The 72,089-nt window shown below is 47.8% G+C and overlaps 3 protein-coding genes across 3 annotated transcripts in view; all 3 read left to right on the top strand.

Moving 5' to 3' along the window:
- CTU1 (cytosolic thiouridylase subunit 1) overlaps positions 1-1,951 on the top strand; it is a 6,488-nt gene extending 4,537 nt beyond the window's left edge. Inside the window, exon 3 of the mRNA XM_080909165.1 lies at positions 241-1,951. Coding sequence (XP_080765291.1) covers positions 241-884 — 644 coding nt within the window. The 3' untranslated portion in view covers positions 885-1,951. The remainder of the gene's footprint in view (positions 1-240) is intronic.
- A 9,988-nt stretch (positions 1,952-11,939) lies between these two features.
- Positions 11,940-16,520, top strand: KLK14 (kallikrein related peptidase 14; the record flags this gene model as incomplete). Its single annotated transcript, XM_080909023.1, has 5 exons — positions 11,940-11,979; positions 13,476-13,644; positions 15,462-15,715; positions 15,839-15,975; positions 16,368-16,520. The coding sequence occupies 5 exons, from the start codon at positions 11,940-11,942 to the stop codon at positions 16,518-16,520; spliced, it is 753 nt and encodes a 250-aa protein (XP_080765149.1).
- An 18,458-nt stretch (positions 16,521-34,978) lies between these two features.
- KLK13 (kallikrein related peptidase 13) lies at positions 34,979-48,346 on the top strand (the record flags this gene model as incomplete). The annotated part of the gene is made up of 5 exons (XM_080908733.1): positions 34,979-35,030; positions 42,521-42,710; positions 42,817-43,085; positions 45,081-45,217; positions 48,164-48,346. The coding sequence occupies 5 exons, from the start codon at positions 34,979-34,981 to the stop codon at positions 48,344-48,346; spliced, it is 831 nt and encodes a 276-aa protein (XP_080764859.1).
- Between the last annotated feature and the right edge of the window lie 23,743 nt (positions 48,347-72,089).

Genomic DNA, 72,089 nt, shown 5'->3' with positions numbered 1-72,089 from the left:
AGAAGGTGGCTGCCTCTGCTCCAGTGAGAAGCCATGGAGTGCCGAGGGCTTATATGGCGTTTTCAGGGCGAAGATTTCTAAGGTGGAGATTGGTGAAGTTTCAAGCCAATCCCGATTGGTAGGCTTTCAGGCGCAGGGATTGGTGGATTTCGGTAAATTTTCCAACCAGGAAATGAGCTGGGACCGTTTGCCTTCTCTTCTTGGTCCTGGTCCTTCACCTGAGCTCTCTCTCCCCCTCAGGCCACAATGCTGACGACATGGCTGAGACGGTGCTCATGAACTTCCTGCGCGGTGATGCCGGGAGGCTGGCGAGGGGCGGAGTGTTGGGCTCCGCGGGCGAGGGATGCGCACTCCCCCGGTGCCGGCCTCTGCAGTTTGCCTCGCAGAAGGAGGTGGTGCTGTACGCGCACTTCCGCCACCTCCGCTACTTCTCCGAGGAGTGTGTGTATGCGCCCGAGGCCTTCCGTGGCCATGCTCGGGACCTGCTTAAGCTCCTGGAGGCGGCCAGACCGTCGGCCGTGCTGGACCTCGTGCACTCGGCCGAGCGCCTAGCTCTGGCGCCGGCAGCAAGGCCCCCTCCCCCAGGGACCTGCTCCCGCTGCGGAGCGCTGGCCAGCCACAAGCTCTGCCAGGCCTGTGCGCTCCTGGATGGCCTCAACCGAGGCCTGCCACGCCTGGCCATCGGCAAGGGCCGCCGTGTGCTGCAAGTTGAGCCGCCGCCGCCGCTTGGGAACCCAAGCCCGGTCACCAGTGACCCTGTGGCCCCACCAGGACCCTGTGCCTGCAAGCAACCCAAAGATGAAGCCGACCCATGCGGGAATGGAGGGTATGGGGCAGGAGCCACCTGTGTATCGCAGAGTGACCTGAGCCCCGTGACGGAGTGACTGGAGCGCTGCACTCTACAATGCTCTGCGCCCAGGACTGTACCCCAGTGCCCTGCAGCTGTAATCTATACACTGTGAAGTGATTTCCCTTCAGTGCATTGCACCCTGGGACTGACCGGTTTCCCTGTGGAGTGGCTGTACCCTTCAGAGTCACTTGAACCCTGCAGATTATTGTACCATACAGTGGCCTACACTTTTGAAGTGACCCGTGCCCTGCAACCTGAGCCCTATGGAGTAAACCGTGCCTCGTGGAGGGATGTTCCCTGCACGGCAACTTGAACCCTGAAGAAGGTGTAGGGAGCCCCAGGCAGGTCTAAGGAACCAATAACCATGCATTCCTGCACACCTCTGTGGGGTTTCTGTTTCTCAGACAGCCCTGGCTCTCTTCTGACTTCCCAAGTCATGAGTAATAGGAATATTCACAATTATCACTATACCTCTTTCATCCAGACACAGCTCTTAGACCTATGGGACTCTGAGAAAGTTTATACTGAACCAGTTGGGACATTCCATGGCCGGGTTCATGAACTGAGGTTGCCCCAGAAATACTGCCGAGGAAGCTGTTACACAAACATTTGCAGCCCAAGAACAATAGAAAGTTGTTTATCAAGACATTGGCCAAATACATCGGTGTGGACTACAAGTAGACAGGTGACAGCAAAGCTGAAATCCCTCCTGTAGGTCTCAGGCGCTATCTGATGACTTTCTTAGCTTGTGGGGTCTTTGGAAGCCAGCGGTCTGCTCAGCTGATACATTCCGAACCAAATTTGTGGTTTTCACGTGGTTGTTGGGTCAGTGTCCTGGCCGGCCGTTTTTGCTTTGTCAATTTTTACACAGTCTGGGATCATCTGAGAAAATGCTTCCACAAGATTGACCTACCAGCAAGCCTGTGGGGCTTTTCTTAATTGATGATTGATGTGGAAGGGCTCAGCCCACTGTGGGCGGTACAGTTCCTAGGCAGGTGATCCTTGATACTATAAGAAAGCAGGCTGAGTAAGCCAGTCAGTAGCAGTGTTCCTCCCTGGCCTCTGCCTCTGTTCCTGCTCTGACTTCCCTCCGTGATGGAGTGTGACCTAAAATGTAAGTTGAAATAAAATCTTTTCTCCCCAAGATGTTCTTGCAGCAATAAGAAAGACTGTCCACATGTGGGTCTTCAACGCACACATTGTTTCCTGGGGGGGGGGGTTGCTTATATGTACCGTCTCATTTCTTCCCCATGGCAACCTCAGGGGACCACAGGGGCTGTTACCAGTCCTATCTATAATGGGGTGACGTCCTTGCCCACTTCTGGCATCTGTTGTGGGTGAGGAAGATACCCCAAGTTTGGACTCTGGAGACGGAACTTGTACAGCGTCTCCACCTAACCTCTCTAAGGTACCATTTCCTACTGTGAAAACGGAACTCTATTGCTTTCACCCCCATCTTGGGAGACGAGAGTCTAGTGGTCAAAGATGTTGGCCAACCGTATCCCAGCTCGGCTCTGCATACTGGGGATTGACCACCAGGGGGCTCTAGTCTGAATGCTGCCTTGCCCAATTAGGAAGTTGAGAGGCTGAGAAAACTTCCCCACGAAGAGACTTGGTGGTGTCAGGTCCCACCTCCAGGTGCTCCTTAGCCTCTGTGGCCCTGTCCTTATGGAAGTGACCTGTTTACTCCTTGAACTCCGTAGGTCCCTATATTCCAAATTAAGATAAGGCAGAAGTGGATGCCCTGCCTCCATCAGGTTCCCTTGGGCTTATAAAGCACCAGGTCAATTATTCATTCAGCAAATATTGGACATCCCTTTGTCTGGTCCCCTTGCAGGTTCCAGGAAGTTGCAATGGGCAGAGACGGGAGCCCTTCGACAAATTTACAGCCCGTGGGAAGAGGACAATCGCAAACAACATGGGGGTGATTGTGACTGTCACTTTTTTTTTCTTTTTCAATGCTCGAAATCGAATTACCAACCTAACGCGCCCTCGCCCCTCATAGGGATTCTCGACAATCTATCTCTGAGCTACATCCCCAGCATAAAGGTCTGAGTGTTAAAAATAGAATAGAGGGAAGGAGGAAGAAGCCACCATGAAAAGACCTCCAGGCAAGTGGCCTTTGAGCAGCGATCCTCATAAAGTTAGGGAGACAAATCTTAAAAGTATCTTGGAGGAAGAGCTCCCTCTGGCGGAGGGAGCCGGCAGTTCGGCAGCTAGGGGAGGAATAACCGGGATCTCTCCGGGCGTCTGCGGCTGGACCAGGTGTATGGAGTCAAGACTTGTGTTTTATTCGAACAGTGAAGGCCAGTCTCCCGAGTGCTTCTATTCCGGGTCCATCCAAAAACCGCTTTTTAAAAATCCCTTGGCTGTGCACGGGGCTGGGGGGGGGGGGGCAGAGGAGGAGCCTGGGACGGTTAGGGGGCGACTGAAGACTCTCTAGGCAGATTGTACAGCTCCGAGCTTTCCGCTCGTGGGGCTGCCCCCCACCCCCGTGCCAAGAGGGCGTTCCTCCCTCGTTAGAGAGGTGATGCTTGTTTGATACTCATTTATGGTAGACGAGCATGCACCCCACTGAAGCAACTTGCCAAGACTCACATAACTGTGACTCAGGGAGGGAGAAGGGGCTCTAGGTCCTTAAGCTGGAAACCAGAGGACCTGCTTCCAAATGTGTGCCTCTCATTTCCGGAGCATCCGTGCTCCTGGGCCTCTGGTGTGAGAAAGGTGCTGTGTTCACATTTGACCACAAGAGGGCGCTGTGAACACATCTATGCGCCCACACTGGGTCTCCAGCCAGGCCTCCAGCATCAGCCTCCAAATCTAGAGAGCCCTGAACTGGAGGGGTTTCCACAAAGATGCTGTGTCCTTGCTTTGGACAGACTCTGAGCATGAGACCTGTAACTCAGCTAACTGCAGAAACCGCTCAGGACAGAACCTAACAGCTTGGAGAGGTAGACGAATGGAGCCGGGAAGATGGAGGAAGGCCAGAGAAGGAGAAAGAGAGAGAAGAAATACAAAAAAGGAACACAGCATAATGTAATCTGACAGGTGTCGGCGGGGATTGCGTCCTGTCCATTTAGGGAGAAAAGGAGTGGTCTGCGGGAGGCTGCCCTATCCCAGAAGAGAATCACGCGAAGTGAGCCAGTGATTGGCTAGCTGCGGGAAAGCGGTCCTGGAAGAGGGAATGGCTAGCCTAGATCTGAGGATCTGAGACTGGTCACAGCCCAGAAGTGGCAGGCAAGAGTGTGAGGGGTAGGGATTGAGATGCAGAAGTGAGCCCTGGAGCTCTCCCAGCAGGGGAAAGATAAGAATCTTGGTTGCAGACATTTCCTAACATCTCCCAGAGTCTGGCCCAGCCCGAGATACTGAGGAAACCAACTGAGTCAGCTCTGGTCCCTGCCCTCAGTGGGCTCTCCCTCTGGTGAAGGAAGAGGGAACAGGCACTGACAAGTCAGAACCAGAGGGTTTACATGTCACTGTTGCCATGGTGAAGGTTCAGCAGGGAGCCTAGAGGTGGGGCACCCAGCTCAGTGTGGTGCGTCATAGACCATGGAGGTGCTGTTTGAACCAAGACCCAGGAGCTGAGTAAGACAGAGGCCTGGAAAAGCATGAGAGAGGGACCTGAGTCCCCAACAAGAGGGACCTGTCTGTCCCTGTGGGGAAGCCTTGCTCCCGGGGCAGAAGGCAGAATGTTGCCCTCTCTGAGAACAAGGCTTGCCAGGAAAGACTCAAGGCAGACAAGGATAGGCTGGGCGTGTGGCTCAGTGGGTAGACTGCGTGCTTAGCATGTACAAAGCCCTGGTCTCCAGCGCCGTATAGATGGAGTGTGCCAGTACACACAGCCCCAGCCCCAACCCCAGCACCAGGGAGGTAGAGGCAGAAGAATGAATTTAAGGTACGTGGCAAGGGGGAGACCCTGTCTCAAAACACCAAGAACACTGTGGGAGAGGCCACGGAGACACATCAGGCCCACACAGGTTGAAGATCCGAAGTAGAGAGAGTAGAGGGTCTGGCAATGCCAAGAACGGGCGCTAAACCTCTCACGGAGAGTTGTGAATTCTACCGACATTGGGTGTGTTTTAAAAGCTTTAAAGAACTCCCATGTGAGTTCAAAGACTATATAAATAGGGGCCGGAGAGGTCATTCGTCCACTAAGAGCAAGCGCTGCCTGTTGTGTTTTATAGACAAAATGCTAACACAGCCCTTGCAGAGGACCTGAGTTTGGTGTGTCAGCTGGTTGACAGCATCCTGTAACTCCAGCTACACACACACACACACACACACTTTCAAATAAATCTGTTAAAAGATAATATAAATACAAGAGACGCTCCTCCTGATAAACAGAGCAAACAGATTTCCCACTCAGGAGTACTTAGGGCGTTTGAGAGGCCCCGGGACTTGCTGAGGCAGGAGAAAGAGCTGGGCATCCCTAAGGAAGCCTGTGGCTCCCCCACCCCACTCCCTGCCTGTTGAAACACTGAGAACCCAGTATTTCTGAATGCAGTGGTAGGTCTTCCTAATTCCAGTGTCCCATGCCCCGAGCCCAGAAGCCTGTCTCCTGGGCCTCCGTCATGAGAGGCTTGTCCAGGTCTTGTTCCAATTTATTCATTTCGGCTGTGCACTCTCAGAGCTCAAATGAGACACATTTCAAGTCTGAGGAGAAAGGAGTGATGGGTGCCACAGTTAGGCTTGAAGATCATCTCAGCCATTCAGTCTACTCCTGGACAATCCCATCGCACACGCCGGACACCAGATTAGTACTGGAGACTCAGTGGTTGACCAGGCAGGAAAGGTCCCAGCCCTCGTGAGCCCTCCAGGAAACACATTCCTTCTTTCTGTGAGGGTCCCAACGGAGGGGGCAGAGGGTTACGTGGCTGAACATTTCACCTCATTAGAGCTGACACTCAAGTTGTTGGAGGCAGACATGAATTCTGAATAATAATAAAAAAAAAAAAGTAAATAAGAAAAGGAAGGGCGTTCAACAATGACAAATGTCCACACAACAGTGTGAGAAAGGCAGAGGCAAGAGGAGAATTGGGGGAGGGGGCTTTGGAACTTATCACAATTCCAGCAAGGACTTGGGTTTTAGGCAGCTTTTGACAAGGTGCTGTTTTGAGCTTCAAGACCATAGCTGCTACATGGAGAATGGGCTTGGCTGGGGCAGGGGGAGAGGGGAGGGGCCAAGTGGGGAGGGGCTGAGTGTGGTGGGGGAGGGGGAGGGGCCGAGTGGGTATACAAAGCAGAGAGACCAGGCTGTGTGCTACTCAGCCTGTGTGGTGAGAGGGATTGGAGGCTGGGTGGATGTGGCAGAAAGGAGCTACATGGGGGAATTTTCTGCCAAAGTGGGTGGTGGGACCGTGGGTGGGATGTGGGAATGTAGGCAGCAGCTGGAGACCACTCCCAGCTTTTGACCTAGGTTGGGTTCTAACGGACCTCGGAGCTTCAACAGCAATAAAGAGGAGACAGTGGAAGACACGGTGCAGACAGAGGAACCCCTCACCATGAAGGGCGCCTGGCGTTAGCAGCTATGGATGCTGACTTAGAAACATCAGAGAGGGGCCTGGAGAGATGGCTCAGTGGTTAGAGCACATGTTTTTTCCCAGAGGACTGGAGTTCAGTTCCCAGCACCCTACCCAAGCAGCACACAACCACCTGTAACTACAGTTCCAGGACATCCATCACCCTCTTTTGGGTTCCATGGTTACTTCTTCTGCCAGAGGGAGTCTGAGTCGTCGAAGAGCCACGTGAGTTCTAGAGCCAGAGAGGGACACTGAGTCAGGAGGGCTGGGACTCAAATTTGTCTCCTCTCCTGGAAAATATGTGTCATCATGGAGGGAGAGCTGAGACCTAGCACAGGGAAGAATCCCACCCCACCCCCACCTCCAAAAGAAACCACACCTGTGGAGGCAGGAAGAGCCGATGTTCAATCTTCCTATTGAATTCAAGACTGGCCTGGGTACTGGAGATACTGTCATAAACACACACCAGGAGTCTATTGGACCCCCAGAGAAGGTGGAGGGGTTGGGGTGCCAAGATATGTCCTGTACACACTGCCTAACCCAGCACCTGACAACGTAAGGTCAAGAGCCTGGAACACCGATGTCAGAGGTCTGTAATCTCCCCATGTCCAGACTGCCTCCCCCACCCCACTCCTTTCTCCTCAGCCCAGCTGTGCCTCTTGTTTCCTCCAGGAAGGATCCCCCCCCCCACCTCTGAGGCATAGCTGTTGTTCCATCCCTCAAACACCCCAACCCTCCCAAGGCAGGTCTAACCACTAAGCCTTCCCGCCTTTCCTTCTTCCTCACCCCTACTCGATCCCTGACCACCCTCAGCTCCTCTGACTCAGCATCAATGCCTTCCCTTTGCTGGCCTCTTGCAGGAACATGGGTCACCAATTCCCAGTCATTTCCAGCACCTCACCCAGAATGTGTGTGGTCCTAAGATGATCTGGGGAGTTCTCTCAGTAAACAAAACAAAACAAAACAAAAACACAAAAAACCAACCGAGCCACTAGACAGGCTCATCCTCGGTTTCCTGCCACCTGACCCACACCCCACGGAGAACCCCGCCCTTTCCTCTTCCCTGGACAATGGGATAGGCGTCCTTCCTCTCATCTGGGGTTAATCTCGCCACTTAGCCGGCTGCACCGTCCACTTGAATATTTCCCAACTACTACGTTCCTGTAGGTTCAGATCCCCATGTGGTTACAAGCTTTGTGCAACCCTGGGCACAGGAGCTGACTTCATCTTGACTTCCTTGTCGAGTACAATGGAGGGTCAGAATGACACAGAGGTGCTTCAGTTTTCACGCAGGTCGGGGAAGGATCCAGCGAGTTAACTTGCTCAACATGCGTGAAATCCTATTGGTCACATAAGCGGATGTGCTGACGAAGTTGGCAGTTGCCCCGGGTAACAGAAGGCAGAATCAGGACAGTTGTGGGTTCCGTACACTGCTTCCTTTTCTTCTCAGCCAGCCTCGGTCTTCACAATCTGTAATCCTGACAGGAGGTGGTGTCTACAGACTTCCCGTGACACCCCTCGGGTTTCCGTCCTCCTCCTGACAGTGGTCTTGCATTTGTCATACCCTAAAGCATCCTGCTTCTTAAAAAAAAAAAAGAATTTATTTTTATTAGTTTTATTAATTTTATTTTATTAGTTTTGATTATGTGCATATGAGGAAAGTGTCCCAAGAGCCCCAAGGGGGGGCATCGGATCCCTCTGGAGCTGGAGTTCTGAGCACCTGGGAGTTCTGAGCACCTGGGAGTTCTGAGCACCTGGGAGTTCTGAGCACCTGGGAGTTCTGAGCACCTGGGAGTTCTGAGCACCTGGGAGCCAAACTCTAGCCATCTGCAAGCGCCACGCTCACTCTTAACTCTGAGCCGTCCCTCTGGCTCCCACCTCTTTTCTCTCAAGATTATATGACATACAGTCGGAATTACACATTACATTTATTTCCTCTTTTTTTTTTTTTTTCCTTCTCCTTATCTGGTCAGTTTTGTTCATTACTGTGCCCCTGGCACCTGGGTGCTTAGTTAATATTAGCGGTAAGGACTGAGGCTGGAGGAAGAAAGGCAGGTTGAACAGAAAGGGAGGGAGGAAAGCTTGTATAAAGCTCACAGCTAGGGAATTGAGGATGTGGCTCAGTAGACAGAGAGCCTAGCTGGCACATGTTTATCTAGCATGCTAAGTCCCCGGACTCCATCCCCAGAACCAGATACACCAGGCATGGGGTATACACCTGTCATCCCAGCACTCGGGAGGCGGGGACGGGAGCATCAGAATGTTCAGCAAATTTGAGGCAAACCTGGGCTACGTGAGACCCTGTCCAGGTAAAAATCAAAAGAACGGAGCTGGGAAAGCTGGACGAGGTGGAAGATGCTTGTAATTCTAGCGCCTTCGAGACAGACCTGATCTGCATAGAAACCCATCTTTAAAAGCCCGGGGTGGGGCCGGCAAGGTGGCTCAGTGGATGAAGGAACTCGTTACCAAACCTGAGGACCAGAGTTTCATCTCTAGGTCCCACGTGGTAGAAAGATGTAACTTAAAGGTGTCCTATGAGTTGCACACATGTACACACTCACGCACACACACACACACACACACACACACACAGAGAGAGAGAGAGAGAGAGAGAGAAAGAGAGAGAGAGAGAGAGAGAGAGAGAGAGGGGAAGATGCACATATGAAGACTGACAGACGCATCACATACAGGAACGGAGTTCCGCCGACCTGCCCTGAAAAGCAGTTAAGAGGAAAACGGCACGGGGCGACACTGCTGTGTGTGTCTTCCAGCTTGTCCCTTCCTCTGCCCCATCACAGCTTCCTCAGCTCTCCCCACCCAACACCCTCACAAAGCCCTTTATCTCCAAAGATGTCGCTCTGCCATCCTCTGAGGCCATACCTCCATTTAGGGGCATCCAGAGCCGGGGCTGGAGAGACAGCTCAGCAGTCAAGAGCACTTACGGCTCTTGCCGAGGACTCAGGTTCAGTTCCCAGCACCCACAGCTGACTGTCATTCCAGTCCCTGGGATCCAGAGCCCTCTTCTGGCCTCTGTGGTGAGCAGGAATACATGGTTCTTGCAGGTAAGATGCTTAGGGGTCGGGGGAGATGGTTCTGTGCAGATGGCTGGCTACTCAAGCGTGAGAATCTGAGTTCAGATCCCACGATTCACATGCAAAAGCCACGTTTGATCATCTGTAAGCATGGAACCTCAGCAACTTGGTGGCAGAGGCAGGAAGACCTTGATGGCTGCCAACCTAGAGCCAGGCTCAGCAAAAGACCCTGCCTCAAAGGACTAGGGGAGAGGAACAGACCAGAACAGCAGGAGTCCCCCTTTGGAGACTCTCCCTGCACACAGGTGTATGTTACATCCAGATGTGTGTGTCCTTCACACCTGCACCACACATACACTGGGCAGATCACTGAAGTAAATAACATGTGTCAGCTCCCGGGACGTGTCTACCTTACTCATCTTCCTCCTGGTGTCCTCATGTTCCTTCCCAGCACCGCGGACATGTCTCATCCTCCATGATGCATCTTCTCCTTGATCGACAGACGGCACATGTTCTGGGACACCTGACATGTCACTGGCTCTAGCCAGACACCTTCCCGGAGTATCTAGAAAACATGCTGTGGTGCCCACGCTCTAAGAACCCCGCTGCCATCCTACCACCTGAGCCCCCGCAGTGTGGAGCCCTTGTCTGTCTCGTTCTCTCCTCTGCTGGCCTCTGTGCCCACCGTCTTCCTGTTGGCAACCTCTGCTGTGCTCCCTCACGTCACTCGAACCCTGGGACCGTGTCCCCATGCCTGGGGGCTCTGACAGGATCGTGTTTTGTATTGACCTGTCCCCCACCAGACAGTGAGCTTGGAGCTGAGGCCATACACTTGTTCATGAATGCATTCATTTGTTCATTCATTCATTCATTCATCACAAATTGTTAAATAATCGTGTCATAGAACTCAAAATCATGCCGAGAAGGTTGAGTGCCGTCCTAGGGAGTCGAGAATGAAGGAGGAAGAAGATGCTGTCTATGACATGGCTATGACGGGTTGGCAGGTCATAGCAGCTTCTCTCCTTCATGGCTTCATCCCCAACCTTTTGGCCAAGAGCACTGTGGGCACCATGTCCCCTTGATTCTCCTCTCTTCTTCCTCCTTTTCTTCCTGGTCTCCTTCCTCCTCCTCTTCTGGCCTGAAACTATATTACCCCAAATGCCATCAACTCATGGCAATCCTCCTGCCTCAGCCTTTTTAAGTGCTGAGATTACAGGTATGATCTCAATAACTGTACCATAACTAACTTTCAGGTATTCTTCCGAGGAAAAGGAATTTCATTGTGTTTTAAGGTTTTAATGGAGATGATTACATACTCAGTCTTAGTTTCATGGGCGCGAGGGTGAAACCCACATTCCTTTTCCTGAAGCACCCTGAGAGTGACATCTGGTCTACCTGGGTCCCAGTACAAAGGCCCAGAGATGAATACGTTGTGTGAAACCCAACATGAATTGTCACGGAGGGGCTGCTCCCCTGCGCCTCTGATCCTGAACCACCAGAGAGGTTCTTTCTCAGAGCACAGTAAGACTCTACACCCATCTAAACTCTCAGGCCTTCCGACAAGGAAAGCCAGGCATGCGGATTTCCTCAGGTGTGGAGATGGGACCTGGAGCAGCACCATTCCTGAGAGACCGCCACAAAGCAGCTTCTCTGGGAGGAAAGTCACAGAAGTGAGGTGGGGCGAGGAGAGAGGCTGCAGGCTGAGTCACTGCGTGGTCCAGGAATGGGGCTGCCAAGGCCCAGGGACAAATTATAATCATTAGGTACTTTAAAAGGCTGGGGGCGGAACCAAGAGGGGAACAGAATGCAGTGGGACCCCCCCCCCCAAGTTCCAAAGCCTACTACAGGCTCACCTTCCATCTCTCTCATGTAAATGGGTCTGTGTCCCTCTTTCTGGGTCCCTGCTTCTCTCTCTCCCTCTCTTCTCTTCCCCCCCCCCCAGTATCATCCTTAGGGCCCCCACCCAGATTCTATCCATCCACTGCATGCTCTTTGACCAAGCTGGGCACCTCTCTCACTCTCTCTGCACAGGGCCAACCCCCTCCCCTCCCCCGCCCCTCCCCCATTCTTTCCAGATTATAGCATCTTTCACCAGGTAGGCTCCCATTAATAACTGTGTCTGCTTCTCTGGTCAGAGATGGGAGGGAAGGAAGCAGAAAAAAAAATCTTGGAATGGAAACCAGGCAATAAAAACAAAAGGCAGAAGGAAGGTGAGGGGCGGGGCTAGCTGCCCAGACCAGGGATAAAAGGCTTTGCTGGCCTGTCCTGGAAAAGACTCCACCCCTCCCACTTTCAAGCTTGCAAGGAGTCAGGGTGACTGGATCCTGGTAGGCATCTTTTCTTCACACTCTGGGGATCCCATGACCCTCCCCAACCTCTCCCTCCTGCCCTCTATATCTCTGTTCTGATTCCATGTATTTAGGGGTCACCTCGGTGTGAGTGGTACTCACTGCCTGGAGTCTTACTTCTGCCTTTGTCCTCCCCCCCCCCTTTCTACGTGTTCTCTGCATTTGTTAGACTTGGACCTCCAGCTCCAGAATGTTCCTTCTACTGACCATCCTCCAAGCCTTGGCTGTAGGTAAGAGCACCATGGTCCCCTGGAAACTCTGAGATTAGCTAGGGGTATGTTCTGGAGTACAGCCCGGTAAGAGAAAGCCCAGAGGGGCTGGGAGATGGCCTCAGCCTTGTGAGTACAAGGACCTGAGTTGGAGCTCACTCCTGTAAAGCAAAATGGAAGTGGTGGAGTATTGTAATTACTGCTGGGAAGGCAGAGACAGGAGTATCCTGTGGCCCACTGGTCAGCCAGCCTAGCCTAGTCAGCAAGTTCTAGGCCACTGAGAGACACTGTCTCAAAGTCACAAAGAAGGACAGTGGCTGTTAAATGACACCTGAGGTCAGTCTTGGGGTTCTATTCACAAGGGTGAGTAAACAAAGCAGGGGGCAGTAGGGCACACACACGGAGCGGGAGGGATGGGATACACAGAGGAGGTGTAGTTCGGGGACTGATGCTGAGGACCTCCCTTAACTAGGAGTTCATGTCCACATTCTAAGTCTGGAGATACCAAGAAACAGGATTCAAGAGAGAGACATGGGGCAGCTACAGAAGATGGAGAGAAGAGGGAAATAGAGACGACTCTGATATTTCAAGTGGGCTCACTCCGAAGAGGCTCATGGGTCTGCCTTTGGTCATGTCAGGGAAGATGAAAGTGGAGTGTGAACGGCTGGAGGGAGTAGGAGGGTTTGGAAGGGCACAGGGACTCCTTAGATGTGTTGAGGAAGGACTAGAGTGGCATATGGCATTCTCGGGGGTCACTGGGGAGCCAGGGAGCCAGCTCAGCAATTAAGGCCATTGCTGCCCGATCATATAGACTAGAATTTAGACCACCCAGAGCCTACATGCATGGCAGCTGTTTGAGATGGACATCCTTTAATTCCAACATTGGAAGGCACAACGGGATCCCCAAAGGAGGCTGGCGAGTGAGGTTACCCATAAGGGTGGGCTCTAGATTAGTTTGAGAGCCTCTGCTTCAGTGAATAACGTGGGAAAGCAATCCAGGAAAATTCCCAACATAACTTCAGGCCTTCGTTCATATACACATGAGTCCTCATCTAGCCACGCATACATGTAAATACACATACACACATGCATGACGCATGAAAATGGAAGAAAACAAAAATATTCACAGGAGCTGGTGTGTGTGTGTACTGAGATTGCCAACATTTGGGAGTCTGAGGTGGGAGGAACAATGGTGTCAGGGCCAGCCTGGAGTCATCTCAACCTAAAGGAAGTAAAGTGCTTGTGGAGGGTGGAGTCAAAGGCTGTCACTGTAGCCAAGCCCTGGATGAGGTGGACCGGGACACAGTAACAGAAACCATGAAGCTCAATTGAGGGAGGGAGGGGTCAGAGAAGTCCCTGTTTGGTTGGGGACACTGTTGAATGTATATCACACTTAGTGGAGCAGAAAGAGGTGGATGGTTTAGGTGTTGAGCCATATGGACTTTGTACACTGTTGGAGATTAGAGGACATTCATTCACGTCCTTTCCTCTCCCCACCCCAACCCATCTCCTCGTAGCCATAGTCCAAAGCCAAGGAGATGATAAAATTCTTGGTGGCTACACATGTGTCCAGAACTCCCAACCATGGCAGGTTGCTCTGCAAGCCGGACCTGGGCGTCGCTTCCTGTGTGGAGGAGTCCTGCTGTCAGACCAGTGGGTCGCCACCGCCGCTCACTGTGCCCGCCCGTGAGTAATCTCTCTCGTTCTTAAGTCAATGGCTTCCAGATTCCAGGGACCTAGTGCAGAACCTAGGTCCTGATTTGGAGACTAGCCAAGGCTCTAGGCTGAGAGGCAGGATTCAGGCTAGGGCATCAAGGGCTTAGATAATGAGAGCCAGCCAGTTGGGTTAGGATCTAAGTCACAAGCTTATGTGTATTCATCAAGTTACCAAGTGGCACATCAGAACCAGCAATGGGCTATCCCAGATGAGTACAGTCTACATTTGAGAACTTAGAACATAGCAGGAACCCAGACCCCAGTTCAGAGCACAGGACCCAGACACGAGTCTGGAAATTATTTTTGCAGCTAGAACACACAACTGTAAGAAAACTCAGGGCCAAGCGACATGACTCAGTGGGTAAAGTGTTTGCTATACAGGCTTTTCAACCTGAACTGGAATCCTCAGACCTCATCTAAAAGCTGGATGTAGGAGTACATGTGTCTGTAATCACAGAGAGGTTGGGGGTGGAATCAGAGGAATCTTTTCAAGCATGTGGACCAGCTATCTTAGAACATGCAGAACTGATTAACAAGAGATACCCTATCTGAAACAAGGTAGTGGGATTGAGACTTACGTGTGTGTGCCATTGCATATATACCCCACAGAAAGAAGAACTATCTCCATGTTTGAACTCTGAGTCTAGTTACCAGGTCCTCTTTGAGCCTCCTAGAACCCTGACTCCACCTCAGAGTTTGAATCCCAGAATATTGACCACAATTTGTGGTTTAGAACCCAGCTCTTCCCTGATTTGCAACCAGAATTTAGAGCCTTGAAGTCAAAGTCAAGGCTATAGCTCACACTATGACTGTGACCTAGGGGACTGTCAAAAACGAAACATTTAACTTAGAACCCAGAGACTTGAGAGCAGAACAGAGTCTAGAACTTAAAACCCAGAGACTTGAGAGGAGAACAGAGTCTAGCAGAACACAGAGCCAAGGATGAAAACCAGATTCTGTTTCCTTGTATATGGGATACAACGTATAGTTTAGTCTAGACCCTAAAGCTTCATGGCTAAGGACACAGACTAGAGTCTAGAATCATTACCTGTTGTACAATTTGAGACAGCTTTGATTGATTATAAGCTCAGGTGAATATTTAGAAACTTGAGCCTAGCCAGTGCCCAGAACTTAAAACCATTGTCTAGAACCTAGCTCATAAACAAAAGTTCATCTAGAATCTAGAGCTTTATTTTACATGAGCTCTCATCCATGTCCAAAGTCCAGAATCAATCTGCTAATATCATAAGTCACTGCTCAAAGAACCCAAGATGATTCTAGAACTGAGAGCATACATTGACATCTAGAACTCAAGTTCAGTCTGCAGTACAGAGCTAAAAGCAGAGCTGATAGCTTATTTGGAAACACAAGCTCATATCTGAATCCAGATATTCTGCCATAATCTACACTAAATCTAGAACAATGACCTTTGCCTAGAAAATGTCTAGAACAGGGATGATAATGGTGTTTTCCCTAGAATATCAACACTGATTTAGAGTCTAGAGATGAAATCCACTGAAAAACCTTCAAGGACTCAGGAACCGAGCCCAGAACTTCAAACGGCCCTTGAGTATGTCCCTCAAAAGGAAAGGACATCAAATGAGGTTGGGTAAAGAGAGAATGTCCAGGCCGTGAAGAAAGGAAGGACATAAGAGGCCACAAAATGCTCAGCTCACAACCAGAGGTTAGACTTTGAGGGAAACACATCACCACAGAAGAATATGGGGCTGGAACATGGTCTGTGGTCAGACTTTAAGCAGCACTTACCCTTTGGATTTATGGGACAGGATTCTTCATGTAGCCGTGGGCAAGCACAACCTAAGGAGGTGGGAAGCAACTCAGCAGGTGGTGCGTGTGGTTCGCCAGGTGCCACATCCCCAGTACCAACCCCAGAGTCATAACAATGACATCATGTTGCTGAAGCTGCAGAAAAAAGTGCGGCTCGGACGAGCAGTGAAGACCATCCCGGTGGCCAGCTCCTGTGCCAGCCCGGGGACTCCCTGTCGAGTGTCAGGCTGGGGGACCATATCCAGTCCCATTAGTAAGTAGCCCTCACACTGAAAATACAAAGCTGGGCCTCTGGGTCTCGGGGAGGAGGCTGGTGCTGGACTCCGGGGTCCATGGTGCTCTAGTTCTGACCTTTCCGTGCCCCGACCCCCACCAGCCAGGTACCCCACTGCTCTGCAGTGTGTGAATGTCAACATCATGTCGGAGCAGGTATGCCACCGAGCCTACCCTGGACTCATAACATCTGGCATGGTCTGTGCGGGCGTCCCCGAAGGTGGGAAGGACTCCTGTCAGGTGAGGCTCAGATTTCACTGTGGGACAAATTGGAGCTCCGTCTTGGGTTATCACCATGTCAGAGGATATGGTTGGGAGAGCTCAGGGCACGGAGACAGAGGAATAACTCAGCTGCCTTGCCTTGGAGTCACATGACCCTTTGGACTTAACTCTATTATACCTCCGTTTCCTAGTCTGTTTAATAAAGATGAACTTCTTAGACCAGGGCAGGGTATATGAAGAGACACAGAAATGGCTGGGGGGACATATCGGAATCACAGAGGGAGACTGGGTGGGGATGTTGCAGAGAGGAGCTCTGCCCCTGCCTGACACTGGAGTCAGAGGTGAAGGGGGCTGTTGTTTTAGATGTTTACCCCTGTGGTTGATTCTATTCCCATTCCTCCTCCTTACAGGGTGATTCTGGGGGACCCCTGGTGTGTGGGGGACAGCTCCAGGGTCTTGTGTCCTGGGGAATGGAACGTTGTGCTATGCCTGGCTACCCAGGAGTCTATGTCAAAGTGTGCAATTACTACAACTGGATTCAGAGGACAATTCAAGGCAACTGATCATCCTCCACCATCTGTACTTTCACAGCCTCCTCCATCAGACGTTTGAGTGCTCCCCTCCCCCACCAAGACATTAGAGTCCCCTTCATCCCTCCTTCTTCACGCTTAAGACTCCAGCCCTTAGCCTCTTCCTTCAGACCCAGATCCCCCAGACCCCAAGTTCCTCCCTCAGGCCCCAGCTTCCTCCCTCAGACCCAATCTCCTTGCCCTTATTCCAGGCTCCACCTTTCTTCCCAGGGCCTTGGCTCTGGAATCTCTCTCACGGCTTGTCACAGTGTCACAGTTCGGAGGCTGGAGCATCAATGCTCTGGATCAATGTCCTCATCCAAAGAAGTCTGCTTCCAAAACTCTTACCAAAACGTCTTCCAATAAAAAAAACAAAAAAACAAAAAAAAACAAAAAACAAAAAAACAAAAATGGAGTCTTCCCACACCCCCCCCATGCTTTTCTTCATTGGTCTATCCCCGTGAGCACCACATGCTGTGAGAAGTGGTTGGCCCAAGTCGGCCTCACAATCCATCCATCTGTGGTTGGGTTCCCCACCTCTTGCTCATGCACACAGACCAGGGGAGGGAGGCTGAGTTTAAGTCCCAGCAAAGTCAGTCTCATTCTATATGTTCATCCCCAACCTGTGCCTCTAACTCCAATCCCCACAGAGGTAGGACACGAACAACCTTGAATAGCAGGGGTCTAGCTCCAGCCCCCATCTCTCACACATAGGGATCCAGACCCAGACCTCCTCTCTCAGAACTGGAATCCAGACCTGAAACCAGACTCAGAGCAAGAGTCCAGGCCCGAACCTCCTCCTGCAGACACAGAACCACGAGTGCGGCCCAGAGGTAGCTTATTTTGCTGGCCTCATGCAAGCCATCCCTAACTTCTGCAAGACTGCTACACTAGGAATCTCTTTTTCTTACTTTCTCCCAAGTAGTACTTACTGCATACCTACTATGAGCACTTACCTGTCTATTTTGGACACCTACGGTGCAGCAGTCCTTGACCTAATTGATGCAGAAGACATGGCAAAAAGTTCCTTATAAAGCTCTGCTTGTGCAACCTTCATGTTGGCAGTGGGCAGCGCACATGTAATGGCAAATGTCATAAAAGTCATGCAAAGTCCCTGTGATTACAGAGGCCATTTAACTAGCGCCGGATGTCAGTGCCCACTGATCCCTACAGAGATGACTGGAGACTCCTCAGGTATTTTAAGAGCTGGCTGATAAAAATCAACCATTGTTAAAATTCAAGAGACATGCACTTATGACGAAACCATTTTAGAGATAAAGTCAAGGGGCTGGAGACATGGCTTGGCACTAAGAGGACTGGCTGCTCTGGCAGAAGACTTGGGTCCACTTCCCAGCACCCGCCTGGCAGCTCACAACCATCTGTACCTCCAATCCAGGGGGTCTGATGCCGTCATCTGGTTGCTAGGGGCACTGCATGCATGCGGTGCACAAACACACACACATATAAAAACAAATACGTTCTAATAACTCAGCCCATACGGCAGCATTCCTATGCATTAAGGAAATAGCTGTACTTGGAGAACAGGTGGTGTAAGCCTCAAGGGGGATTGATTTATTCTGGCTCGAGGTCTAGGGGATGGTGACTATCCTGGTGAGGAAGACATGGAGTCAGTGTGGCTTTCTCATAGCTCAGTGGGTCAAGAGAGATGGGGACAGAGTGGGGGGAGGGGGGAAGGAGAGATGGAAAGAAGGAAGGATGGAGAAAAGAAGGGGGAGAGAGATAAGAGGAAGGAGGAGAAAGAAAGAGAGAAAAGGAGCAGGAGAGAGAAAGAGAGACAGAGACAGGGAGAAAGGGGGGGAGGAAGGGAGAGATGAGAGACAGAGACAGGAAAGGAGGGAGGAAAAGACAGAGACAGGGAGGGAGGGGGAAGGGATGAAGGGAGAGAGGCAGGGAGGGAGAGACAGAGACTGGGAGGGAGAGAGAGACAGAGACGGGGGAGGGAGAGAGAATTTATGGAGGTTCCTTACATGAATAGGGACTACCCAAAGGCTGCCTGGTGTGCCAAAGCTGCATCCTGCAAAGCTAGGACTCATAAAATCTGCAGCCCTGGAGCCTCCCCCACCTCCACACACAGCTTGCAAGCAATCAGACAGGTGGGAAAATCCCCCCCTCACCTCTGTTGCTGTTTTTAGAACTTTGGAGAGGGGCCTTGTGAATATTGGGAATATTTATTCTCCCAGACGTGACATTTGCTTACTTTTAGAGTTTCCTGAGTACCCCGCACCTCTCCTCCTTGCAGAAAATGTGTATGCAATTTTAAAATCTTGATTTTTTTTCTTTAGACAGACTCTACTACATTTCCTTGTGTGGCTTAGAACTGAGTCTGTAGACCAGGCTGTCCTGGAACTCACAGAGGTCTGCCTACCTATGCTTCCCGAGTGCTGGGATTAAACATGTCTGTCTGGTGTATTTTATTCTGGACTATGTGTATGTGTATGGGGTTGGGACGCATGAGCTCATGCAGGTACCCACAGACACAAAGAGACAGTGGGTGTTGGATTCCCGGAGCTGTGGTTACAGGTGATTGTAATCTCCTCTGTGTGGGTGCTGAGAACTGAGCCTGGGTCCTTTTTAAGGATAATAGGAGCTCTTAACCACTGAGCTATCTCTTCATCCTCCATAGAACGTGGCCCATTACCAACATGACACATCAGGATTAAACCACAAATCTCCCTCTCTTGTTTGTCTTTGAGGTCTCATATTAATACCACGGTAGCGGCATAAAACATTCCAACTTGAAATTCTGACATAAAAGCTCCACAGTCTTTAGAAATTCAAACACTCTAAAAGTTCAGTCTTCTTTTAAAAAAAATGCTCAATGTTTCTCTAATACATCAAAGCTTCTTAACTGTGGACTTCTGTCTTTGTGTTTATTTCCAGACTGATTTATTTATTTATTTTCATGTATGTGAGCACAGTGTCTCTGTCTTCAGACACACCAGAAGAGGACATCAGATCCCGTTACAGATGGTTGTGAGTCACCATGTGGCTGCTGGGAATTGAACTCAGGACCTCTGGAAGATTATTCAGTTCTCTTAAGCACTGAGCCATCTCTCCAGCTCCTGGACTTCTGGTTTTTTTGTTTGTTTGTTTGTTTTCTTGTTTTTTTTAAGGTTAAATACTTTCTTACTCCCAAAGGGAAGAATTAGAACACAGTCACAATCAGATGGCAGCAGAACCAGAGTCCAGTAGTGTCGAGCGCGGTGTCAGAGCTCACTTCTGGGCTCCAAAGGGCTTGGACAGCTCCACCTCTGGCTCTGCCATCCATGGGATGCCCATGGTCCAAGCATCCAAAATGCCTGGGGCTCTGCTACAACTTCACCTTCACCAATAGCCTATTCAGTGACTCTGACGCAACCACATGGTGCCGGGCCTCAACTTCTCTCCCTGATGCCTCCAGGGCTGGGGCAAACCAGAGCTGCTCCTTCACCAATGGCCTCTTTAGGGACTCTGATCTTACCACACTGTGCCGAACCTTATCTGCTCTCTAGGATCTTTTCATGGTAGACTGCTTTGTTCTCCCAGAGTCAATACCAATCCTCTACCAGCACAGCCAGGCAAAGGTCCACCTAGGAATGAGCTCACAGGCTTTGTGTATGTCTTCGATACGGCGTGGTTCAGACGCAGGAGGCTGGCTATATTTAGGAGACAGCATGGCGGTTTGCAGCTCTTGGGTGGCTTGTATTATTAAAGCAATCGCTAGGGAGAAGAACTGGGAAGATGGCCCAGGGTTAGGAATGTTTGTTGCTCTTTCCAAGAACCTGGGTTCAGATCCCGGCACCCACATTAAAGGGCTCACAACCACCTTTAACTCCAGCTCCGGGGGATTCAGTGTTTTGTCTGACCTCTGTAGGCACTTTGTTTACATGGTTTGGGTGGCACACACACACACACACACACACACACACACAGAGAGAGAGAGAGAGAGAGAGAGAGAGAGAGAGAGTTAAGGGCTGGCAAAATGACTTGATTAAGAGGACAGGCAGATGACCAGAGGTCAGTTCCCAACACCCACATGGCAGCCCATACCTGCCTACACTCGAACTCTAAGTACTCTCTTCTGGCCTCTGAAAGCACTACACACAGATGGTGCACAGGTATAAGAACAGAAAAACTACCCATACACATTAATTTTTTATTTTAAGAAAGAAAAAAAAAGGAAGGAAAGAAGGAAGGACGGAAGGAAGATATGGGGGCCAGAAAGATGGCCCAGTAGTTGAGAGGACTTGGTGCTCTTGCAGAGGGCCTGGGTTCGTTTCCCAGCATCCCCATGGTGACTCACAACCAACCATACTCCCAATTTCAGAAAATTCCACATTCTCTTCTGAATCCTGTGGGCGCCAGACAGACATGTGATATATATACATCACACACGCAGGCAAAAACACTTGTGCACATAAAATAAAAGTTTTAAAACACAAAATGCAATCATTACGTGTGGTTGCTCCTGTCCTAGGGGCACATTGCCTCACATGTGAGAGGAGGTCCACTCTTCTTTGCGTGCCTGTGTGGAGGCCAGAAGGAAGGGTCAGCGCTCTTCCCCTACCAGCCTCCGCCTAGACTTTACGACAAGGACTCTTACTGAACAGTTTTGACTAGGCTGCCTGGCTGCCGAGATCTGGAGCTCCTCCTATCATCGGCTTCTGTGAAGGTTTGGTCCTTGTATTGTAATGTAACTCTAAGGGTGGATCTCCAAGACCTGGTTACCCCAGAGATAAGAGAGTCCGCTGGCTTATAGACCCAAATGATGCTGCGTGACTCCCCCCCCCCCCAGCTATTTCTGATTTGCTAATAAAAATGCTACAGCCTACAGCTGGGCAGAGTTGAGATGGGCGGGGCTTGGTGCTCCCAGGCTTCCGGTCGGAGGAGACCACAGGCAGGGAGGAGAAGATGGTGGAGAGTGGAGGAAGGCGCCATGGGTTAAGAGTCAAGAAAGCATGGCCGTGGGGACAGGCCAGATGAGACATAGTAAGAACTCGGGGTTGTCAGTAGAAAATTGATTTTAATGATATAGAGGGCAGATATCTGTCCGGCTTTAGTGCTAACCAAGGCTTGTTATAAATACAAAGGTCGTGTGCATCTTTTGTCTGGGAACTAACGGATCAAAGGTCAGGATTGACATGGAATATTTTCTAAGATAGTCTTCAACTCCAGAACTGGGGCAACAAATATACTCCAGTATATCCACTATGTTATATGGGTCCTGAAATTCACATTCCAGGTCCTTATGTCTGTAAGCATTGTAACCACTGAACCCTCTCTCCAAGCCAAGTGTTTGTCTTCTTGAGTTCACTTATCGCTCTGTGTCCTATAGGCTCGTCCCCATCACACCAAATGAGCCCTTTATACGTCTGATTAATATTCCCTCATGTGTATTTACCCATCATCCTAGGCTGTTTGCATGTCTTGGTTCCTGTGGATAATATAATGAACCTGGAGGGCAGATGGCTCTTTGAGAAACTAGTTTTGTTTCTTTTGGGATATCTGGCCATAAGTGGGATTTCTGATTCATGCATTCTATGTCTAACTTCCCATAACGGTCACATTTAGTTACATCCCTGCCAACAACACATAAGGGTTCTCTTCCTCTACAATTTGTCAACACTTACCTCTTAACCGGTGTCAGGTGGTCTCTAGCTGTGGCTTCGGTTTTGAGTTTATCTGTTGATTAGTTACTGGTACCAACGTCCGCTGGCCACTCACACACTGCCACAATTTTGTTTCTGTTGCTGGGATAAGACACCCCAAGAGAAAGCGCCTGAGGAGTAGGGGACTGACTTTCATCCTACAATTCCAGCTCATAGCCCATCCCTGTGGGGAAGTCAAGGCAGGGAGTCCAAATGGTTGTTCAGATCAAGTCCACAGTCGATAGCTTGCTTGTGTTTGTGTGTGTGTGTGTGTGTGTGTGTGTGTGTGTGTGTGTGCTCAGTTCAATTACATCCCCAACACCTTTAAGGCAAAGCCTTTCTTCCTTTTCATTTTCCTGGGTGTTTGGCTTGTATGTATGTGCACCAGCTGCCTGCCTGTTTTCTACAGAAGAGGGTATTACATCCCCTGGAAGTGGAATTGCAGATGGTTGTGAACCACCGTCTGGGTGCTGGGAACTGAACACAGGACCTCTGGAAGGAAGCCAATGCTCTTAACCACTGAGCTGTTTCTCTACTAAAATATTTGTTCATCCTTACATGGTTCCAGAATCCCTACCTAGGAAATGGTGCTATGTCTTTCCACAGCAATAAAATTAAGTAAATCACACACGACATTTAGAAAATCCCAACCTTCCCAATGTAGACAATCCCTCACTGAGACTCATCTTTTGAAAAATATCTCTTCAAGTCCTTTGGAAATTTCCAGGAAGGTGGTTGTTTTTGTTGCTATCAGCTTGAGTTCCTTATGCTACATATTTTGGATATCAATTATCTTTTTAATTATTTATTTATTATATATAAGTTCACTGTAGCTGTCTTCAGACTCACCAGGTGAGGGCATCAGATCCCATTACAGATGGTTGTGAGCCACCCTGTGGTTGCTGGGATTTGAACTCAGGACCTCTGGAAGAGCAGTCAGTACTCTAACCACTGAGCCATCTCTCCAGCCCTTGGATATTAATTCTTCATCAGACCTATGGTTTATGATTACTTCTCTTGTATCTTAATAGTATTTTGAAGGCTTATTTATTCATGTTCTCTGTGTGTGTTTGCACACAACCACATACATGTCCACCACATGAATATAGTACCTGATGTGGCCAGAAGAGGTTGTTGGATCCCTTGGGGCTAGAGGTACATGAGGTTATGAGTCACCTAGTGTGGGTGCTGGGAATTGAACTCGGGTCTTCTGCAAGAGCAGTGCAAATCCTTGACCACTGAGCCATCTCCACCCTGACAGATGGGTTCTCTCTTTGAACCTGGACTTCACGCTGAGCCCCATAGTATCTTACTTCTTCCAACTACACATGATGCTGAGGCTACAGGGACTTGCTGCCACACCCAACCTCTTACGTGTGTGCCGGGGATCCGAGCTTAGCACCTCAGACTAGCACAAGGAGCATTTAACTCAGCAAACCATCTACCCAGCCCCGCCACTGGAATTTTGATAAGAATTGCATAGATCCTGTAGATCACTTTGTAGCACAGACATTTAAATGACATCATTCCGTTCACATTCATGGATGTGGGATATCTTCCCGTTTGTTTGCGTTCTCTTCAGTGTCTTTGGCCAATATTGCTATAGTTTTTGGTGGAAAGGCTTTTTAACCCACCTAAATAAACATACTCCTAGACAGTTCATTGCTTCTGATGTTATTATACATCGGTTTCCTTTCCCTTTCTTTTTTTCTTGTAGTTTGTTGTTGGCGTGGAGAAACATAATTTACTTTTTGTATTTTGGTTTTGTATCCTGCAACTTTATTGAATTTGTTTATTCTAACTAGCAGGTAATTCATAGTTTGTACCTAATATGTCATCTGGGCTGTGGTGATGGCTCAGTGGGGGTCAAGGAATTCCACATCTGGCAATCTGAATTCGATCTCAGGACTCATAAGGAGAAAGAAGAAAACCCTTTGTCTTAGTCAGGGTTTCTATTCCTGCACAAAACAGACTGACCAAGAAGAAAGTTGGGGAGGAAAGGGTTTTCCAGCTTACACTTCCATATCGCTGTTCATCACCAGAGGAAGTCAGAACTGGAACCCAAGCAGGTCAGGAAGCAGGAACTGATGCAGAGGCCATGGAGGGATGTTACTTACTGGCTTGCTTCCCCTGGTTTGCTCAGCCTGCTTTCTTATAGAACCCAAGGGATGGCTCCACCCACAATGGGCGGGGCCCTCCCCCTTGATCACTAGTTGAGAAAATGCCTTACAGCTGGATCTCATGGAGGCATTTCCTCAACAGAGGCTCCTTTCTGTGTGCACCTTTGTGAGGGCAAATGGAGGGGGAGAGGGATGGGAGTGGGGTGGGGGGGGAAGGGATAAAATTTTAAATGTAAATATAGAGTATCTAATTTTAAAAAAAGGGAAAGAAAAGGAAAACAAATCATGTTATGGGCTTTTAGTTCCAAGCCATCTATCTCCCCAGCTCCCAAGAATGTTGCTTGCTTGTTTGTTTGTTTGGCTTGGTCTGTTTTTAGTGGTAAAACATTGTGCTTTATCTTTTTTTTAAAAAAAAAAATCTGGGCAATACAATAGTTTGGATCCTCCATGTGTGACAAATTATTATTTTTTACATATTGGAGTATCTTTTTTCTCCCAGGAATAAACCTGACTTGATCAGGACGAGCGATCCCTTGATGTTTTTGAGTTGTATTTTCTAGTTTTTTTTTTTTTGTTGTTGTTGTTTTGCATCTCTGTTTATTAGGAATATCAACATATAACTTTCTTGTCCTAGGGTGCATGTCTGATCCACGGGGGCTGAAAAGTCTGTGGCACTGTGAGTATCTTACGTAGCAGTCGTATAAGCCCTGTGAGGAAAAAGAGACGTAAGAATCGGCAGGCTTGGGTAGCTGTGGAGCCCAAGGAGGTGAAACTAATAGGAAAAGCCTGAACCCTCGGATCATTCATAATAATGGCACTGGAGACCCAGAGCAGCAAAATGCAGGGCGTTTCTCATTTTGCAAAGCTGGGTGTCAGCCCATGGCAGGTGTGCCAACTGAGCGCAGAGAAGTTTTTATAACTCCGACGCAGGCAGGCCCTTCCCCCTTCCTCATTGACTGAGTAGTAAGGAGGGTTCAGTCTCAAACATCTGCGGTTTATTCTTTCAATGTGCCTCCCATGTTGCCCGTTTTCAGTCCTGTGGATTCACCTCTGCGTTTCCCACCCTGTTTATTCTAAAGCATGTCAGACTGTGTCGCATCTGCAAGCAAGACTGACTGTTAATTTTCTACTCTAAGTTTTTAGTTTGTGGAGGGCTATGTAGACTACCAGAGGTGAGCAGGGGTCCACTGTCTTCCGGCTGTCTGAAGCAGGAACTGAGCTGACTTAATGCACTTTTGAAAGTGGGACAATTATTTCTCATATCATACATAGCTCACCCTGTAATTCTCATTCGCTAAGAACCCTCTGTCGTGGTTCACCCTAAAACCCCTGCTGCCTCTGTCCTGGGTGGATACAATCACCCCGACATGTTGTTTTCACTCACTTCCCCTTGTCCTGTTGTTGCCAAGCCTTAGACACACACATCTCAACTCTGTGGTGGGCTTTATGCGTTCCGCCACTACACCCTTTAAACTCAAGTAGTCACATAAAAGAACATACTAAACTACTCTGATCTAATAGGTATAATATAATTTGCCAGCCTAGATAAGTCAAATGATCCTGTACAATTCCATCCCTTATAAAATATTCATAGCAACCTTAGTTATAAAGAGATGCACCAAGAGAAACATGCACATCTGCCTCCATCTTCGGTCCTCCCAGAATCTCTCTCTCTCAATCTCCACCCCCTGCCTCCTCTTCTGCTCCTAGACCTTTACCCGCCTACCTCTCTCCTGTCCAATCATATATCACCTTAATATAAACCTACAATCGGATCGGCAGTAGGGAATGTAGGAACGTGTATCAGATTGGCCTCAAAGAGTGTGAAAAGACACTAGAAACACGTAAGTGGGCAGACATGGTGTGACCAACTTCTCTAGTACCAACCACGGGTATCAAGGCTTCTGTGAGCGTTCCTGGCTGTCAGCTCTCCATACACAACCTGCATCGTGGCTGAGAGAGTGCAGAACTGTCCACAGGACTGCACAGGAAGAGGAATCTACCTTTTTCTATAATTTTTAAAGATTGATTTATTTTTATCTTTACGTGTGGGCGTCTCACTGGTGTATCTCTGTACCACATGAGTGCAGTGACCATAGAGGCCAGAAGAGGGCGTCAGATCCTCTGGAACCGGAGTTGTACAAAGTTGCCAGCCAGCCTGTGAGTGTTAAGCGCTAAACCTGGGTCCTCTGGAAGAGTAGCATCTTCCCAGCCGCCTCTCTGATGCTTCTTAGTTGGTATCTTTTCGGTGCGTGCAGTTGTTCACGTTGGGAGGGTCACGTGGTCATGGTGCCTGCAAACGGGTTTGTGCACGTGACTGCAGCGGTGGCCATGAGCTGCTGGATTTGAGTGCTGGGAATGGAACTCTCCTCTGTAAAACAAACAAACAAACAAACAAACAAACTTTTTTTTTTAACCACTGGACCATCTTTGCAGACTCCCCTTGGTTTTTGTTTGTTTCGATTTGTTTTCGTTTTTTTTCTATTTTGTGTGAATGACTGTTTTTGCCTCCTTGTACATATGTCTGGTCGGAAGAGAGAGTCTTGGAACTGGAGTTACAGGCGATTGTGAGCCATCACGTGGGTGTTGACTTTGAACTCGGGTCCTCTGCAAGAACAATGGGTACTCTAAACCGCAGAACCACTTCCCCGGTCCATCCTCTTGTTTTCTGACATAAGGTTCTTTCAGTAGTCCGAAGCTCACCAAACTAGGTTAGGTTGGCTGACCAAAGTGTCCCAGAGATCTGTGTGCCTCTGCCAGAGGTGCAAAAGAGCTGCAAGTGTGTGCCACCACATCCGACTCTTATGTGGGTCCCGGGAGCGGACCACAGGCTCCGGGCTTGTGAGGCAAGAACTTCTCCCCAGACTGTATTTTGGCTTTGTTTGTTTGTTTTCCATTGTTTGGAGGGAACATTCCAGATTTTCTGTAGACAGATCTAGCCTTGAACTCACTATCTCAAGACAACCTTTAACCCCTGATTGCTCCCTCCACCTGCTGAGTGCTGGGATTACTCGCATGCATCACCACGCCCAGGTCCAGGTTTTCATCTGTATCTTTTCTTTAATTAAAAAGTTTGAATCTTATTTAGCTGGAGGGTATAGGTGAGGGTGGCGGGGATGTGCGTGGGCACACCTGTATCACTGTGCACATGGAGGTCAAAGGACAACCTGTAGGAGTCACCTCTCTGCTTCTACCACGTGGAACTCAGGGATCAAACTCAGGTTCTGATCTGGCAGCAAGCACCTTTGCCCTCTGAGCCATCTCATGGGCCCCCGTAGCTTTTCACGATGATCAACAAAAAACCATGTGCATAACACTTTTTCTGAGTTTCATGAGTCCTCGTAACTCACCAGTCCTGTTCTGAGAATCTTGACTTCGCCGGCCAAAGACATCTTCGTGGACAAGACACGAACAGATATAGCCATAAAACGGCCAAGGAAAGAGGATTCCAGGCAGCTGGGAATAAAACAAAGTATCCTGAAATGGAAGGTGGAGAGAAGAGGGCATCAGACCCTACTATCAAGGGCACTGGCTGCGGGCCGTCTAAACCCGGCTTAATGCTGTCAGTAAAAATCGCATTCATTCTGGGTGAGACCACAGGGTTTGGAGTAGGGGAGCAGCCTGCTCTGACTTACTCTGTAAGAGGTCACCGTGTGTGTGTGTGTGTGTGTGTGTGTGTGTGTGTGTGTGTGTGTGTGGTGTGTTGGTTGGGGTGGGGCTGGAGAGACTGTTCAGTTAAGAACACTAGCTGCTCTTCCAGAGGATAAGGGTTTAAATTCTCAGTCCCCACAAAGTGCCTGTGACTCCAGTTTCTGGGGATCGGACACCATCTTCAGGCCTCTGTGGGCACTGCATGCACATGGTGTGAAGGCCAAACACCTAAACAAACAAACAAACAAACAAACAAACAAAAGAACATGAAGAGAGGTCCCTTTGCATAGTCCTGAAACCTGGCAGGCTGGGGTTATTCAAACCTGGCATCTCAAAAGAAAATGTATGGTTCTTTTCTGGGAGATAAAGTCTACACCTGGGTGTATGTGGCTAAGCCACATCTGCATATGTTGAAAACAGGCTATGGATAGGGACTGTCAAGATAGATGGTGCACTGGGTACAGTACTCGCCGTGTAGGCACAAATACCTGAGTTCAGATCCCCCAGAACTCTCACAGAGCTGGCCGCTGTAGCATTCATCCGGAAGCCTGGTGCTCTCATAGAGAGGTGAGAGGTGAAGACAGAATTCTTGGAGACTCCAGAGCCACACAGTGGCGAAAGGCAAGAGTCCTTGCCCCAAACAAGGTGGACATCAGTGATTATCAGCCAAGAGTGTTCTCTGACCCTCCCAGATCTATCTGGTACATTCCTGCCTCTACTTACACACACAAACATGTTCACACACGCACACACATTTATTTCTTTATTTACTTATTTTTAAAAAACGAGACAGGGTTTCTCTGTGTGGTCCTGGCTGTCCTGGAACTCACTCTGTAGACCAGGCTGACGTCGAACTGAGAGAGATCAGCCTGCCTCTGCCTCCTGAGGGCTGGGATTGAAGGTGTGGGCCACCACGACCTCCGCTGACACACAGATACTTAAAATACAGAGTTCTGATAGAAGCAGGAGACCACACGAGGACGTTGAAGTAACCCGGCCGAGAAAGGAAAGTCCAGAAGGCATCAAAGGCACAAAGAAAAAGGGCGGTGAGAACTGGTCAGACTCGGGGGTAGAGCCAGGAGGGTTGATAGCACAGCGGATGTATGGGGTGAGAAAAGGAACTCAGGGTCAAGATAAAGTTCTGGCTGATGGATGGTGTGCCCACCAACAGAAAGGATCAAGAGTGCACAGGGAGATGCTAAACTTAAAAGCCCAGAGCTGGAGTCCAGTGCCATTAAATTTGGAAGTGGTTGTTGGCTCCGCCCCACTGTTACCTGGCAACAGCCGGATGTGCCCCACTCACTACAACCGGGGCTGCTTGCCCCCTCTTCACTCTCTTCTCTTGCTGCCTTACTCTCTTCTCCCTCTGTCCCTTCTCCCCTGCCCATCTCCTGCCCATCTCTCTCCACGAGTTCATGGTCGGCCTCTACTCCTTTAATCCTTCCCCTCCCTCCCTCCCTCCCTCCCTCCCTCCCTCCCTCCCTCCCTCCCTCTCTCTCTCTCTCTCTCTCTCTCTCTCTCTCTCTCTTCCCTTTTCTCCCTCTACTACCCCTTCAACCTTCCTTCCCATGCCCTAAAGACACTCTATTCTATACTATACCTGTCATGAGCTGGTATCTCAGGGGGAAGAGGTACCTCAGCATGGGCCCACATAGGTGCCCCTTTTCCCCACACCATACCCGGCCTCCACCCAACACATCCCCGGCTTTGTTTTCTGTTTTAGAAAACACAACAGTGGCAGTATACCTGTAGACACTATTTAAAGCCATGGCACAGGATGGGTTCAGCAAGGGTGAGTGTAGACAGAAGAGAGAAGAAGCTCGGGGTAGGGAGGAGACAGAGCCAAACACAGCTGAGGTGGCTCCAGGGAGACATGAAGAGACCCCTGAGAACACCGTGTCCTAGAGCGTCAAGGAAGGGAACCCTACTATGGTTGGGAGTAACCTGAACTTTGAACACTACTGATAACTCAAGTAAGATGTCAAGGAAGAGCTGACACTTGGGGTCCACAACATGGAAGCCACCAGTGCCCTTAACAGAGGTACAAGGAGAACAAACACACTCACAGAATAGGCTCAGGGACATTACATACTAGGAGTGTAGTCAACATTTTAGGGACTAAGGGAAACGGGAGCAGAGATGAGGCAGTGGTATAAGGGGGGGTTCCAAGGTTGGGAGAAGGGGGTGTGCCCATCCCCCACACCATCACTATATCCTTAATGATCAATGGGAGAAAGTCTACCATTTTTATGCTAATGGGACTTTTCTGGTGGGAGAGAAGAACTACTGATAATCCTGTCAAAAGGGTGTTGGGATGGCACTCTTGAGGTGTCGGGAGGGACAAGATCCTGGGAAGTCTGTCTTATCCACAAGCGCAGAGAGGCAGAGGCAAAGGATGTGGTACAGATGCAGGTGGGTGGTAAGACAGACCTTCAGAATGATGATGGGGATTAAACTCAGCATTCCTAATGACAAGGACCCACATGGGACATCTGGTCTCCCAAGAGTCTGCTGTCTTTGGGGATATCATAACCTTTCTCCCCATGGCTTTGTCCTCTCCGCCGCCCACTTTGATTACTCACGTCTCTGTGTGCCTACATTACCCGTTCTCAGACGCAAGCTCTGAACCACTAGGAATGTCAGCTCTTCTTCGGGCCCCTTTTCCTTTGTATCCTCGCTGTCAATTTGTGTTTACGTCAGGTTATGGGTGTGGGGCAGGCTTTCTTGTGCCAGCCAACACTTCCAACCAGAACTTCCAGTTCATGCTTGACAAAGAATCCTATTTTGAAGCCAAGCTAGGGTGGGGCCTCCTCTGGAAACCTTGGGGCTGCCTCCTTCTCTTGGTTCTTTACCAAGTCCTCTGGAACCCACATTCTCCACCAAGCACCCTTTTACCCAAAGAGATATTAATCCACGTAACTCTTTTCTATGACATAAGTGCCGTAGACGGGGGCCACGTTACAAATGGGGACACTGAGGCACAGAGTAACTACGTCACCCGAATTCACTCTACCTGTGTGTAGGTTTCAAGTTCTGAGCCACTAGGAACATTGATTCTTCTCCTGGGTCTTTTTTTTCTCCTGCTAGGCTGCCAGTGTGTGGGACGATGACAAGCTGTGAGATGGTCCCCCTGGATTTGGTCCAGTGTGTATGTGTGATTATCAGCCATGGGCTCCTTGTTGCCGTATTAATAAAGTGAGGGGGTGGAAGGCACTAAGCCTTTGGTGGGTCTATGACCTCACTTCAACATGGATAGGCTACTTGAGTCCTGGCCAATCATAACCTTGAACATCAACTTTGACCTGGCAATCACCCCTCAACAAATGCCAGCACCAGCCGCCCCCACTCTTGGCTCTGGCCCCTCCCAAGTGAGAAAGCTTTACTGGAAAATTGAGCCCGGGCCACAAGAGGGCACAGGTACCCCAACTTCCCACACAAGCTGTCACCTCATGTCACCTAGCATCCTCCCTCCTGCCACCCCACCTGAACCCGACTCTACCGGAAAGGAACAGACTCGGCACCCACTGCAAGCCCTGCCCAGGGAGGTGGAGGAAATCCAGCTGGGGTTGGGGAAGGACACTGGCCTTCCAGTCACCTTAACAGAAACTCACAGGTGTGACCCCAGCCCCCACCAAGATCTACCCCAACACAGATCTGGTTCTTGTCACTGGTGTTCAACCACAATCCCAACCTTCCACCCTCCATCCTGCCCTCCAATCCACCCCAACCCAACAGGACTCTATCAGCACCTTATCTCCATGTCCCTCCCATCTGCAACCCAACCCTATCCCCAATCATAACCTGGTATCACACTACCCTGATTTAGGGACATCTCTGCATCTGTTTTATTGTCTTTGAGAAGCTTCTTTACATCATTGAACAGGCTTGAACATGGAGCCTTCCCATGCTACACAGGGGCTCTACCACTGAGCCATGGCCCCAACCCCTCACTGGGAGATTCTAGGCAGGGGCTCTACCACTGAGCCACACCCCTAGCCCCTCATTGGAGGATTCTAGGCAGGGGCTCTACCACTGAGCCATGCCCTCTGCCCCTCATTGGGGGATTCTAGGCAGGGGCTCTACCACTGAGCCACACCCCCAGCCCCTCATTGGAGGATTCTAGGCAGGGGCTCTACCACTGAGCCATGCCCTCTGCCCCTCATTGGGGGATTCTCGGCAGGGGCTCTACCACTGAGCCACACCCCCAGCCCCTCACTGGAGGATTCTAGGCAGGGGCTCTACCACTGAGCCATGCCCTCTGCCCCTCATTGGGGGATTCTAGGCAGGGGCTCTGCCACTGAGCCACACCCCCAGCCCCTCATTGGAGGATTCTAGGCAGGGGCTCTACCACTGAGCCATGCCCTCTGCCCCTCATTTGGGGGATTCTAGGCAGGGGCTCTACCACTGAGCCACACCCCCAGCCCCTCACTGGAGGATTCTAGGCAGGGGCTCTACCACTGAGCCATGCCCTCTGCCCCTCATTGGGGGATTCTAGGCAGGGGCTCTGCCACTGAGCCACGCCCCCAGCCCTCATTGGGGGACTCTAGGCAGGGGCTCTACCACTGAGCCATGCCCCCAGCCCCTCATTGGGGGATTCTAGGCAGGGGCTCTACCACTGAGCCATGCCCCCAGCCCCTCATTGGGGGATTCTAGGCAGGGGCTCTACCACTGAGCCATGCCCCCAGCCCCTCACTGGAGAATTCTAGGCAGGGGCTCTACCACTGAGCCACACCCCCAGCCCCTCACTGGAGGATTCTAGGCAGGGGCTCTATCACTGAGACATGTCCCTAGTCCTCTTCATACTTTGTATATGAGTCAAAGTGTTGCTAAGTTGCACAGGCTGGCCTCTGAACTCACTCTTCAATGCAGGCTGGTCTTGAAGTTTCTATCTTCCTGGCCCAGCCTCTCCAGGTATCTAGGATGATAGAACTGTGTTGTAACGCCCTGTGATCTACAGTGCTACTTAAACTCACTCACTCACTCACTCACACACACACACACACACACACACACACAAAGAAATTTGCTAGATGCAAGTACCACTAAGGACCAATGGCCTGAACAAAGCATTGATTTATAAGTTCATATTAGTCTTCATTATTGCCTGTATGCTAAGAGTTTTCTCTCTCTCTCTTTAAGCCCATACTGACCTCAAACTCATCTAGCAACAAAGGATGATCTTGAAATTCCTGATCCTCCTGCCTCTACCTCCCTAAAGCTGGGTTTACAGGTGTGTACCCCTACATAGATTCGGAACTCAGGGCTTCATACATGCTAGCCAAGCACTTTACCAACTGAGCTATGGCCCCAGCTCCGCAACACCTTATTTTAAATACTAATTTTCGGACACTAGGTTTAATCTCAACACCCAGTTAGCTTCCTTGGTCTGGACTACTGAACTTCCTGATCCTGTACCCAGCTATATCCCCACCTCTCATCCTGTGAACCTTCACCCCACCAGCCTCTATCGTGATGATGTCATCTTTACCAGCTTCCTCTTTCCAAACATCACTGAGTCCCCATCCTTGGCTTGTTTTCAAATTCTGACCCCACCTCTGTCCTTCTTAATCCCTAATCCTGCCCCATCCGCCCCCTGGGATTAACTCATGGGGCCCCACCTAGACACCGTCCCAGAAGCCACCTACTCATTCCCCAAACACTATCCCTTCCCTTCCTCCTTCCTCTTCCTTCCCCCACCCCATCCCATCCGGGCTAGCCCCCCCCCCCCCACCTGCTATGCACTCTGTCAACTCTGCTCCAGAAAGGCTGCCTAGTTCAAACTACTTTCCTGACAGGAGCTCAGGCTTTTCCTGACAGGAGCCCAGGGGCACCCGATATCCTCTTAGGTCTGGCACCTATGGTGGCCTGTGTCTGGGGAAAGAGGTGATGAGCCTATGTGGTCATCGCCTTACAGAAGAAAAGAGGCTGGAGGTGAGTCTCCCGCTGGTTGGGCTGGTTTTGATGTTGAGGGATAAGCTTGGGTTGCCCTGGTGGAGGGACAGGTTGGGGGCGGGGAGGGGGTGATCCTAGGGTAAAAGTGGGATTTCAGGACAGCTCAGTGATGGCTCTTTGGGCGCTGGGGCAGAGTTTGCACAACGTGAGAGCCGAGGTGAGGAGAAGAGTGAGGTGTCTCATGGCAAGGAGTCTGGGGCAGGAGGAGTTTGAGAAGGAAAGTGGGCTTTCCCCCTCTTTTCTCTGGTCCTGCCACAGGAAGGTTCACAGTGGGTTCAATTCGGGCTTGGGCGGGGCTAGATCTGGGTCCCAGCTTGTCCTAGAAGCTCCGCCTCCAAGCTGAGGGCCGAGCCCAGGCTGGGGGGGTGCCTGTCAACAACAAGCTGAGCCATTGGGGGTGGAGAGGGGGAGCCAGCACCGGGAAATGGTGCGCGCGCTGGGGGAGGGAGCTCAGGGGTTAAAAGCCATGGGTCAGAGCTGAACTTTCTAGGCAGCTGGCAGCTGAAGTTGGCCCCTCACTCAGGTAGGGTCTCTGGGTGGGAGAGGGGCAGAGGCCTGGGGAAGGGGCGTTGGAGGGTGACACGAAGGAGGAGGGATGGGAAGTTGGGGATACAGGACAGCTGAATCAGCGTGAGGCGCAGGTGGAGACAGAAACTTGCAGAGATGCAGGGAGCCTAAGCATGCAGAAAGACTAGACGCAGGGAGGAGACCCAGGGTCCGGGGCAGGCCCAGAGAGGGGATAATGGGGTCAGAGGCGGAGAAAAAGTGATGGGTGAGAGAATGCTCTCTGGACCCAGCTCTCAGGTTGCAGAGGAAGAAGGGGTGACCTCTGTGAGGTGATGGCAGGTCCTGGAGCTCAGAGGAGTGCATGCTGCCCCTCCACCAGCTCCGGACGTGTCCCACACACAGTGGGGATGGAGAGGTAAAGATTCAAGGGTCAGGGATTTCGGAGTGAATAGAGCTGGAGAGTTCAAGATTACAAAGTACAGAATTTCAGTCTCCAGGCTTGCTTTGCAATACCCACTTCAGCCTCTCAACCCAGGCCCCGCCCACCCTGCCCACCCCCCATCCCGGAGCTATCATGTGGCCCCTAGTGGCTACCATCGCTTGCCTGACCTTGGCCTTGTCCGGAGGTGAGTACTCAGACACATGGGTGGAGGCAGGGAAACCACTCAAGTCAGTGGTGGGAAGGGTCAGATCACGGGGAGGGGGCGTGGGACCCGCTCCGCCCCACGCCCACTCGAGGCCAGGGAGGACACCCAGATAGCTTCCTGCTAGTCCGTGTGTGACCTGATTTCCCAGCTGGAGTCAGCCCACCAATACCAATGCCTTCACCTCTGATCCCAGAGCTGTCCTAGTTCCGAAGCCCCAAGTCTCCTTGTGGACTCTTTTGGCTCTTTGCAGCCTTCCCATTCCCCTAACCAAACACACACACACATACACGCACACACACACACATACACGCACACACACACACACACACACACACATACACACACACACGCACACACATTCACGCACACACATGCACGCACCCCCCAGGCTTCCCTGAGAGCAGGAACCTCACAAGTGCACTGAGTTCAAATGTTAACAAACGCTACTATGAGCAAAGCCGAAGGTCCTTGCTTCTACAATTGTTTTCTTCTGCCACACTGATTGCTCTGAATAAAAGGAGGGACTTGCCTATTGTGAGACAGAAGGGAACCCGAAAGTCGTGGATTTTTATTTTCTTTGGCTTTGATGTTTGCTTTTGGAGACAGTGTCTCCTGCAGACCAGGATGACTTCAAACTCACTCTCTAGCTGAGAATGGCCTTGAATTCCTAATCCTCCTGCCTCTACCTTCCCAGCCTTAAGGGATGACAAGTGTGTGCTACCAGGCTGTTTTATGGGGTGCCTGGGATAGAACCCAGGGCTGTGTGTGTGCTAGGCACACACCAGCTGAGCTACAAGCCTGGCTCCTTTCTCTGCCTTCCCATACACGCTCTCTAGAAACCCCAGGTATGCATGCATTTTCAGCTTACTCTACCAGGGACAAGCACTAGGAGCTGTGAGCACTCTGTCCGCAGGATCCGCGGGAAATCTGAGGGAGCTGTGCAGACATTATTGAAGCAACTATCCGAATAATTAGTTAATAATTAATTGCCATTGTGAGGTAAGGGGGAGTTCATCAGGAGCCTAGATATGTAATGGACGCTTCAGGAAGGCCTCCCCAGGGGTTTTGTTCTGACTTAAAGGAGGAGGGTCCACAGCACCTTCACCCTGCACCAGTCTTTGCTGGGAGATGGGGTGGTTGCACACTGTTTTGGTGCCACACCTAGGATTTACACCCTTGCCCCTCCTGGTGCCTCACCCTGGCCCAGGAGCCCCACATGCTGTGTCTTGTGGAACCCTCCAGAGCCTGATGAGGTAGGTGTGCTATAATTACTTCCAGGACTCAGGGACAGAAGGATCCTGCCCCAAAGACACTGCCACACCTGAGCCAGGGTACTAATCCAGTTGTCCGCCCGGTCCACCGTGCCTTGCACCAGCAGGCTGACTGCATTACTTCTGACCTAAAGGGCTTTGAAAATCCAGCGCTTTTGGTTATTTTTCCTGATGTTCTCTATTTACATTAGTTAGTTAGTTTTGTGTGTGTGTGTGTGTGTGTGTGTGTGTGTGTGTGTGTGTGTGAAGTTTAGGGGTATAGTGCTTTTCTAGTGCATTTGAGATAAGGCCTTAGGGTCAATCCCTGGTACTGTAAATATTGTACTATATCCTTAGTACACTAATGTCTAAGTGTATGATTAATGTATATATTAATATACTATATATATTAATATATATAATGCATATGATTATATAATGTCTGTGTTTACATATATGTATATACACATAAAGCAAAGCGATCTGCTTATTTGTTGGACCACCTCAAAGTGGGGATACGAGTTCCTTTTAATTTCCCTCCTTTCTTCCTTTCCTCCTCTCTTCTCCACTTTCTTGCAGTACTGAGAATCAATTGCAGAGGGAGCCACAAGAACTAAGGAAGTCCGTATGTCTGGCCTGCATTCCCAGGCCCCCTCTTTATTTTTCATTTTGAGATAGACTCTCATTAAGTCTCTGGGGCCAGCCTTGAGCTTCTGCACCGTAGGCAGGTCTCAAATTCAGAATCTTCCTGTGTTTGTTTTTCAAGGAGCTTGGCTAACAAGGCTGTGCCACCAAGCTTGGCTTAATTGGCCCCCCCCCTTTGGCTTCCGTAAAATTACCACTAGAGATGGTGGAACCCCCAAAGCTCAGGTACCTGGACAAGGATTTGCTTTCTTCTGGTTCTAGAGGGAACTTGGTAGGAGTGAGGGTCTTAGTCTGATTAGCATCCTCACAAGTCTTTTACAGCATAGGTACACCATAGCTCAGCTTCTGATTTTGCTGTTTACTTATTCATTTCTTTTCATTTTTTGAGACAGGATCTCAAGTAGGTAGCCCAGGCTTGCTCCAAACTTGCCCTGTAGCCAAGGATGATCTTGAGTTCCTCAACCTTCTGTCTTTACCTCTTAATGTCACCTTTGTCTCATTTTTGGTTCCACCAAAATGACCCTTTATTCCTGCCCTTAACTCTTAAAACCATGTGGCCCATCCCAGCATATGTGGAGGATGACAGACCTCCCTTGTAGCTAAGCATTTGCAGGACGCTCAGGATGTTGGGTCAAAGGCAGTGCCTTAGTGGGTCTCACAGCTCCCTGATGCTTGATGAACACCCTTAGCTGATACAGAAGGACAAACTAAGCATTGAAAATAATAGGAAGAAGAAGAAGAAGAAGAGGAAGAGGAAGAGGAAGAGAAGAAGAGGAAGAGGAAGAGAAGAAGAAGAAAGAAGAAGAAGAAGGAAGAAGGAAGAAGGAGAAGAAGAAGAAGAAGAAAGAAGAAGAAGAATAAGGAAGAAGAAGAAGAAGAAGAAGAAGAAGAAGAAGAAGAAGAAGAAGAAGAAGAAGGAAGAAGAAGAAGAAGAAGAAGAAGAAGAAGAAGAAGAAGAAGAAGAAGAAGAAGAAGAAGAAGAAGAAGAAGAAGAAACCCAAAGAACCATCCTTGTCAGTGCTGAGCTCATGGAGGCTTTCTTTCCCCTTGGCAGTATTCCCTGAGAAATAAGGTACAGTAGCTGTTTATACAGCATTTGGCTTTTATTGGCTATTATAAATCATCAGGAATGATTTAATGGGATAGAAAGATGTGTGGAGGTTCTATGTAAACACAAGGATGCTTTATGTAAAGGGTTTGAACATTCCTGGGCTGTCATATCTGCAGGGCCCTAGAACCAGTTCTCCACAGATACCAAGGGAGGACTGTGCTTTTTCTACTTGGCAGCTAGGGAGGCTGAGGCTGGTAATTTGCATGGTAACAAACTATCCCACTCAGGCATAGATGCTTGGCCCCTCCGCCCACAGCTGTCTCCACTGTTGCCTCACTTAGGCTAGCTTTGAGGAGTGAGATCTGAACCGTGTGGTTCACATGGCTGCTGTCAGTGGAGCTTGTGGTAAGGGTGAAAGGAGAGGGAAGAGAGAGGGAAAGGAAGAGAGGGGAGCAGAGAGAAAGAGGAGAGAGAGGCCTTTGGAGAAAAGGGGGAAAAGAGGAAGGAAGTGAAGGGGAAAGAAGAGGGGAGTAGATGGGAAGATAAGGATGAGGAGGAGAACAGGGAATAATAACCAAGCATCTGAAGAGATGGATAGCTGTCGCTTTGATGAGCATCCTTACAGAACATGTCCTGTTGGTGCCTGAGATCCAGGAGAGGAAGCCTTAGACCGGGGTCCAGGAGGCTTTGCTGATGACGAGATATAAGGACTTAGATCTCACAGGGGGAAAGAACCCCATCATTTGTCTTCTGAACTCTCCCCTCCATACATCAGCTCAAATATCCTCGGTCTGCACCACATCCTTATCTCTAACCATGTGGGTAAATGAATATTCGAGACATGGTTGGCATCCCCAAGGAACGGAGATTTGGATTTTATTTTAATTGACTTCAAGGCCTATGTGTCGCTAGAATTGACCCCATGGAAACATATAGGTATATGTCTGGCATAAAGAAGAAGTTCTAAGTAGAAGGGAACAGTGTAGCTTAAATTTTTCAAAACCTACTCTTACTATGGGTTCTTAAATGCTCTAACCTCCCATCGTACCCACCACCCACCAGAGGTAGTGGAAAAGAAAGGTTATTAGGATATGGGGGAAGTGGACCTGTTTAGAAATGGATCTTTGGAGCAAATCTAATCTGCGTTGCCAGGAAAGCAGCCGTTCGATCCACAGAAATCAGCAGGAGCAGCTCGATCCACTCACAAACACGTCACGGATACACCGGCAGTCCAGTTCAATAGTGTTGGGGTAGCAAACATGAGTCAGCAGCAGTGGCATGACCCAGCAGAAACATCCAGCCCTGGGCTGAATCAGCACTCGCCAACAGGAGCCATTAGGACCAGCTGGGATGCCCGAATTTCTTTGTCTCAATGAATCGAAGATCAGCAAAGACGAAGACTCGAGACCAGTGAAGCTATGCATAGCTAGCTATGCAAGCAAGCCCCTGTCACCGGCTTTTTATACTTCCTCCAGACCTTATGTGTCCTCCCTGGGTTTTGCCTTACCACATGTCCTGGCTCAGTGTGTGAGTCTGTCTTAGCAAAATGCCACATGGGTCTGTGCCAGTTGACATCACTCTGCCCATTGGCCCAAGTCTGAAGAAGTGGTAAGAAGCCACCAGAACACCTCTAGAAGTTTTTTTTTTTTTTTTTTTTTTTTTGGTGCATTTCTCTCCATGGAGTCATGACAAGAAGAGCTCAGCGATGCAATGTAAGGCGAACCAAGACATGCATGTTGTTCCTGCAGAGTCCTTCATCACATGTCCTCTCATGTGCTTGCTGTAGCAGAACATCCTTTCACCCGTGTCTGCTTCGGCGAAACGTTCCTTCATTCAACAGAACGGATTTTCCCATAGAAACCTTAAGTTTCCGTTTCAGAACAAAGCACAAAGCAAGTACAAAGAGATTCCAGTACATTGGGAGAACAGTTGCATGAGGTCAGAACGGAGCGGGCCAAGAGAAGATTGGTGGGGATTTGGACAAAGAAGCTTCCAAGTGACACAGGCTCTCTCTCTCTCTCTCTCTCTCTCTCTCTCTCTCTCTCTCTCTCTCTCTCTGTGTGTGTGTGTGTGTGTGTGTGTGTGTGTGTGTCTAGGCCAGAGGTCAACATCCAGCGTCTTTATCATTCTCCACCTTATTTTCTAAGGCAATCCCTCCAGCTGAACCTGGGGCTCTCCAATTCATCTGGACTGGCTGCCATCGAACACCAGGGGTCCTCCTGCCTTCCCCCTGCCCCTCCCCCACCCCAGTCTGAGATTTCAGGTTTTGGACTTTGTCCTAGATTTTTTTACCTTGGTACTGACAGAGAGGAGGTGGTCCAACTTAGATGCAGCAAGCAGTTTATCAACTTAGCCCTCTCCTCGGCACTGTTCAATCTGATTTAGGGGAAGTCAAGAAGTGGGACAATATGGCCCGTCATTCCTTGTTTGAAGATTCCTTAAACTAAACTGGAAAGACTGGATCCAAAAAACAAACAAACAAACAAACAAACAAACAAAACCCAGAAACATTTAGGATGATCTCAGCAGAATTTGGTTCAAGATGATGGCAGGGAGTTGGCAAAAATTGGATATTGGAGGGCTGGAGAGACAGCTTGGTGGCTAAGAACACTGGCTGCTCTCGCAGAGGACCTAGGTTTGGTTCCCAGCAAACATGGTGGTTTACAACCATCTATAACTCCAGTTCCAGGGAGTCTGGTGCTCTTTTCTGACCCCCTTAAGCATCAGGCATGAACATGGTGCACACACATGCATGCAAGCAAAACACACATGTAAAAACAATTAAATCCTAAACATTTTCAGCTGGGTATCTAGGAGACAAGCTCACAAGACTGTTGCAAATGATCAAGGGAGAAGGAGAAGCCAGGGTTGATGTCCAGGTTTGGGGTGAACATCAAGCTGAGAAGGCCCCAAAAGAACAGTGGGTGAGAAAGATCAATTTGCAGACAAAAACATCAAGGTGTGTGTTATTCAGATGGATAGCAACTGAGCTTCTAACTGCAAAGATTAGGAATGGAAATACGAATTTGGGCATGGCTGCCTGTGGGTGGTCTGTAGAGATAGGAAACTACCCAGAAAATTGTGTTGAAACAGTGGATGGATGTGTAGTGGTTGAGTGGATACATTGGTGAGGTATGAATATGTGGATGACTAGGTGAGTGAACGGATTTGTGGTTGGGAGGATGGATAGATGGGTAGGCTTGTAAATGTACATATGTATGTGTGTATGCATGCATCTATGTGTCTATGTATGTATGCATGTGTGAAGCCAAATGGGCCAAGAAGAAAGAGGTAGGGATTTGGTCTTCATCTATCATTCTTCACCTTATGAATACCCAAGTGGATGGATAGATGGAAGTGGGTGTGTGAGTGGGTAGGTAAAAAGATGGAAAGATGGTTGGGTGGGTAGGTGGGATGGATATACATGGATGGATGCGTAGATAGATGAACATGTGAACCAATTGGCTATGGATTAGTGGGTGCGTGGATGGTATTGAGGACTATATGGATATATGGATGTCTGGATGGATGGATGAATGGATAGGTACGTGAATGGATACATAGATAGATGAGTAGATGGATGAATATGTAAACCAGTTGGCTGGTGGATAGGTAGATTGGTGGTTGGGTGGGTAGATGAATAGATGGGAAGACTGATGTCTATATGAATGCATGGATGGATGGATGGATGGATGGATGGATGGATGGATGGATGGATGGGTGAATGGATGGATAAATACATGGGCAGGTGGATGTGTGAATGGATGAATACATACATACATAGGTGGGTGGGTAGATGGATGGATACTTACATACACAGGTGGGTGGGTAGATGGATGGATACTTACATACACAGGTGGGTGGGTAGATGGATGGATACTTACATACACAGGTGGGTGGGTAGATAGATGGATACTTACATATACAGGTGGGTGGGTAGATGGATGGATACTTACATACACAGGTGGGTGGGTAGATGGATGGACATGTGGATGAATGAGTGTGTGCGCATATTGGTGGATAGATAGGTGGGTGGGTGGGTAGATGAATGAATGGGTGGGTAGGTGTATATATGGATGGTAAATTGATGGACAGATGGGTGGGTGGATAGCTGGGAGGATGGGTAAGTGAGTGGATAGATAGGTAGATGGCTTGATAGGTGGATGAAGTAGTGAACGAGGAGTTGGATGCTTTCTAGGTAAATAAATAAACCAATTCTTTGCAGCTCAGGACAACGTAGATGGAGAGAGAGCGAACCTCTGCTTACTTCTTGGCAATCTGCTCATTCCATAAGCTCTCCTCTCGGTGCCACTGGACAGTTCAGCACTTCTATACTCCAGCGAGATATCTACATGACCCATCCCCACTGGATCGAATATGGCAATTTAGAGGCCAGCAAATGAATCCCCAGTCTTCGGTGATCCAAAACAATAATCTGGCCCTCTTCCCAAATCCAGAACTATAACTGTGGCCTTTTCTTCTCCCTTAGCCCAGATTCTCTAAAAGTTTCTTGTGTTTGACAGGAATCTCCCGGGACTACCCCAAGATTCTCAATGGTACCAACGGGACCAGTGGCTTTCTCCCAGGTGGTTACACCTGCCTTCCCCACTCTCAGCCCTGGCAGGCTGCTCTGCTGGTCCGTGGGCGACTTCTCTGTGGAGGGGTTCTGGTTCACCCCAAATGGATACTTACAGCAGCTCACTGCAGGAAAGAGTATGTGGGACGTTGAGTTTGGGGTGGGGAAGAGGCTGGGACCGGAATGGGGATAGAGGTGGGCTCATCTTCTGTCTCTTACACCCACCACTTCCTGCACCCACAGTGGGTACACAGTTCATCTGGGCAAGCATGCCCTGGGGCGTGTGGAGAAAGGCGAGCAGGCGATGGAGGTGGTGCGCTCTATCCCCCATCCTGAATACCAGGTCAGCCCCACCCACCTGAACCACGACCATGACATCATGCTTCTGGAGCTGAAGTCTCCAGTCCAGCTCAGCAGCCACGTTCGCACGCTGCAACTCTCCGCCGACGACTGCCTGCCCACTGGCACCTGCTGTCGTGTTTCTGGCTGGGGTACCACCACCAGCCCCCAGGGTGAGTGCTTCCATGGTCTGCTGGAGTCCTCACAGATGCCCGAGGAAACAGGGATAAGCAGAAGTCAGACAAGGATTCTTTCATTCCATTTTTGGTTTTGTATTGTGTACTGCTATTGTATCATGTTAGTATTGGTTGTGTGTGTGTGTGTGTGTGTGTGTGTGTGTGTGTGTGTGCCAGAGGGAAGGCGCATATGCCAAATCGGTCCGAAGAGAGGTCAGAAAACAAACTACAGGATTCCTATCCTTTCCTCCCACCACTGGGGTTCTGGGAATCAAGTTCAGGTCCCCAGACTTGGCTGCAAGCACTGTTACTTTCTGAGTCATCTTGCTAGCCCCAGGCTCACTATATAAATGAAGGGATGTATCTCCTTAATCACAAATATATGAATATATAAAATATATAATGGGTATATGATGGGGGTATTACTATGTAGCCCCGACTGACCTGTCCTGAACTAATAGAGATCCACCTGCCTTTGTCTCCCAAATACTGGAAATATATATATATATATGTATATATATGTATATATATATATACATATATATATGTAAATTTAAATTCCCTGTGTGTTGGGTTGTGCATGTAAGTGCAGAGTCCTCAGAGGCCAGAAGGGGGCACCTGACTCCCTAGAACTGTAGTCACAGGCAGTTGTGAGCTGCCTGCCATGGGTACTGAGAATCAAACTCTGGTCCCCTGGAAGAGAAGCCATTACTCTTAATCACTGAACCATCTGTCCTGTCTCAGAATAAGTGAGTATATAATGAGGTGGGCCTGGTCACCCGGGAGACAGAGTCTGTAAGATCATAAGTTCAGGGGCAGCCTGAGCTGCAGAGAAGTTAGTCTGAGCTTCATGGAGAGATCTGTCTCAATTCTTTTAAAAAGTGAAATAGGGCTGGCCCGCAGGTTCAGTGGGCAAAGGTGCTAGCCACCAAGACTGAACTGACAACCTGGTTCAGTCCCCAGGATCCGAATGATGGGAGGAGAGAACCGACTCTTCCCCTGACCGCCTCACACCGATTTTGGCACACATACGCATGCACACAAAATATTTTAAAAAGTAAATAAATGTAAAAGGGCTGGGAATGTAGCGTGCCAGTAGGGAATGGGTCCTAAATATCTGCCAGCTTTAACTTCAGTCCTTAACACCAAAAAATAAAACTTAAGTGGAAATGTGTACCATGTAATATCTAACACGTTACTCCACACTTGCTATAAGAAATATATTTATGATCTGCATATTTGTAACATGTGTAACGCATTAGTGAGTCTATCTCCTGGAGGTGGGTGAACTATAGAAAGTATACTATTTGGGTGTTTTGTACATATGGCTAGCATACAGCATAATGTTTATCAGGAAGCATTCTCCACAGCAATCCCTCGCTCCCTCCCATCTCTTCTGTGTTCTTCCCCTTCACACTCCTCTTCCCACCACTGGAACCCCTCTCACTTCTGGTTCTCTCCTCCCCCAGCCCCCAGCCTTTCCATTTTGCACACATGTGTGCATGCGAGTGTGTACATGTTTGCTTGTATTCATAAGGAGTCTCAGGGTTGATGTTGGGAATCATCCTTGGTCCTTCTTCCACTGAAGCAGGGTCTCTCTACCGAGCTCTCCATCATGGCTCGGACTGCTAACCAGCTTGCGCCGGAAACACCGGCAGGCCACGGTGCCCACTCCGAGCATTTACATAGTTCTGTGGATCTGACCTCTGACCTCACATTGGCAAGGAAAGCACTTTCATTACAGAGCTGCCTCCCCAGTTCCCACCTTCAGGTCTCTCATTTCTCCCCATCCCCTTTCCCTCTGTTCCAGCCCTCTCACCCACACGTCCCCTTTATCCCCATCTGTTCCCACGTTGGTTCATATTTTCTTTTCTCCTCACTACTTCCTGCCTCATCTTTGTCTGCCATCTTACTCATCCTGCCTCAGTCTCCTGCCCACTCTGACTCTAACACTCAGGACACGCCTCCTCAGATGGTCTCTCTCCTCCCCAGTGAATTACCCCAAAACCCTGCAGTGCGCCAACATTGAACTGCGCTCAGATGAGGAGTGCCGGCAGGTGTACCCTGGGAAGATCACAGCCAACATGATCTGTGCCGGTACCAAAGAAGGGGGAAAGGACTCCTGTGAGGTGAGACTTGGAGAATGTTCAGGGCATGTAGTCCATCCATCTGACCCTCCCTCTCCCTGACCCTCCCTCTCTCTGACCCTCCCTCTCCCTGACCCTCCCTCTCTCTGACCCTCCCTCTCCTTGAGCCTCCCTCTCCCTGACCCTCCCTCTCTCTGACCCTCCCTCTCTCTGACCCTCCCTCTCTCTGATCCTCCCTCTCTCTGACCCTCTCTGACCCTCTCTCTCCCTGACCCTCCCTCTCCCTGACCCTCCCTCTCCCTGGTCCTCCCTCTCTCTGACCCTCCCTCTCCCTGGTCCTCCCTCTCATTGACCCTCCCTCTCCCTGACCCTCCCTCTCCCTGGTCCTCCCTCTCTCTGACCCTCCCTCTCCCTGGTCCTCCCTCTCATTGACCCTCCCTCTCTCTGATCCTCCCTCTCCCTGACCCTCCCTCTCTCTAACCCTCCCTCTCTCTGACCTTCCCTCTCTCTGACCCTTCCTCTCTCTGACCCTCTCTGACCCTCTCTCTCCCTGACCCTCCCTCTCCCTGACACTCCCTCTCCCTGGTCCTCCCTCTCATTGACCCTCCCTCTCCCTGACCCTCCCTCTCCCTGGTCCTCCCTCTCTCTGACCCTCTCTGACCCTGACAGTCCCGCTCAGGGATCCTCCAACTCCCCTGACCTCTCTCTCCCTGATCTTTTCTCTTACCCTCCCTCTCTTCAACCCTCCCTGTTCCCGACCTTCCATCACTCCAAATCATCCCTGACTCTTCACCCCTCTGATTATCTATCTCCCTCTATTTGTTAGGATCTCTGTTGCTGGTGAAGAGACACCATGACCCCAGAAACTCTTATAAAAGAGGCTGGCTTACAGTTTCAGAGGTTTAGTCCCTTATATTCACTGTGAAAATGTGGTGTGCAGGCAGACATGGTGCTGGAGGAGGGGCTGCAGGCAGCAAGAAGAGTCAACTACTGGAACTTGAGCTCTGAGACCTCTAAGCCCATCCCCCAACAAGGCCACACCTCCACTGGTGTCACTCCCTAGGTGGGCCTAGGGTGACCATTTTCATTCAAACCACAACAAACCACTTTCTAACCCCCCATAGGCTTGTAGCCACATCATAATGCAAAATGCATTTCATCCAACCTCAAAAGTCCCCACAATCTCAATCTTGTTTAAAAGTCCAAGGTTTAAAATCTTTTGTGAGATTCGTGTAGTCTCTTGACTGTAATCCCTTGTAAAGTCAAAATGAAAAAGCAGATCATGTACTTCCAACATGTAATGACACAGGATATGCATTACAACTTTAAAAGGGAACATAGTGCAGAAATACCAGACCAAACCAAGATGGAAAACCAGAGCAAACTCCAGACTCTGCCTCTCCACGTCTTATGTCAAAGCACCGTTCAGATCTCCAACTCCTTTCAGCTCCATTGACTGCAACACACTTGCTTCTCTTGGGCTGGTTCCGCTTCCTGCTGGCAGCTTTCCTCAGTGGGTATCTGAGGCAGTCCTGACAACTCCAAAATCTTACGGCTTCTCTAGGCCTCTACTCGGGGACGCCCCTGACACATGTCTGGCCTCAGCAGCTGTCTTTAGTCATAGTGAATGATTCCATAAGTTCTTTCTTGTATTCTTGACTTTAAAGCCAGAACCACCTGGCTGAAGCTGCCAAGTTCTGCTGCTTGTCTGAGCTGGAACTTGGCCCCTTGTTCAATTACATCTTCAACAGTTTTCTGTTTTCAGTGGCTTCCTTTACTGCCTAAGCTTGGCTGTCCTAGAACTCGTTCTGTAGACCAGGTGGGCCTTGAACCCAGAGATGTCCAGTCTTTGCCTCTGGAGTGCTGGGATTAAAGGCGTGCACCACTGTGCCTGGACCTAAGATGTTCTTTAATTCCTTTTCGAAAGCTGGAAGTTTAGCTGGGTAGGGCCTTGCCCTGAGGTCACAGCTGTCTCTATTCCATCCGCATCAGGCTTTTCCTTATTCTGCGTATCTCCTTGGACACAGGACTTAGCTCCATTCCATTTCCTGATGGCCCTTTTCTCCTTGAATTATTCATTTTGTAACTTCCCTTGTTCAGCCTGCATCTTTTCATTATAGATCTGTATCATGATGCCCACCAATAACCGCATTCCATAATACATACTTGGCTGATTTGTAATCTTTCCTACAAGTGCAATTAATCCCAAAGTCTTCAATTTAGCCTCGAGCAGGTTTTTCTGTTTGTTTGTTTTGTTTTGTTTTATGGACAAGGGCAGAAAGCAGCCATATTCTTCACAAAAATTTCACAATGTCTCTGAGCCACATATTAACAATCTTTTTCTCTGAGCCAGGCCCCTAGAGTTCAAATTACCCTCAGCACCACTGTCTTCCATGTTTCTAATAGGGTAGCCCATTGAGCCTCATTTAAAGTGTTTAACTGCTTTTCTAATCTAAAGTTCCAAAGTATTCTTCCAAACAAAAACATGGTACAGCCTGTCACAGCAACACCCCACTCCTGGTACTAACTTCTGTCTTAGTTAAGGTTTCTATTGCTGTGAAGAGACACTATGACCACAGCAACCCCTGTAAAGAAAAAATATTTGATTGGGGCAGGCGGTTACAACTTAAAGGTTTAGTCCATGGTGGGAAAATGGCAGCCTGCAGGCAGACATGGTGCTGGAGAAGGAGCTGAGAGTTCTACATCTTGATCCATAGATAGAAGAAGAACGCCATGCTAGGCCTAGCTTGAGCATTTCAAACCTAAAAGTCTACTGCCACAGTGACACACTTCCTCCAACAAGGCCACACTTCCTAAAAGTGCCACGACCTACAGAGTAATGGGAGCCATTTTTATTCCAGCTACCATACTTCCCACCTCCCTGACTCTCCACATCTGTTACTCCCCATCTTTCCCTTCCCTCCCCACATTGCCCCATCTCTACCTTCTAGTCAGCCTTATCAACAGTCCTTTCTCTCTCCAACCCAGGGTGATTCCGGAGGCCCACTGATTTGCAATGGAAAACTCTACGGCATCATCTCATGGGGGGATTTTCCGTGTGGACAGCCCAACCGACCAGGCGTTTACACACGAGTCTCAAAGTACCTGCGCTGGATCTGGGAGACTATCAGAAACACTCCTGACCAGAGACGGACAAAGGGCACACAATAAAGCTCTGTTCATTTGCCTGCCTCCCTCCCCTACTGTGCCTCTCTCGCTGTGTTCTTCTCCCTTCTCTGTTGCCTCTGCCCTAAGTGTCCCTTTGGAACAACAGGCTCATATTCACAGTGACATTCCCTCCACCAAGCCATGGAACACCCCCAGTAACTTGAGTACTCCAACCCAAACGCCATCCAAGTCCACAGCTACATCTTCCTCATCACCATCAACTGGCGTTGATAGCTGCATATCCCAATTCGGTTGGTGCCACCTAGCTCCATCACGAACTCACCTCAGTAGCAATCCGTAGATGGACCTGCCCTGACAGGTTCTTGGAACCCACAAACCACTTACCCCTTGACGATGTACTTTTATATTCAAGAAGGTTCTAGACTCATGTGATATTTCATTCTGGAAGTCTTTCTAGTCCAGAATCTTCTGCCCCAACAGCGTCCTATGTACTTCAAGGTGACTTGCCACAGGTAGTCTACACCCTCCGCATAGCTCATCCCCACTCTGATATCCTGACTCAAACTACAACCCACATCCTATAAGACCCAGCCCTTGCCAACTCTGCTTCTCTCTGAGTTGCCACCAATATGGATCAATAGCTCTCTGGTCCCTATAGTTACAGAACCCAAAGGGCTTTCCTCCTAGATTTAATCACCCCACAAATCTCCTGTTATCTTCCCTACGAACATACTTATTCAATATCTTTGCCTATGATCCTGCATCTACTTAATGCTAATTCCTGCTTTGAATAAGTCATAAAACTCACAACTTCCTTGCTTCCTTTTTGGTTTTGTTTTGTTTTGATGATGCATTGGTCTTGCTTGGTGACCTGGACTGGCCTGGAAGTCACATGGCCATCCTCCCCCCTCACCCTGCAGAGTGTCACTATGACAGGCATGTGCCACCCACACCCACCTCTCCTCTATCTTGCCTTTAAAACGAGTTCATAATTTACCCTGAGAGCATTGTCATGAGGGTAAATTCTGAGTCACGAGAAAGACAGAGCGAGAATTTCCTAAAATGGGAGGTGGTCCTGAATGTGCTGGCACACCTCTGCTATGCCAGTACTTGGGAGACTGAGGCGGGAAGTTGATGCTTGAAATCAGCCTCAGCTGCAAAGCAAAACTGCCTCAAAGATAATAGGTGAGGCCCCGGAGAAGGATCTGCAGGAAAGGCACTGCTACCAAGCCTGACAACATGAATTCAAGTATCCATGGTGGAAGGAGGGAGCTGACTCCTGCCGCTTTTCCTCTGATTTCCATACAGGTGTCCTAGAAAACACACACACATACACACACACCCACGAGCACACACATGCACACATTCCATACACATTCAACATACACACACATACACACCTAACAGGAACATGCACACATGTCACACACTACACACACCATATATACACAACACACACACACACCACCACACATATACACACACACTACACACACACCACATACTACACCACACACACACACACTCACACACACATACACACCTAACAGGAACATGCATACATGTTACACACTACACACACACACCATATATACACAATAAACATACACCACCACACATATACACACCCAATATATACATGCCACATACTACACCACACACACACACACACACACACACACACACACCCAATATGCTCATATACACATGCCATACATGCTACACACATACCACACACAGACATATACACATGCACAAATATAATTCTAACATTTTAAAAGAGGGGCTAGAGCGATGGCTTAGTAGTTAAGAGCACTTGTTCTTACAGAAGATCTGAGTCCCAGTACCCACATAGTAGTTCACACTCACTTGTAAGACAATTTTAGGAGATCCAACAGGAATGCACATGGTGTACACACATGTACACAGGCAAAACATCCGTACACATAAAATAGATCTGATATAAAAAAGACAGGCAGGCATAATGACTCCTGCCTTTAATTCCAGCGCGTGGGAAGCAAAGGCAGTCAGATCTCCATGACTTTGCACTCAGCCTGATCTACACAGAGTTCCAGGCCAGCCAGGGATACAAAGAAACACTTTGGCTCAAAAAAAAAAAAAAAAAGTTTAAAAAGATACTGGACAATAACAATAGTAACAATGTAGAGTTGGTTTTTGGACACCCCCCCCCCCCAGAAAACCAGATGTGTGGTTGTATCTGTTTCTGGAAGAACCAGCCACCTGCTCCAAGGCTGAGATTCTTCCCTGCAGCAGGAGGGAGGCTAGGTCCGAGTGGACTAGTGACCAGTAATAACTGGCCTGACCAAAGAGAAGTAGCTGATCTATGGGGGAGAAAATCCGAGGCTTTTGCTTTGAAGGCCACGAGACACTCAGCTGGAAAACAGTCCTGCTACTGTGTGTTGCGATGATCTCTGTGGGCTCAGGAAATGAGTCGCTTCTGCAGAGGTAAGGACAGGGTTTTCCTTACGGGACCAGCAAAGACGGGTTCAAATATGGTGGTTTGAGAACTTCCCTGGCTAGGTAAGAAACAGTTTTTTTTTTTTTTTTTTTTTTTTTTTTTTTTTTTTTTTTTTTTTTCCCCAGTCAGCACTTACCACTGAGCAATCCTGCCAGCCCCAGGTTGCTGGTTTTATACAGTGTGAGGCGTATCTCTCTGGGAAAGTCCCAGAATTCAGCTGTTCTGGGAGCAAGATCAGTGGCTACGGTGTAATGACGCACAGACAGGTCAGGTACATAGGGTACTGAGATGTGTACTTTCTATTCGTTTTTGTGAGATCGGTTTTCACCACATAGCCCAGAATAGCCTTGAACTCACTTATGCAGGCCTTGAACTTTGAGCAACCCTCCTGCCTAAGCCTCCGAAGTGCTGGGATTACCAAATGTGCCACCATGACTGGCTTGCATTTTGTCTATGATTCCTGCTTTATGGGTTCTAAGACCCTGATGACTCTATTCTGAACATAATCCGTGATAATTTTCCTTAAAATGCCCCCTCATCCTTGGCTCCTGAAGACATTCTCTACGAGCTGTGACACACAGGTAAAATATACTTACAAGTCCTTTCAAACACACCTATTTGGCTTTTGTTTCGATTTTCTTTTGTTTGTTTGTTTGTTGAGAAATAGTCTTAGGTTGTCTAAGCTGACCTCAAGTTTGCTATATAGCAGAGGCTAGCCCCTGAACTCCTAATCTTCCTACTTCCACCTTCCAAGTGTTGGGGTTACAGGTGTACACCAGCACACCCCGTTTCAACATACTCCAGATACTAAAGAAGTCTGTGGAAAGTCCCTAGGAAATCAGTCGGGGTGGCACGAGATTAGTTATTAGAGGAACGAGCCTCCTACTTCAAAACTGAAACTGCTGGTTTGAGGTTGAATTGGTCACCGATGGCCGATAACCAAGACCAAGTTCAGAAAGGCTGCTCATTCCAAACACTTGGAAGGCCCCAGAAAGGTGAGCTTGAGGAAACTATGGGAACGCCATGGAGACAGGAAGTGCTTGGGACCGTGCTGGTTGGTTTGTGTCACTGCTGATAGGAATGGAGCAGTCACTGTGGAAGTCAGTGTGGGGATTCGTGAAGGATGGGCTGGGAACAAAGCTCAGTAGGTAGACTGACCATCTAACGCCCACGACCCCTGGGGTTTGAGTCTCAGCACTGCATCAACTGCATGTGGGTGTGCACACCTGTATTCCCAGGGCCTGGAGGGAGGTACTAGGGGAATCGGATGCTCAGAGTGGTCCTTAGCTGCACAGAAAGTTCAAGTACAGGTTGTGCTGAGTGAGACCCTGTCTCAGAAACACATGGGAAGGAAGGAAGGGAGGAAGGAAGGAAGGAAAGAAGGAAGGAAGGAAGGAAGGGAGGGAGAGAGGGAGGGAGGGAGGGAGGAAGGAAGGAAAGAAGGAAGGAAGGAAGGAAAGAAAGAAGGGAGGGAGGGAGGAGGGAAGGAGGGAGGGAAGGAAGAAAGGAAGGAAAAGGAAAGAAGGAAGGAGGGAAGGGAAGGAAAGAAAGAAGGAAGAAGGGAGGAAGAAAAGAAAGGAAGGAAAAAGGAAGGAACAAAGGAAAAAGGAAGGTACAAAGGAAAAAAGGAAGATATATGGGCAGGCAGACCAACTAAAAATAGAGCTACCATTTGATCTCAGTATACCTAAAGGATTCACAGCCAACAAAGCACAGAGACCCCCGACCCTTTATGTTTATTGTATTTATTATAGTATTTCCTAACAGCCAAGATGTGGAATCAACTTTAAAGTTCATCCAAGCAAATGGAGGAAGGCATTTGTATGAAGGAATGTGGCATCTGTACGGCTGTAGTTTCATTAAGCCTCGGAGAAGGAAATCACACTGTTTGCAGGAAAATACATAGAAGAAGCCAGGCTCAGACAGGCATTGCGACATCGCCTAGAAGCGCCTGGAAGCAGACCCTGTGAGGTGTGCAGCACCGCACTCGGCCGACCCTCTATATTTTCATGTCTTAATTTTATAGGACAAAATACCACAACAAAACAAGCCTTCAACCAGGCATGCTGGTGCACACCTTTAATCCCAGCACTCAGGAGGGAGAGGCAGATGGAGCTCTATAAGTTTGAGGCCAGCCTGGTCTACAAAGTGAGTCCAGGTTAGCCCGAGCTTGGTACACAGAGAGAAGCCCTGTTTCAAAAGAAAAAAAAAAAAAGAAAAAGAAAAAGAAAGAAAAAAAAAAAAGAAAAAAGAAAAAAAAGGAAAGAAAAGAAAATATAGAGTATTTTTGGGTGAAGAGAACCAGTGAGAGAGGGATGAGAAGCAACAATAGGGCCTGAATACAATTGAGGTACTTGAAGCGTCATGATGAACTTGTTCTTCTGTACGATAAATATAAGCCGATAATGAAGTATTCTTTGTATATGTAGTGCTTCCCTGAACCTCATGAACTGTTTTAACAAGTCAGGAGCGGATGACAAACTTAGTAAACTATAACGTCTATATGACCCAGGTTCTCGGTTGAGACGGTCGAAGCCCCAGGAACGGTGAGTGAGAGACGGCAGGTAGCTTCCTGAACTCCCGGGAATCAGGAATCCTTGCCACAGGCACCACACTGCCCCTTTGGGCACTGGTCACACCTCAAGTCCCTCCCCCCGCAGGTAGACGTGATGGTCATGTAAGTAGGCAAGAAGCTCCAGGCAGGAGCAGGACTGCCCCAAAATATGTAGACAAGGTCTTCCCAAGACCTCAGGCCGAGCCAATAGGAAGTACCAGTGGTCAGACTCCGAACCATTTCAAACCTGTATATATACACGTGAGCTTGGGTGGAAAGTTAAAAAAAAAAATTCGTGTAAGAGTCACACATTCCTCCGTCACAGCCTTGAAGACTGTCATCAGCGACACTTCCTGTAAAGAGAATCCCGTGAGATGATCAGCCAATGAAGCCCCTGGACCGAGTATGTCATGCGCAGTCAAGGGGCCAAGTACCTTCGCCCTGCTCTGCATGACCTTAGCTGGTTCCAGTACCACGCTCTGGATGTCATTGGATTCCTATTGGTCTGTGTGGTCGCTGTGGTATTCCTCATCACAAAATGTCGCCTCTTTTGTCGCCTCAAGACTGCTAACGTGGGAAAGAAGAAAAGAGAGTAGCTTCATGGAGGCTCAAGTAGAGCACCCTGGGAGATGAGCCTCTGCAGCTGCTTCCAGCAGGAACCTGTTCTCACAGGCGCCTTCGCCCTGAAACAAGACAGTGTCAGAACTTCATGGACAGCCATCAGGAACCTGTTCTCACAGGCGCCTTCGCCCTGAAACAAGACAGCGTCAGAACTTCATGGACATGGCTGTCATGGTTCACTGTGGTCAAGTTTACTGGGATGATTTAGATGATGCAGGGGGTGCTTCGGCTGCTATAAACTGGACCATCCCTAGGAAAGGGGCCCTGGATTAAACAAGAAAGCTAATAAGGGATTAGCTCAGAGTCACCAACAAAGCTTATCCGTGGTTCACAAAATTTGCATGTGCAGAAACCTTTGGCAAAACACTGCTAGATCTCAATCACCTCTACCAATGGCAGGCTTGCCCCGACTTCATTGGGTGGATTATTTTTCTTCCTTACCTGTTTTTGTTCTTTTACCACACACGAACAACAATTCATGTGCCACACTTTTATTGAAAGAGACTCGCTCTTCTATAGGTAGAAGGAAAGCCGTCATTCCTGGTTATTTTCGAGAACACAGACCTCACCCAACTCCAGCTTTATATGCTCGTGATAGTAATTACTGTTCTTACAGAGCCAAGATATTTTGTTTCTGTTGAGGTTGGTATAAACCCTGTATTCCTAAATATTAGGAATAAAGCAGCAAATGTCATTATGAGCAGTTGGAATACACACCACAGAACAATGTAAGACTTGGGGCACGGTTTTTGAATGAATTCATGAATCTGGTTTGACAATCCTGGTGTACGTTTTGAGTTGCTCATGGTTAGGATACAATTCTAAACATAAAATAAGGTCTGTCTTAAAGTGATATTGTAGCTAATTCAGACATAACTTGAGAGTGCTGCTCTAGAAACCGGAAGAGTGATTCGAGGCACAGCGTGATTTCTGTGTTTATTGACAGGCTTTTAATAGCAAATAAATGAAGTATTAAATCTCATGACCCTGGGTTGACAGGCTCACAAGATGTAGATAACCATCGTGACAGTAAAGTAAGAATGAGCTGACGCCGGCCAAGAGTCCTGTGGATCTAGAAACAGATTATGCCAAAGCACCAGGTACAGGACCCAGGTATAAAGCAACACCAGCAAGAAAAAAACTTTGTGGGGAAGGGGCCACAGAGTACTCGTCTCAAAGGGAGTAACTTAAGCTACAACAGAAACAGGCTCTGGCTTCTGCCAGCACTTGGATCCAAAACAATCCTGAGCTGAAACCAAAGTTCACCTTATCTGAGATCAAGTGGGTTCCTGCTAATGGTGTTCACTTTTCACACCCCTCTTGTGCCTTAGTCAGCGCTTTATTCCTGGGCTCTGCTCATCTAGAATTTAAAGGCACATTGCCACATTCACTTCCATACCGCGATTTTTATTGTAAAGAAATGTTTTCATATGGGATCCCAGCCCCCCCCCCCCCCAAGCCTACTTGTTCAGAATTACATTTCAGGTCCCTGTTTTAAAATCTTACTTATATTCTCACAACAAGTTTGTGTGTTTGTACTTACTGTATACATGCTGGGTACATAGATGGTATAAGGCACAGTATATCCTGGCACTGGAGGTACAGATGTCTGTGAATCCTGCGAATCTAACTGGGGTCTCTAGAAAGGTCGCATGCGGTATTGACTATTGACTGTTCAGTCAACACTGCAGCCTCGGGGTTTGATATGAAACTTATTTATTTTTTAATCTCTTTTCTTATTTGTATGTTTTTGTTTGTTTACTTATATACATGAAACACAATCTCACTAGGGATCTGGCTACTTTCAAAGTCTCTATGTTGACCAGACTAGCCATGAACTAATAGAGATCTACTTGCTTGGCTGACTTAAACTTCTTCTTTTAGGTAAAAAAAAAAAAAAAAAAAAAAAAATTAGTAATGAAATAAATGAATAAAACAGTAGCCAGGCAGGGTGGCACATACTTTTAATCCCACACTCCAGAGGCAAAGACCTCTGAGTTCAAGGCCAGTGTGGCCTAGAGAGCAAGATCCAGGACATCAAGGACCATACAGAGATCCCCTGTCTCAAAAACAATAAAACAAAAATAAAAGGGGTGGGGGGGAGAATCATTCCTCCATCTGAGATCCTTTGTTCTAAGAGCTGATAACACCACCAATTGGGAAGAGATTTCCTATCCCTAAGCTTCTTGCATCCTGCACTGAAGCCTCTCACAGGCTCAGTTCAGCCTGGCCTGGTGCCCCATTGCAATGGCGGAAATGTGCAAGCCCAGCTGCAGAAGCAGCAAAGCTGGTCTCCCAGACCCAGCAGGGAAGCTTCGGCCGAGCTGGGTTTTCTCCCTGTTCACCTGAGCTTGCACACACCAGCAGGACCCAGCAGCGGAGGTGGCAGAGGCTGTCCTATCCCTAACCAGAGAGCTGTGTGGGATTTCTGACACCAGGTCCCACAGTGTACCACCCTGCACACATGCTTAATGGACTCCTAAGTTAAAACAGAAGCATGTGCTTTACATCCCCTTTGCTGGTTAATTTTCATTGTCAGCTTGCCACAACTTGGAATCATCTGAGAAGAGATCCTTAATTGAGAAATTGCCTCTAACAGGTTGGCTTGTGGGTCTGTCTCTAGGAATCATCTTGATGGTTAATTGATGTATGAGGGCCCATCCACTGTAGGAGGCACCATTCCCTAGGCAGGAGTTTCTGAACTGTGTAAGACAGGAGAAAGATAGATGAGAGCCAGAAGCCAAGGCAACCAGTACAGGTGCACTCATTTCTCTCTCTGCTTTTGATTGTGGATATGATGCTATTCGTGACTGTAACCTGAAGTTATAAGCCAAAAAAACCCTTTCTTTTATATGGTGCTTTTTGGTCAGGGTATTTGTCACAAACAGAAATAAAACTAGAACACCAAGTTTATAGTCACGTGGTCAAAACAACTTGGAACATGCAACTGGTATCTGATGTTGGTGAAAGATGCCCCAGGACTTTCATGCTGTGAGGTTATCTGAGGTAAACGGCTCTACCCTAAACACCATTCTGAGGTTCCTTTCGAAATACAAACTAAAAGTGAGCTGAGTGCAAATATTCATCCATTTCTGACTTCAGATGCAGGTGATTGAGGACCTCAAGTTCCTGGTGCCATGACTTCCCCACCATGACAGGTGATACCCTTGAATTATGAGCCAAAACAAACCAAGACAAAAGTAACCAGTATAACAACTAATGCAACAGACCACTGGCACCCACTGCAGAACTGGCTTAGGTGACATCACTACGACTCCTGAAGGTGTCACAGATGTCTTCTGTATGGTTGTCATTGAGTTGGCGTGGCACTACATTCGAGGCTTAGGGATTGGCCTGAGTGAGAGGGGATGAAGAATTGACACACATTATGGTGGTTTGAATGAGAATGGCCCCATAAACTCACACATTTGAATGTCTGGTTTCAGTTAGTAGAACTGTTTGGGAAGGATTAGGAGGAGGCGTGTCACTGGGGTTTAAGCTCACTCAGTGCCTCCTCTCTCCCTGCCTCCAGCCTGCAGATTAGGATGTGCTACTCCTCCAGCACCATGCTTGCCTGCCAGGCACCAAGCATCCCGCCAGAATAATCATGGACTGCCCTCTAAGCAAGGCATCCAATTATATATTATATAATGCTTTGTTTTAAGAGTTTCCTTGATCATAGTGTCTTCACAGGAATAGAACCGTAACTAACACACACGCACATATACAGAAAAGCTGGGGTTGGGTTGGACCATGGTGTGCTCCTATGGAAACTCAGTAAGAGCTTTATTTTATACATCTGAACCAAGGGAGTAGGTTTATTACAGTCAGCCGAGCCAGAAGGCCAGTTTAGGTAATCTCAGTAGGGAGGTGTCTGTCTGGGTGCGGTATCAGGTTATAAACACCTGTGAGGAGGAAGACATTGTTGACATTTTCTGTGCACACCATCAACATCTGGACAAGGACCAAGGGGAAGCATTATCGTCTCTCGGAGCCTTCCCTGGGGAAGACTTTGTCATTCCTATGGGTCTGAGGCATTGGGGTCCTCGAGACAGCTGTGTTCATGTCAATAACACAGTCACCCGGGACGTCATTCACTTCCCACACAAGCGTTAAGAGGAATGGAGTCTGCTTTTGCCTGCACTCAACAGAAGATGGGAGGGGTCCATGAGGCCAGATATGCCAATGTTCTGAAGCTGCACTAAGTGGATTTGGGAGAGCCTGAGGTCTGCTCGTCAAGGGCAAATCTCTGAGGTACAGCACCTTTCTGGGTGCTGAGTGAGGGGCAAGGTTTGTGGAAAAGACAGGTAAGTGGGGGAGGGTTCTGTAGTATCAGGCTGGACCAGGGGCCAGCTTGGGGCCAGTTAAGAGCTGGAGAGGATTAGCAGAGTTGAAATTGGACATGGTGGTACGGCCTGCAATGCTTTAAACACAGGACGCTGAGGCGGGAAGGCAAGAATGGCCAATAACACTCTTACAGAAGACCCGGGTTCAGTTCCCAGTACTCTTGTTGACTCCTAACGTCTACAACTCCAGTTCCAAGGGTTGTTACGCTGTCATCTGGCCTCTGAGGGCACATGCATGCTATGCAGAGCTGAAGAGATGGCTCCGTGGTGTCTGTTGTACAAACGCAAGGGTCTGAGTTCGGCGATGGGAATCCACGTGAAAATGCCAAGCATGACGGTGCACACCTGGAGCCCCGGAGTCGGGAGGCCATAACAGGAGAGTCCCTGGGGCTTGCTGGCCAGAAAGCCTAATGGAATTGCTGAGCATCAGGCTCAGCATGAGACCTTGTCTCAAAAAATAAGGTGGTGGAGAGTGATTAGGGGTGACTCCTCATGTGGATCTCTGGCCTACACACACACACACACACACACACACACACACACACATACACACACATGGGGGGACAGAGAGAGAAAGAGAGAGAGAGGGAGAGGGAGAGAGAGAGAGAGAGAGAGAGAGAGAGAGAGAGAGAGAGAGAGAGAGGATAAACACCCCATCTCACCTACATCTTTGTGGTAATAGCAAAGAAGCTCCAATATTAAGCCTCGCCCAAGCAGAAGATCAGGCTCCTGAAAGCCCCAGTGTTTTTGTCTACTGGGCAAGTCTGTTGAAAGAGAATTTGTTTAATATACTTTTGTCATTCGCTCACATCGGACCCAGAGCTCAAGGCTCTCTAACAGCCTAGAAGAAGCTCATCTGACATGCACACTTCTCTATGATGCCCAACACGGGCTTCTTACTCTTATGGACATTAGCCGGTGATGGCAATGTGTCTATGAAGTATTCTAGGCGGTGAAACCACAGTACACATGGCCATGAAACGTAAGAACTAAGAGAGGGAGATGGTGGCACTGAGCCAGACCTCAGTAAAAGAGTGACACTTCTCAGAACGGACAAAACAAAGGGCTCAGTATGTAAAGGCACCACAAGATTGACCACCTCAGTCTGATCTCCGGGATATAGCAGTGGCTCAGTGGGGTAAAGACCATAAGCACAAGAGGCCGAGTTCAGGCTGCCAGCATTTATATGAAAAGCCAGAAGGAGAAATCCACCGGACATGGGGCAATCCCAAGGGTCACTCTAGTCAGCCACCAAACTTCAGTGAGACCTTGGCTCAGCAAATATGATAGATAGTCCTTGAAGAATGGTACTAGAGGTTGTCCTCTGGCCTGCACAAGTGCTCCCACACACTGTAACACATGCACACACATGCATACACACACAAATTCACACACATGCAAACCTGGGTTCAGTTCCCAGCACCCACATCAGGAAGCTCACAATCACCTGTAATTCCAGCTCCAAGGCGCCTGACACCTTCTGCTGGCCTCCTTGGGCACTGTGTTTGTGTATACACAACCCTCACTCCGTCCCCCTATATACACATAAACAAAAAAATAATGTTAAAAAAAATTTAGAGTCTTGCTAATACGTAATTGTTATTTTTCTGAGATAGGGTCTCATTGCTCTAATTCGATTTCTATTGCTGTAGTAAAATGCCAAAACTAAAAACAATCAGGGGGGCGGGGGGAGAGTTTATTTGGCTTATTCATCCTAATCACAGTCCATCATGAAAGAAAATCAGGGCAGGAATAAAGCAGGAAACTGGAGGCAGGGAGTGAAGCACAGGCAATGGAGGGATGCTACTCGCTGCTTACTCCCCATGGCTTGCTCAGCCTGCTTTCTTATTTACCCAGGACCACCTGCCCAGGAGTGGCACTGTCCACCATGGGCCCGGCCTCCCCACACTAATCACTAATGAAGAAAATGGTCCACAGACTTGCCTACAGGTTGATCTGATGGAGTCGTTCTTTCAACTGAGGTTCTTCCCAAATAACTCTAGCTTGTATCAAGTTGACAAAAAAAGTAACCAGGACACCCATGTCTTCCAGGCTGACCTCAACTTGCAATGTAGTTACAGATAACTGAACTTCTAATCCGTCCGTATACATTTTCCAAGGGCTGGGATCTCAGGCCCGCACCAGCACACTGGGTTTGTGCAGTGCCGGAGACAGAACCCAGGGCTTTTGGATTGTTGGGTTCAGGGTGGAAACTGAGAAAGCGCACTTTCGATAGAAGGCTTTCTTTTCTGAGCCTTGGGACTCAGCTTGAGATCTGAAGCGTCCCCCGAAGAGAGAATGAACAACATTTTTGAAGGATGGGAACACAAAGAAGGGGGAGGGATAACTGGGGACAGCTGCAAGTTATCCCATTGTACTCTGACATTATGGGCTACGCAAGGGATGCCCTTTGGAGACTGGGCCTTATCCAAGGCATCTGGCTTCAAGGTCCTTAATTAATTCTCCTAGACATTTGGTCCAGAGCTCGGAGTGACAAGACAGCTGGTTAACTACATGCGGTCAGGGCATAACATGCATTTGGTTGCATATTTTTACAACGTATGCACCTTGGTTTAGATAACAGCAAGTTCTATATTCCTTACCAGTTAACAATTAAGAAAACATTTGGAGAAGTGGTATTTGTTCCTAAGCTGGGGACATGAACTTGTTTGACCTTGCCAACAAGATTCAGAAGTTGTCCTTGAACTCAGACAACTGTTAACAACAGACTCTGTGAGGCTCTTGGGGGCATCCCCAGCTCCCCCAGGGGCTGGGACCTTGAATTTAGTTTCTCCCAATGGTTAAACGGAGTCTGAAAACTCAGTGGTAGTCCTGGGAATAAATTTCTTTTGCTGGTTTCCAGTATTTCCACCTGTCTTTATGTCCCTGAATTAGATCTTTGATGTTAGGCCTCCTGACCTTTATATAAGGGATTGTATTGTGCCTGCAACATTGTAAGTCGGACAGCATTAATGCAGTTTTGGACGAAATGTGAAATGAAGTTTATCATGCAAGGGATGTAAAACATAACCAGGAAAAGCAAAGCTGAGGGTGAATCTGTCTGGTGGTGAGAGACATTTGGCATTATAGGAAGCCATTTGTCCTATGTGCCAGGAAGTCTTCTTTTAACTTAGCATTCAACGGATGATATATCCTCTTCCGTAACGACTTCCAGCTGACATCAGGATGTTGTCACCGGGATCCAGTAGGACTGAGAGGCTAGTCAAAGGCTGGTCGGTGGGATAGTTATTAGAAGCATTTGATTAGTCGATCCATCTCAAAGACCGGGCGCTTTCTCTGCTGTGTGGATTTCCAGATTACAAGCAACAATACTAACATGCCTGAAAATCTCTCTCTTTTTTATAAACGTAAAAAGATTCTTGTAAGTTTCAGAAGATGACTAGGACTCACCTGCCACGGGTAAAATGAACTCCAGTGAAGTAACACATACATGTTCCTGAAAACAGGAATGTTTCTCCAGGTCTTGGGACTCGTCACCTTCTCCAATTGCTAGGAAATTTTCTGTCCCGGGTCTATATTTGTCTCAGCAGATTCCCACTTGGCAGACCAATAGACCCCATCCAGGGATGACCTTCAGACTGCAAACGCGAGCTCTGGGCTTGCTCAAAGGTGATATAAACCAGTCCAGCTGATATGATTGCTCCCTGTGGTCTTGATTTTCAGTATAAATCATGGAAGAGGGGGCGTTTTCCTTCTATCTGGAAGACGGGATGTACATAGATTTAGCATAATGAGGAACATTTTTTTAAACAACTTTATTTTACAAAACAAAGATAAATGTACAGATTTGAAGCATTTTTTGCATAAAATTATACATTTTTGTCAGTACTTTTTTTCAGATTTTAAAATAATTTTTACATAAAACTGTATGAATATATTTGTTAGTCAGTACTTGATTTTTTTAAAGGTTTGATAGTATGCATTGAAAACTTAATAGTTACAATGAGCATAAAGTACATGTAAAACAAAATGTAACATGGAAATAGTCAAAGTTTTCTTGTTGTATAAAGATTTTTTTGTTTTGTTTTGTTTTGTTTTCTTTATTTCTTGGACTTCATACAGTCTGTGAGTTGTTTCTGGGGCAGTGTGAGCCTCTGGGGTTAGCATCCCACTATCAGTGACTGCATATTATGTCTGTTCTTTTGTGACTGGGTTATCTCACTCAGGATGATATTCTCTAGATGCAGCCATTTTCTTAAGAATTTGGTCAAGTCATTGTTTCTGGTGGCTGAGTAGTATTCCATTGTGTAAATGTACCACAATTTTTGTATCCATTTATCTTCTGAAGGACATCTGGGTTCCTTCCAGCTTCTGGCTATTATAAATCGAGCTGCTATGAACATTGTGGTGCATGTATCTTTGTTGTATATTGGAGTGTCTCTGGGGTATATGCCCAGAAGTGGAATAGCTGGGTCTTCAGGTAGTATTATGTCCAATTTTCTGAGGTATCGCCAGACTGATTTCCAGAGTGGTTGTATTAGTTTGCAACCCCACCAACAGTGGAGAAGGGTTATGAGGAACATTTTAAAGTCTGCATTTAAAACACAATCAAAAGAAATTTGAACTTAGGAGTTTCCACTGATTAATGCTCTAAACTTTTGAAATCTTAAGACACCAGTTGCATATCGAAGAAAAGGAATCCAAAGCATTTTTTATTCCTCTTTTACATATCTTAAATCATTTTTCTGATCATTTAAGATTTTACGCATTCTAATCTTCATGTTTTGAGCTTATCAACTTTAAAATATCTTCTCAAGCCCTGAAAATTCTTTCTTAGATGCTCAAATATTTCCTTAGGTCCTCATAATTTAGGATTTCACATCTCCAAACCTTACATAAATTCCATATTTTCTCCCGTCCAGTGATTCATCACGGGACACAGGCGGTTGGTTCCTGGAAGCAGTCATTATAAATTGCTTTAGGTGAAGAAATAGCGAAAACACATATCTGAAAACTGTTTATCTTTTAACATGAAGCCTGTGAGCAAGGGAAACCTGCCTGCCTTTTCTTAACAAGAGACCTAGTAGACATAGAAAAGGCTTGATTTTTATATAGGGAATGGATGAACGAGGCAGCTGCCGCCTTGTGGGGGAGAAGATGGCTGCCCGCTGCTGCCGAGTTGACAAACCTCTGATAGCCTAACCATCCATGCTGCCAGAGATCTGAGAAGAATGGATTAGAGCTGTAAGTATAATCCAACTGACCTATTTATCAATTAAATGACAGAGACTTACCTATTACCAGAGGGCCACCCACCCCATTAGGCTCCTGAAGTTGATGGTTTCGTTAGAGACATAAGTCCCCAACGCAGCCTCAGTGTGGCAAATCTGAGAGGTGTTCCCATGGAAGAGGAACTTGGGAGACTGACTTATTTGTATTAAGCAATGTGATGCATCTCCAGTGTCATGTTTGGAAACAGTTCAGGCCAGACCCTAGCAGCAGGCTAGGCACTGGGACAGTCTTTCCCGGTGAAAGTACCACAATCTAGGCAGAGTCCTTTGTCACTGCACCCATATCTTCTTGGAGACCTTCGGGGGAGTCACTGTTAGGATTTTAGAGTCTCTGTCTTTCGTATGAAGTTTAAGCATATTAAATGACATATTCAGCAGATTCTCTGACAGGTCTGAGGACCATAATCTATTAAGTATAGCTGAGCTCAATACACTTTGCTTGTTTTTAGTTGTTGGTTTTAGGCTTAACCTTGAGAACAAGTACGGAAAGCTAAATAAAGCTTTGTCACGTAGTGTAAAACATTTGAGGTGTAAATAAAGAAAATATCCAATAAAAAAGGTATAATCATTTGTAAGGTAGCTGATTATCAAGTTGCATTTCTTAGTTATCCTTAATAGTTTATAGTAATTTAGACCAGGATTCTATGTTTTATCCTCATTATGTTTGGGTTTAAAATAACAGTTTTAAATTGCCATCTTCTCAGCATCAAAATAAAAATTTAAATCCATAAACATAGTCCATAAAGAGACTGGGAACTTTTCTGACCTCTATATGGTATATAATTTATAACAGTTTCCTGTATGACTCACTGTATAAAAAAAGCTATATCATAATAATGCTAGTAAAATGAGGTGATATATATATATATATATATATATATATATATATATATATATATATATATATCTTTAAATTTGTCTTTTTAGCCTGAATAGGTCTCATGAGCCAGTGATTCTCATTTTCTTCAATGTTGTAATCCTTTAATATAGTTTTTTAAAAATGTTGTGATAACATTAATCATAAAGTAAACATCTGATTTGCAGTCAATGCTAGGCTACCCGGGTAAAAACAGTCGTTTGACCCCCAAAGGGTTGTGACCCATACGTTGAGAAATTGTCTCAAATTCTTTGTCAGACTGCTCAAGGTCATTGTCTCATAGACAGGAATTCTTTAGTCTCTTGTGTTTAGCTGTGGTCCTGATTTAGGTTTTTTTAAGTTAAAAAATGTTTAATTCTTTATTCCTGGTACCATTGCTGTAATTTACAGGGCAATATACCTGATACAGCGAAAAGCAAAGGGGAAAGACAAAGCGACAACAGATAAAAGACCCCAGGAACTCGTATCTCGTGGACATCACGTCGCATTAACCAATAGCTGCACACTTTGCAACTGTGGCTGTGACAGTCCTGAAAAGGAAGGGTTTCCCGTGTGGGCTGAAGTAACTTTTCTGACTGAGGATCATCGTTTCTTCTGCAACAGAGTTTTACAGTTCCTCTAACGCATTGGAGATGACAACCGCCTCAAAGTGACCCGCAGCTCTCCCAACAGCTCCTCCCTCTCCCTCCTGCTAAGAACTGTACCCTTCTCTGCTTTTGAACAGAACCTCTGTTCTCAGATCCATCCTTTGCACCTCCAGACCCACAGCCATCAGCACAGCCATTGCCCGAGCTTCTCCCACCCACGCCGAGCCTTCTCTGGTCCATAATTTGATGGTTGTTGTCCATTATGATTTTCCAAGTCCTTACAGTATCCATCCTCACCACGGTCACCTCCTTCATTGTCACCGTCATACATTAGTAAAGACATTATGATAATCAAATATTTGATAAATTTGAAAATATCAGATGGTCTTACACATTTTAGATGCTTTAAAAGTTGTTTTGTGCAATAAAGCACCTTTTAAAAGGGCGAAGCTGTAGAACACAACCACAGTTTTTAGAAGACGGGACCAATTTTTACCTGTGTAAACAATTCAGTGTCTCTAACATCAATACCAAGTGCGTTATTTTGATGCTATAAAGTTTGGCTGCCACCAAGAAACGTTCTTGTGTATGAGCAGATGGGGATACAGCTTTAATACCTCATCAATCAAGCACAGCTTTAAACTTTATTTCCTAGAAACCTGGTTTTTAAGACAGGACAGAAGTTATGTAAAATCTTCCTCCAATTTAAAAGTGTCTTTGGAGACCTGTTCCTTTGTTGGGTTCATGCCATTTGTTGCTTCTCACGATGGCTCTAAGCTTGAGTTTCAAGTTTAAACTGTGCCCCACCCCCAGACGTCTTAGATTGTTTTTAACCATATCTAATAATCTATAAAACAATAGTCTAAGATATATAGAACATAGTAAATCCATATATTTAAGGCCAGTCAGAAACAACTATGTAGTGGCCACATACATTTAAACATTTAAAACAGAGAAAAAAATTCCTTATTACCCCCAGGTGTAACTTATCACCTTCTGAATCCAACTGCTCCAGACAGCGCTTCCCCGGCAGGGCTCACCTCCTAGCTTCTTGGGTAGAGTTATAAGAGCAGGGTCAGTTTATTCATTTTTGCTGTTCCAAGTTAGCCATTCCCCCCCTACGCCCCCCGGAAAATCCTTGATATGAGTTAAAACTAAGTCAAGGGATGAACCCGCAGACGAAGTTTGGCAACAGTCTAGCAATCAAAACTGTAGACATAAACTGACGACACAGAGAGACTGGTACACTGAGGTTGGGGAGGAGAGGGAAGGGAACCAGGTGCCCCATTCGGTTCGACCAACTTCCTGCTTCCTTCTGGAAATGCCGTACGATGAGGTTTAAAGGAGACGAGGCTGAGGAAGAACTTTGACCTATGGTTTCAAAGTGGAGGCTCAGGCTGAAGACAGAGACAAAGTTTAACACCAGCATCCGAGCCACAAGACAAAGGAGCTGGGCAGCTTTGTGTCGTTAATTAGGGCCTATCAGGCGATTGGTTTTGTGTTTTTTTACCACGTGTGCTCCTTGCTTTAGGTAACCACTGAGAATTCTGCCTGGAGACCACCACTCACATGTGCAACTGGCAAGAGCATTTATTTCATGAAAGCAGGAAGTCTGCATGCAGGGGTCGGCCACTAACAAAAATGGCAGTGGCCCCAGACAAAGGCGCACAGGGCTTTTTACAGGGAACCAGGGGGATTTTAGCTAGGGCTAGGTAATCTTTATTGGTGGGCTACCGGGATGTCACATGGGTCGCTTTCTGATTGGCTCGTGTCCTGGTGGTCAGTGGACTGCGCTCCTGTGTCTCGAACATTTAATCATGGGATGAGATAGAGTTGGGGTGAGATAGGGCTACCCAGCACAGATGACCCGTCTGAGATAAGAGATTTCCCCATCCCTGGTTATCTCCAGGATGGATGGGGGATTTTTATAGCCTAGTTCCCGGGACTGATGACTTGGGGGAGGAGGTTATGGTTGATTCCTGGAATGAATGACTTAGGCACGAAGGGGTGGGGGGGAGGGGTTATGGTCAGTTCCTAGAATGAATGATTTTCTTTTTTGAAGTCAGACCTGGTCCTAAAATGGAGTTTATCTCGTCCTCTCTCCACGATTTCTATATCCTTTACCCATTAGCAGACAATTAAGAAAACATCTGGAGAAGGGGGACAGGAGTTCCTTCCCAGGCCTGGGCACATGAACTTGTTTGAGCCTGCCAGGTGGATGGAGACGCTGTCCCTGAGATGTCTGAGTTCAGACAAGCTAGTCCCTGAGATGTCTGAGCTCAGACAAACTGTCCCTGAGATTTCTGCGCTCAGACAAACTGTCCCTGAGATGTCTGAGCTCAGACAAACTGTCCCTGAGATTTCTGCACTCAGACAAACTGTCCCTGAGATGTCTGAGCTCAGACAAACTGTCCCTGAGATGTCTGCACTCAGACAACTGTTTACAACAGAAGCTGTGCAGCTGTTGGGAAGTCCTCAGCTCCCCCAGCGCCTGGGACTTTGAATTGAGTTTCTGCATTAAATGGAATCTGAAAACAAGATGGCAGTCCTAAGAGTAAGTTTTTTTTGCTTGTTCCCAACAGGATGCAAGGCAAACGCTCTGCCAACTAAGCCACATGCCAAACCCACATCTTAATTAAAGAAAAAAAAAAGTAGTAGAGAAAGATACACAGTAATGAAGATTAGTAGTCAAGGCTAATAAAAACAATACTGCAGGAGATACACTAATAAAGGTGGTTGCGAAAGATACTCAGTGATAAAGGCAGTGTGGAAGATAGACCGCAACAATGGGAAGGAAGAGAAACAAGCCACTGTCCCTAAAGGAGAGAAACAAAACAACTCTACCAGCTGACTCTGAAGAAAATAGGCACTGAAACCATTTTTGTTGTTCTTGTTTGGAGTTGGGAGTCGCCATGGCTAGTTTTTCCAGGCTGGTTGCCAATTTCTGAGTTCTGGTTATCCACCTGTTTTGGTCTCCAGCAGAGCTGGGACTGCAGGTGCAAGCCTCCACACCTGGATGCAGGTATATATATATATATTTTTTTTTTCTTTTTAATTGGGAAAAAAAATAGCAACACGGATTTCAGAGGGTTGCTGGGAGGATTAGTCGGACGATTATCTGTGGAAAGCACGGAGAACGCCGTGCCCAGAGTGAGTGTTCAGTAAGTGGTAACTATCAATCATCATTATTCCGACTGTAGCCAGTGCCCTTATGGATTTAATTGCTGTGATGCTAATGTCTCCAAGGTTCCGGGGCCAGGGCCAGCAGTTGTGAGTGTCAGCTGGGAATCTGAGCAAGGCGGAGACAGCTGCCCAAACCCCTCCCGTGGAACAGAAAATAAGGACAGAGCTGAGTTGGAAAAATTAAAAAAATGTCAGGAAAGCCAGCCAAGTTGCCAGGCTTCCTCCTCCTCCCTCCTCCTGGGTTTCAGGGACAACAACCTTCACTTCCTGTTTTTGCCCAAGGGAGTTTTAATAACCAAGGCAGCCTATGCAGGAGAGGAAGGAATCCGGAGAGGGTTGCGAAGAGGAGACAGAGGAGGAGAAACTTGGAAGGACCTCCTCCTGGATGGGCTTTGTCAAAGGGTGGCCGTACTTCCTGGTACAGCAGCTCCTTCAGCATGGGAAAGAGCTCACCCAAGAGTGAGAGGCCATGTCCCTGTTTTATAGAAGAGTGGACCTAGAATAAGGAAGGTTCAACTCAGATCCATCCAGGTTGATGGGACACATTCTAGAGCCTGAAAGGTCAAGAAAGGGGGCAGTGGGGAAGGGAAAGAGTGGGTTCCTGTCTTCATTTAAACAGGTTGGGAGATGTGGGATATTCCTCAGAATATCTTCATTTCTCAGACGTGGGTCTGGAGATGTCCAGGAGCCCAGCAATGCTCTACACTCCACAGATGGTCTCTGTCTCCTGTGGGGTGCAGGGAGCAAGGTTTTCACAGTTCCTGTGATGTTCTGAGGTGCTCTGTACCAGGAACTACAGATGCTCTGGTATAGACCGAAGAAATGAAGTCAGTGTAGATGTATGGCAGGAACTCTCCTTCCAGTGGCCCTGGGTTGTGTGTCTGGCTTGGCTAGACACTGTGTGTGGGCCTTTGTTTGAATTTTGTTTGGTTTTAGTTTGTTTTGAGACAAGGTTTCCCTGTGTGGCCCGGACTGTCCTGGAACTCACTCTGTAGACCAGGCCTTGAACTCAGAGAACCATCTGCCTCTGTCTCCCCAGTGCTGTGACTAAACTTATACACTGGATAGTTTGATTTTTAAAAAATTATTTCCTCATTTATTACATCCTGAACACAGTTTCCCTCCCTTCCTGTCCTCCCAGTTACCCTCCCCCACCCACGTCTCCATTTTTCTTCAGGAAAGGGCAGACCTCCCATGGGTATCAACCAAACAGCTGCAGCAAGACTAGACACAACCCCTCATGTTAAGGCTGGATAAAGCCTCTCTAGTTCCTGTCTACAGGTATAGCAGAATATCATTATGGATCATTTCATCACACACACACACACACACACACACACACACACACACACACACATCCCACCCTAGCCCTATATATGGTCCTGTTTGGTTGTATCCTGGGATTCTAGGCTGTCCAGCCCCTGGCAGTGTCAGGGGTGGGTTCCATCTCATGGCATGGGTCTCAAGATGGACCAAGCATTGTTGTCCACTCAGATAATGTCTGCAGCACCTTTACTCTGGCACGTCTTGTAGACAGGACAGCTTGATTATAAATCAAGGGTTTTTGGGCTGGGATGGTATTCAGTCTCTCTACTGGAAGCCTTGCCTAGGATAGGAGATGGCTGCTTCTGGCTCCCTATCCTCCATCACTAGGAGTTCCCATTCACGAGGTTTATCTGTCTCATCCCTGGATTCCTCTCAATTCCAGCTGTCTCTTCGATTACTCTCCCCTTCCATCCTCCCCTCACCCGATCCCTCCTGTTCCCGTCCCCACCTGCCCCCAGATCACCCACATTATCTATTTCCCCTTTCAGAGAGACTCATGTGTTCCCCCTTGAGCCCTATCTGCTAGCTTTTCTGGGTCAGAAACATGTTGTAGCATGATTGCCCTTTACTTTACAGACAATATCCACTTACACGTGAGTTTATACCATGTTTGTCTTTCTGGGTCTAGGTTACCTCACTCAGAATATTTTCCCCCCACTTCCATCCATTTATCTGCAAATTTCATGTTATAATTTTACAGCCGAGTAGCATTCCATTTTATATGAATTTATCGTATTTTTATTATCTATTTTCAGTTGAGGGGCATCTAGGTTGTTTCCAGTTTCTGACTATTATGAATAAAGCTGCTATGAACATTGCTGAGTAAGTATCCCCATGGTGGCTGGACTTTCCTTTGGGTATACGCCTAGGATGGTAGAGCTGGATCTTGAGGTAGGTTAATTCCCAATTTCCTGAGAAACTGCCATATTGATTCCCAAAGTGGCTGTACACATCTGCACTCCCACCAGCATGGAAAGGTGTCCCCTGTGCCCACATCTTCACCTCTGTTCACTATGTCTGGAGTTATTGATTAGCCATTCTGCCCAGTATAAGATGGAATCTCAGAACAATGATGCAGTGTAAGGTAGACCAATACATTCGTGTCGTTTTTGAAGAATCTTTCATCACACACCCTTTCACGTGCTTGCTTTAGCAGAACATCCTTTCACCCGTGTCTGCTTCCCTTCCAACGACTCCTCAAGTTTCCACTTCAGCGATATTGTTCACGAATAGCAATACTTTGGCTTCTTCCTTTCCTGTGTGTAGCCTATTGATCTCATTTAGTTGTTTTAGTGCTCCAGCTAGAACTTTAAGTATTATTTTGAATAGATGTGGAGAGAGCTTTGTCTTGTTCTTGGTTTTAGTGGAATCACTTTGAGTTTGTCTTCATTTAATTTGATGTTGACTATAGGCTTGCTGTCTGTATATCGCCTTTATTACGATTAGGTACGCCCCTCTATCTCTGATCTCTCCAAGCTTTTACCATGAAAGGGTGTTGGATTTTATCAAAGGCCTTTTCAGCATCTAATGAAATGATGGTGTAGGGTTTTTTGTTTCTTTCAGTTTGTTTTTGTGGTGGATTACATCGACAGATTTTAGTAGTTTATGATCTTTGTGATGTGTTATTGAATTTGGTTTGCTGGTATTGAATATTTTTGCATTGATGTTAATGAAAGAAATTGGTCCGTAATTTTCTTTGTGTGGTTTGGGTGACTGTGACTTCATAAAATGAATTTGCCAATTCTCCTTCTGTTTCTCTTTTGTGGGATGTCATGAGTATTGACATCAGCTCTTCTTTGAAAGTCTCAAAGAATTCTACATTAGAATTCTAATGATCATTTCTCAGTTGGGAGGCTTTTGATTACTGTTTCTATTTCCTTAGGAGTTATAAGTCTATTTAAATTGTCTATGATCTTGATTTAACTTTTGTAAGGGGTGTCTCTCAAGAAAATTGTTCGTTACTAATTTTGTGAAGTACAGATTTGAAAGTATGACCTAATGATTTGCTTGGATTTCCCCAGGGTCTGTTATTATGTGCCCGTTTAGTTTCTGACTTTGTTAACTTGGATATTCTCTCTCAGCCTTTTAGTTAGTGTGGATAGGGGTTTCTCTATCTGATTGATTCTCTCAAAGAACCAACTTTTTTGCTTCATTGAATCTTTGTGTCGTTATATTAACACCAACCCTAGGTTGGATGATTTCCTGCCATCTACTCTTCTCAGATGAGCTTGCTCCCTTTCATTCTAGAGTTTCCAGGTGTGCTGTTAAGTTCTAGTACGAGAGCTCTTCAATTTCTTTATGAAAGCTTTTGATGCTGAGAATTTTCCTCTTGATGCTGTGAACGTCCCTCTTAGCACTGCTTTCATTTTGTCTCATACGTTTGGGCACATTGTGTCTTCATTTTCGTCTTATTGAATTCTAAGAAGTCTCTAACTTCTTTCATTATTTCTGCCTTGACCCAGTGTTCATTTTGTAGAGGAATATTTATTTTTATGAGTTTTTTTTAGGCTTTCTGTCCATGGTACACATGGATGGTCCATATGGTCTTAGGATACAGGCA

The sequence above is a fragment of the Micromys minutus genome, assembly GCF_963924665.1.
Source record: "Micromys minutus genome assembly, chromosome: 32".
Taxonomy (NCBI): Eukaryota; Metazoa; Chordata; class Mammalia; order Rodentia; family Muridae; genus Micromys; species Micromys minutus.
Note: the sequence above shows the minus strand (reverse complement) of the source record. Positions and strands in the feature narration are given on the sequence as shown.